The following is a 72,089-nucleotide window of genomic DNA, read 5'->3' on the forward strand; positions in this document are numbered from 1 at the left end:
GTTGTAACACCCCTCGCTGGCTGGCACTGGGGCAAGGAATGTGTGAGTGTTTTCCATGGCTTACATCTAGAGAGAGACTGTTGGCCTGGAACCAGTTAACAGCTGGTTAAGGACCTTTAACAGCTCCTCAAGGGAACCCCCAGGGAGCAGTTTTCATGTGAGAATCTATGAGTTGAGTGGACTGAACTGCCAGAGAAGCGGAGCTCAGAGAACAGCCACCAGTCAATGAACAGGTGTCCCTCTGCTCATAGGAGCTTTGGCAGGACAGGTTCAGGGTGGGGGGCCCCAAAGGACCCTAAAACGTGCCCCAGAAACAGAGTTAGCTTTCCACACCTGCCAGACCTAGGGTGCATGAGCCAGCTTGTCATAGCAACAGCAGCCAGTTAAGAACTTTCCAGTCTTATTTCCCGTAATTTGTTTCCTCCTCATATCCCTCCCCCAGCTAGTAGGGTGTATGCCAACAGTTTGCAAGTGGCGAGGAGATGAGTGGAGAGAGAAAGCAGAGGCTGACAATATTCCCTTTGCCAAAGGTAGACGGCCCACCGGTGTACCAGACTTGAATAAGGAACACTGGAGAGCTCTGATCCTGAATTGGAATTAATATCTTGGCTTGGATACTTTTTTTAAAAAATTTGTTTTATTGAAGTATAGTTGATGATGATATTGTGTTAATTTCTGCTGTACAGCAGAGTGATTCAGTTATACATATATATATACATTCTTTTTCATACTCTTTTCCATTGTGGTTTATCACAGGATATTAAATATAGTTCCCTGTGCTATACAGGAGGACCTGGTTGTTTATCCATTCTACATACAATAGTTTGCATCTGCTAATCCCAAACTCCCAATCCATCCCTCCTCCAACTCCCCTCCTCCTTGGCAACCACAAGTCTGTTTTCTATGTCTGTGAGTCTGTTTCTGTTTCATAGATAAGTTCATTTGTGTCACATTTTAGAATCCGCATGGAAGTAATATTATATTCGTATTTGTCTTTCTCTTTCTGACTTACTTCACTTAGTATAGTAATCTCTAGGTCCATCCATGTTGCTGCAAATAGCATTATTTCATTCTTTTTTATGGCTAAGTAGTATTCCATTGTATATATGTATCACATCTCCTTTATCCATTCATCTGTCGATGGACATTTAGGTTGCTTCCTTGATTTTGGCTATTGTAAATAGTGCTGCTGTGAACATAGGGGTGCATGTATCTTTCTGAATTATAGTTTTGTCTGGATATATGCCCAAGAGTGGGATTGCTGGATCATATGGTAATTCTATTTTTAGTTTTCTGGGGAACCTCCATACTGTTTTCCATAGTGGCTTCACCAATTTATATTCCCACCAACAATGCAGGAGGATCCCCTTTTCTCCACACCCTCTCCAGAATTTGTTTTTGTAGATCTTTTAATGATGGCCATTCTGATCAGTGTGGGGTGATACCTCATTGTAGTTTTGATTTACATTTCTCTAATACTTAGCAATGTTGAGCATCTTTTCGTGTGCCTGTTAGCCATCTGTATGTCTTCTTTGGAGAAATGTTTACTTAGGTCTTCTACCCTTTTTTTGATTGGGTTGTTTGTTTTTTTGTTGTTGAGTTGTATGAGCTGTTTGTATATTTTGGAAATTAACCCCTTGTCAGTCAGATTGTTCGCAAATTTTTTCTCCCAGTTCGTAGATTGTCTTTTCATTTTGTGTATGGTTTCCTTTGCTGTACAAAAGCTTGTAAGTTTGATTAGGTTCCATTTGTTTATTTTTGCTTTTATTTCTATTGCCTTGGGAGATGACCTACGAAAACATTGGTCCGATTTATGTCAGAGACTGTTTTGCCTGTGTTCTCTTCTAGGAGTTTTATGGTGTCATGTCTTATATTTTAGGCTTTATTGGCTTGGATACTTTTAATGTCTATACTGAGACAGCGTTTTTTACTTAAGCTGACTATAGTATTGTGTGTGATCTTAGCAAAAGCAGAAAAGTCATAGGACCGGCAGTGAACGTCTAAAGCCCGATTTCCGGCAGCAGCAGCAGCAGCATCACCTGAAAACACATGAGGATTGCAAATACTCAGGCTCCACCCCAGACCTCCCATATCAGCTAGGAGTAGGGCCGAGGCAGTCCTCCCGGTGACTCTAATGTGCACTAAAGTTTGAGAACCACTGAGCTAGAGGAGGGAGGCAGCTCTGGCTTTACAGGGCCTTCTTCTATCCTGCTAATAATAAAATATAGGAAAAGGGTGGAGAAATGCAGTCTACACTTCATGATATAACCATTGGGGGTTATATGAGGAGATGAAATAATGATTTTTCATGATAAGTGTTGGCTGACAAACCTGTTTTCTTGCCGGGGTGTCTGCTTGAACTTCACGGGCAGCAAAGATCCATGTTGGGGTGGTTTGATAACTGCATCAGCTGGGCAGGCTATATAGCTGTGCTGAAGCTGGGTCACAGAGTTGAGAGGAAGCTTCCCCATATCTGCTCTACCCTTCCTATGAGGGTTCCTTTAACTGATGTGTAATGTTTAGGCATGAGCAGGATAACCACAGGCAATATCCTAGTTTGTCAAAGACATTCTACTATGTTAATATTTCCATATTGTACATGGAGCAAAACTTAAGGAAAAAACAAACTTAAGAATAGAGTCTAAATACTTTTCTGGACTAAAAAAAGGAAGGACTAGCTGTTAGTAAGTATGTCACAAAAAAAATACAAATAAGCAATGAACAGATTTTCAAGCCTGAACATTGTGCCCGCCCCATGTCATTTGTTAAATAAAAATACATGGTACTGCACAGAGGTATTACCAGGTGACATGAATTATAATGGTTGCAGAAATGTGAAAACCAAAACCAAATAATCCCAAGCCCTTAAAAATGAGGTCTAGTATAATATTAAAAGAATTTAGAATTAAATGTAAATTAGGAGGTACAGTCACTCAGAACAATGAAAATTTTATTCAAAAGCACTAGTATTTTTAAAAAATTTTTATTGGAGTATAGTTGTTTTACAATGTTGTGTTAGCTTCTCGTGTACAGCAAATTGGATCAGCTATATGTATACATATGTCCCCACTTTTTTGGATTTCCTTCCCATTTAGGTCACTACAGAGCACTGAGTAGAGTTCCCTGTGCTATACAGTAGGTTCTCATTAGTTATCTATTTTATACATAGAATCAATAGTGTATGTATGTCAATCCCAATCTCCCAATTCATCCCCTCCCCTTCCCCCTTGGTATTCATACGTTTGTTCTCTATGTCTGTGTCTGTATTTCTGCTTTGTAAATAAGATTGTCTATACCAGTTTTTTCAGATTCCACATATATGTGTTGATATATGATGTTTGTTTTTCTCTTTCTGACTTACTTCACTCTGTATGACAGTCTTTAGGTCCATCCATGTCTACAAATGACCCAATTTCATTTCTTTTCATGGCTGAGTAATATTCCATTGCATATATTACCACATCTTCTTTACCCATTCCTCTGTTGATGGACATTTAGCTTGTTTCCATGTCCTGGCTATTGTAAATAGTGCTGCAATGAACATTGGGGTGCATGTGTCTTTTTGAATTGTGGTTTCCTCTAGGTATATGCCCAGTAGGGGGATTGCTGGGTCACATGGTAGTTCTAGTTTTAGTTTTTTAAGGAACCTCCATACTGTTCTCCATAGTGGCTGTATCAATTTACATTCCCACCAATAGTGCAAGAGGGTTCCTTTTTCTCCACACCCTCTCCAGCATTTATTGTTTGTAGATTTTGTGATGATGGCCATTCTGACTGGTGTGAGGTGATACCTCATTGTAGTTTTGATTTGCATTTCTCTAGTAATTAGTGATGTTGAGCAGTTTTTCATGTGTTTGTTAGCCATCTGTATGTCTTCTTTGGAGAAATGTCTATTTAGGTCTTCTGCCCATTTTTGGATTGGGTTGTTTGTTTTTTTGATATTGAGCTGCATGAGCTGTTTGTATAATTTGGAGATTAATCCTTTGTCAGTTGCTTCATTTGCAAGTATTTTCTCCCATTCTGAATGTTGTCTTTTCATCTTATTTATGGTTTCCTTTGCTGTGCAAAAGCTTTTAAGTTTCATTAGGTCCCATTTGTTTATTTTTTTTTAATCTCCATTATTCTAGGAGGTGGGTCAAAAAGGATCTTGCTGTGATTTATGTCATAGAGTGTACTGCCTATGTTTTCCTCTAAGAGTTTTATAGTGTCTGGCCTTAAATTTAGGTCTTTAATCCATTTTGAGTTTATTTTTGTGTATGGTGTTAGGGATTGTTCTAATTTCATTCTTTTACATGTAGCAGTCCAGTTTTCCAGCACCACTTATTTAAGAGGCTGTCTTTGCTCCATTGTATATTCTGGCCTCCTTTGTCATAGATTAGGTGACCATAGGAAGCACTAGTATTTTAAAGAATGCTTTAAATATAAACAACATGAGACAAACAACCATAATGCTGCAAACACTGCATGGTGATGGTGATATATTTTCTTATAGTTGATTACAGTATAGTATCAATCACGTTATGTAACCTCCTGGTTGTTACTATACTATGATATACTATAAGAGAACATAACACCCTGGTTATTGTTTCAATTTTCTTTAAAAACCTGAGTTTTAAAGGGTTTATTTTAGTCTTAAAATGGAATTTTGTCCAGAGGAACAATTTTTTGTATTGCTCTGTTGAATCCAAATATGATGTGTGTGTGTGTGTGCGCGTGCGCGCACGTGTATGTGTGTCTGTAAAGGGTTGAGGTAGGGATATCATTAATTAAAATTCACCTTGTATAAAACTTACCTGTGAAATATGTTTTTTAAAAATCATTCTCTCATTTCTCTTTATTATGCTCTTTCTTTCCAGCTGGGTTGTAAGCTCCATTTTGAATTTCTCATGTTATTTAGTATGGTGCAATAAACACAGTAAAGGCTCAATAAATGTTTATGCAATGGCTGGATAAGCTAGAAAAACACTTTTCACCAATACCATCATCTGTCTTGAAGTCCTTTTTGTCAGTCCCTCAGTAGACAGATGATTGAGTTAATTTGGGTTAGGATAGAAACAGCCTAATATCTGAAACAATTTCACTAGGAATAGTCAGTATAAAGGTCATTCAGAAGCAGCCAGTTGTTATTACTGCCCCTCCCTCTTTTTGTACAGCAAGACCTTTTTCTTTCAGAGAAGTGATTTTGAAAATTACTAAAAGTCTCATCTAAAAACTTTCTAATATAAAATCAACTTCCTATGAAAATAGTGTCAAAATATTATACTTTGAGCTGTATAACATTCCATTATCAATATGTGTCCAGACATATGTACTGGATTTGGATTTATCCCATGAGATAATAGGCTTATTGACAGCACAACCTTGCATATCTAGTTAACTTCTTATACTTAGTTGAACAGTTTCTAGTTCCTCAATCAGGAGAGGAGGGATAATAACATCTCCTGGGGATGTTGAGGAATTTAAGTCATGTTGGGAACAGTGGTGAAGCTCTTTGGCTTCTGCAGAGGGAAGACCCAATAATTGTGTCATGGCTGCATGTCTCTAAGCTTATGAATTGAGAGCTTGACCTAGCAACAATCTGAAAAGCAAAGAGTGTTTTTTCTTAGTGCCAGTTTTCCTGCAAAAGCATATTTTTGATTGGATTGCAGTCGAAAGCATAATTAAATGTTACAGAGACTCTCAGAACTTTAAACCATTCTCTTTTTCCTTTTTAATTTGATAACACAAACAAGTCTAATGTTTCCTTTTGCTGGCTCCAGATGTCCATTGTGAATGTAAATGATGAGGCAGTAGAGCTGATGCTTCCACAAAACTGATATTCAGAGTAAAAATGAGCCGTTGCACATCCTGCAGGTGCCTCTGCTGAGGAAATCTTTTCACGCTGAGGACATTTAACAGAATATACAGCTGGTCAAAGAAAGCCTTTAGGCTATTTCAAAGTTTCTATACAAAATAAAATGCCTCATAAAGCTTGCTTGAAAGTGGAATTTTATAAAATATGGTTATCTCTGCTCTTTCATTTTTATTCCAATAATTCCAGGCTCTTTTCAAGGCTGAAAATACTATTTTTAAGAATCAGATAAACTCCAATATTTGGAATTCTGTCAGTGAGACAAACTTTCCATTTGGCATGTAATTCGGAGGTTGTATTCAAGGTAACAAAAACAACAGAAATGGAGTGATTCTTACATCTTGTCAATAATTACCGCTTGTAGCTTGATTATTTCGAAATTTTCAAGATCTCTTCAGCCAGCCACGCATTTGTGCCAAAGCCCTTCAAATGACACCTAATGAGAACCATTTATGGAGATGGCATTGGTGTCTGACTGGGGAGAGTGCTGTTCATATACTTAGCATTTGGACTAGAACTCACCATCTGATTTTCTCAACCAGGGTCTGGGATTTGGGAAAAATCTATTGCTGAGTTTGAATTGCCTACTGAAGTACTTATGACTGCAGAATTTGGAATCAGAAAAAGTATCTGGAGAGTGTTCCTTCTCTTCTTTCCTCAGAAGCCCTGAACGATTATATACCCTGTGTCTGCTGGGCTCCCTTGTGATGACTCAAGTGGATTCCTCTTCCCTCAAAGATCATTGCATTCTAAAATAATTTTCTTCCTTTCTAACTATGCTAAAACACCAGTTCTTTCAGCACAGCTGACCACAGCAAGAGGAAAACAAACAGATGGAATTAATTCACGCTAAGATGAGAATGGCTGCTAGCCTCCATAGGGGTATTTGCTTCATAAAAGAGGTTGCTTGAGAAGCTAAATTTATCCCTAATTTGCAGAACATAGAAAATGAAGTAAAGAATTTCAATTGTGGAGAAGAGTCTTGGATTTTTAATTTTTTCAGTATTTGGGCCATAATAGATCAGAGAAGAGATTTGCAAACTTGCTTTATGCTGACCAGAAAAAAAAAAAAGATTGAACTATGATTGAATGATTAACACATATAAGGGAAAAGGTCTCATTCAGAGATTGGTTACTCTTGGAAGTATTGAAAAGAACATGCACAGAGACACATTTTGGCAAGGCCTATCCTAGCATAGTTCAGAGAAGAGAGTCTTAGATAACAGAATTTTTAGTAATCTTTCTCTACAGACAAGAAGATCCTATATTAAAACCGATCTAATTTATATTAAACATTTGATTCATCTAATTAACTCTCTGTTCTGTTTCTAGGCTTTCTAAGGAAGCTTCTGGTTATTATTTCATTGCCAATTACTTTTGTCTACAGAGAAGGAATGTGCTGGCCACATAGGCTTGAAGAATGCAGGACTCATTTTAATTTTTTTAAAAAATATATAAATCAGGGTAGGATCAGAGAAAGAGAACCACTATAATTTTTTTTTTAATAGAGATTGTACCGTATGCAATTGTGGGAGATGGTTAAACAGTCTCTGTAAAACTGCAAAAAGCCTCTTTTGGCCAACGAGGGAAGAGAATCATGGAAAATGTAGTTCCAGCTTAGCTAAATTGCCATGGTTCAAACCCATTACACAGAATAATAACACATTGGCATTCTGGTTTTGAATATCGTCTTCATAAATGTGTTGATAAGAATCTGGCCCTGAGAGACGGATCTGCTCTTGGTGTTCTGATGAAATAAGGGGCCTGGCTGAGGGCCAGAGCCTGGGGAGAATTTTATCCCACAAAGCTACTGAGTGACACTTTGTGAAGGCTCTTATTAGACAGCCTACTTCATACCCCAGGCAGCGCAGAGGCAGTCTTTCATCATTTTCCTTCTGGTCACTGGTAATCCTCTTTTTCTTTTTGAATTTCTATACCTGGAATGTCTCATATTCCCATCTCAGAGGTTACCATGGGCAGTGATTTTTCTTTGGTGTCCAGAAAACAGAAAGTGAGAATAACAGTTTTTCTGTCCCTACCTTATATTTCTGCTCTAATTATCAAGGTTCTTTCATTGTCTACCCTTACACTCCTTTTTTTGGTCAAACTTCTGTGGTAACCAAAATATCCAAATGGAGATATAGTTATGGATATACTTTGCTAGATATGTCGACCTACATAATCCTACTAGCTGCTCACAGCAACCTCACAGTCCCATATGAGGGAATTGGTTCTAACTTCTAAGAATCTACTTGGTGCTGTTGTAATTAAATTCAGATTTAGCTTGATTGTATTTACAAGTATATAATACATCCCAGTCAGTGATTCCAAGCAGGGCTTGGGGTTGGGTTGGGGAGGGAGGAGTATTGATGAACCAGTACAAGTCCATTATCATGCTTAGAAAAACTTCTTTTTCCAGGAGTAGATTATTTAGAAAAAATGTAAACAACAATTTATTAAGAAAGAAATTCTCCCATATTCTGCAGCCTTCATCCTCTGGTGGTTTCTAGTAAGGGATTAACAGTTAATAAAACGCTAGAAAGAAAATGGTTGTAAAGCAGCTTACCGTTTTTTTTTTTAAATGAGCTATAGTTGATTTATAATATTGGGTTTCAGATGTACTACAAAGTGATTCAGTTATATATATTTTTTTTTCCAGATTATTTTCCATTATGAGTTATTACAAGATATTGAATATTGTTTCTTGCATTATATTGTAAATCCTTGTTGCTTATCTATTTCATATATAGTAATGTGTATCTGTTAATCCCATACTCCTAACTTATCTCCCTCTGCCCCCATCCCCTCCTCCCCTACCCCTTTGGTAACCATAAGTTTGTTTTCTATGTCTGTGAGTCTGTTTCTGTCTTGTAAATAGATTCATTTGTATTATTTTTTAGAATTCACATATAAGTGATATCATATAATATTTGTCTTTCTCTGTCTGACTTACTTCACTTAGTATGATATTCTCTAGGTCTATCCATGTTGCTTTTAATGGCAATATGTCATTCTTTTTTTGTGGCTGGGTAATATTCCATTCTGCGTGTTTGTGTATACATGCAAACACACACACACACACACACACACACACACACACACACACACCACATCTTCTTTATCCATTCATCTGTTGATGGACACTGAAGTTGCTCCCCATGTCTTGGCTATTGTAAACAGTGAAAGCAGCTTCCTTTTGAAAGGATGAGTTGTATCAGTATAAAAATTATTTTTTCCCCCTCATATGCAATTCTTTTGGCCAACAATTGTCCCAAAGTTCAAAAGCTATGTTATCTTGTCAAATATAGTCTATTTCAGCATCACTTGCCACCTTAGATGTTGTGATGCCAGACTGTCAGTGACCGTCAGATGAAGGGTATAAGCCAGGAAAGATGACTTGAACCTGAAATCAGAGTAGGCAGAGTGAGAACCAGGTGTCAGGATGCACTTGAAAGTTAAGGGTTGGGGATGAGCAGGCCATACTTAGACACTAATGCTGGGAAAGGGACTGCAGATCTCGAAGGCAGGCTTATGGGAGATCTACGAAGAGGGAAGGAGGGAAAAGCAAATAGGTGAGAGACCTGATGCAGGGGGTCAAATTTGGCTTTTGTTCTGAGCTGCCCTTTTACCTTTGTCAGGAAAAGCTGAAACTTCCTGTTTAAATTAGGAACCCCTCCAGGGTCGCTAGACTTGGGCCTGTGGGTGGAGTTACATAGGGGAATATCTGGGTGAAATGAAAGTGGGAAGTAGGAATAAAAGGACAGCTGTTGGTAGGAAACTTCTCACACAGATTCAGACTTCTGGAAAGAGAGGTTGGAATGACACAGTGTAAATTGGTCAGTGACCACAACAAAGTCAGGTAGAGGTCCCCTCATTGTTTCCAAATTTTTGTGTAGCATTAACTGTCTCTTTAAGAATCCTCCTCCCTTTCCCACCTAGCTTCAGGTTTCTAGGATTTGGCAGCAGGACAGTCAAATCTCAGAGAGTAGGATTTGGGGGAGAGGAAATAATTGAAAAGCTTGCTTGCTTATTAGGCAATAAATTATGTCCTGGGATTGATGCCAGGGTGGTTTTGGAAGGGCCAATACATATTGACCTCTGAATAAAATTGATTTATTATCGAACAGTCTTTGTATGAAATCTTAACTAATGAGGGGCATGTCAAAGCAGCGTGGTTAGGCAGCTCCCGGGCACAGTTGCGACAAGGTTGGGAGGTTGGATTCTGCTGACAGCTGTCTGGCAGAGACACAGCTGTTTGGAACTTCCTGCTAATCAGAAGCTTGTCCAGACCATTTCTCGCTATGGTAGATCATCCTTCACTGAATTGTAATGCAGATTAGGGGAAAGAGCTGCCCAAATTTAAAAGGCTCTGTCAAATGTAGTGGCAGTTGTCTACCCCATGAGTGTTTCTAAAACTGAATATGAATTTTTGAATCAAATATCGCACTGTAATCAGAGAAATAACTGTTGAATTGAATGTCAAATGTAATCTGTTCCTGGTAAAAGAGCAGAGACCAAGACTATTTACCTTACTTTCTGAATAAAAAGATTAAATTATAACTATAAATATTGGATGAAATGCTTAGTGTCTATGGTTAGATGAGTTAGAAACCCCCTAAGCAAGTGGTTAAATAGAGGAAAAACCAATTACCTTGTCAATACAAATAAATATCTTTAGAGCAATTTAAAATGGATAATCTCATTTAATTTTCTTAACAATACTGTGACATCGTATGATCTCTTCAGTTTACAAAAGAGGAAGCAGACCTATCTCACCAACACAGATGTTCTCAATTAGGGGCAATTTGCCCCACCCCACCCCAGGAGATATTTGGCAATGTCTGGAGACATGTCTAGTTCTCACAACTGGGGGAGGGGTGCTACTGGCATCTGGTGGGTAGAGGTCAGGGGTGCTGCTAAGCCTCCTACAATGCACAGGACAGCCCCTATAACGATGAATTACCTAGACCAAAATGCCAGTATTGGCCGGGGTGAGAAGCCCTGAACTAAGGTAGCACTATTATGTGGTAGAAATAGGACTAGAGTCCGGGTTTTTTGACCCCCATATGTTGTGATCATTACAATATGCTGCATTCTCTCCCCAAATCAGATGCCTTTAGAACAGGAGAAACATTTGCAGCAGTAAAATGTTTTTTTATGATTTCCTATACTATCTAAAGAGGGTCAATCTAGATCCTGGTACTGAAGAAACTTTTGCCTGCTGGCTCTTCACAGAACTGAAGAAGCATCAGTTGAAGGGTGTGATGGCACAAGCTTTCAGGAGCAGGGATGGTGTTAAACTGCTCTGGAGAACAAAGTGGAATGTAACAAGCCTTGAAGAAACATTTTTAAATTGGAGTACAGATGTGGGAGGTGGGACAGGTAAGGGGTTGGTATTGAAAGAGGAATAACTAGTGGAAAAACTAGGGAGTTTTATGGAGTAGAACACAGTGATTAATGAGAATTATAGATACGCAATGTTGTTTGCCTGGTGAAACTCCATTTTCCCATCTCTAAAACACCGGTAAAATTTACATTGCTCATTGGTGCTTGCAGAGTGGAGATCTTACGTAGGTGTAGCCCACATTTGGTTATACATTTATTAATAATAGTCTTGTCAAGAAAAATAGTTTTCAGTTTTTGGTTCTCCAACTGGATTTTAAGGTATGTCTTAAAAAAATGGAGGATTGGAAGTTAACAGAAAGTTTGGGTATCAGTTCTACCTTTTATAACTGGTATGACCTCTGAAACTTAATTTTCTTATCTGCAAAATAGGGATCATGATACTAGTCCTGCATATTTTACAGATGTGTGACAAATTAGATAATGATTTTGTCAACAGTAAAGTAATTTACAAAGCCTTTAAATATCATCTACATGTTAATGATTCTCAGATTTCTATTTCTAGCCCAGGCCAATCTCAAAGTCACCAACTAGCCTCTCTAGTGCTAGTGCAGTACAAGTTGGAGCTTGCTATGAAATCTGGGGAGCCAACATATCCTGTGAGATGCAAAGGGGAGCTGGTGGAGAAGTCTATGGAGGGCTATCACCTCTGCGTCTGGTGGTGGATCCAGGGTTGCTTTTGGCCAGCAGGGCCTGCTGAAGGGAAAATGAATTAGATGTTTGCAGGGAGGACAAGCTGGAATCACTCGTACCTGCATTGCTGCGTCTCACTTCATCCAATCAGAACAACCCTCAGAGAGTAGCGGCTGATATTTCACTCCCGCTGTGATGGTTAATTTTCTACTTGACTGGGCTAAGGGATGCCAGATAGCTGGTAAAACATTATGTCTGGGTGTGTCTGGAAGGGTGTTTCTGGAAGAGATCAGCATTCAAATCAGTAGACTGAGTAAAGAACATCACACTCACCAAGGTGGGTTGGCCTCATCCAATCTTTTGAGGACCTGAATAGAATTAAAAGGTGGAGGAAGGGCAAATTTGCTCTTTGCTTGAACTGGGACATCAATCTTTGCCTGCCCTTGGACTTTGGCTCTCCTGGTTCCAGGGCTTTCAGATTCAGACCATTAGCCCTCAAATTTTCAGGCCTTTTGTACTCTGATTTACACCATTGGCTTTCCTGATGCTCCGGCTTACAGACAGCAGATCATGGGCTTCTTGGCCTCCATAATCCGTGAGTTATTTCCTATAATAAATCTTTATATATATACATATATATATACATATATATACATATATATATATATATACACACACACACACACACACACACACACACACTTCCCAGTCTCCCACAAATTTAGCTTTGGGCTGACACTAACCAACATTATAATTATACATGGAAGGTGATTTCAGTTTCAACAAAGTTCCAGTTTCAACAAGTTAACACAGCACAAAACAACTTCAATGTCATGTCATTTACTTATTTAATATGCTTGTTAGCTATTGTGTCATTGAAAGTAAGTGCCTCCAAGGCAGAGGGATCTATGCTATTCAATCGTAGGTCCAAAAGAGCAGGAACAGTGACTTGCAAATAGTTGGTACCTGTTATAGACTGAATGTATATCCCCAAAATTCGTATGTTGATATCCTAACCATCATTATGATAGGAGATGGGGGCCTCTGGGAGGTGATTATGTCAAGATGGTGGAGCCCTCATGAAGGGGATTAGTGTCCTTAAATAGAAATCCCGGAGGGCTTGCTCCTTTTTTGTACCATGTGAGGACACAATGAGAATATGGTTGTCTGTGAGCCAGGAAGTGGACTCTCACCAGACACCGAATCTGCTGGCACCTTGATCTTGAACTTCCAGCCTCTAGAACTGTAAGAAAGAAATGTTTGTTGTTTGAGCAGCCTAGCATATGTATTTTTGTTATAGCAGTCCAAACTAACTGAGTGCCTAATAACTATTTGTTGAAAAAAATAAATAAATAAAGGACAGAAGGAAGAAAGGTAAGAAGGAAGAACTGAATGAAAAAAATGGGTTCATTTTTCTAAATTCTTAAATTTGGGAACTTTGGAAACTGCCTTAACTTTGCAAACGCAGCAGAAATGCATTTTTATACATAGAAAACACAGTAGATTGCATCTTAATAGCTTGAGGGCATTTCACCAGCCTTCAGATATTTCTGTTTTTACACAAAGAGATCGATGGTGAATTCAGTGGAATTCACTTTAACATTAGTAATGACTTGCTATGTGCCAAGAACTGAGCTGAATTTTGTAGATATTTGAAAGCATCAAAGCATCTTTCAAGTCAGGCTTGTTCTTGTATCTAGGAGAAAAAGTGGTTGCTATTGGCATGAATTTCTTTTTTTTTTGCCAGGTAAAATTTCATACCAGGTGAAAATTTGTGCTAATCTCTGGCCTCAGAAATTTTTATCAATATGAGACTGAAACTCTACCTGCTCTGCTAAGAAGTCAGTAGAAAATTTTATCAATAGAATTTTGCGCCTTTAGTTTAAAGTTATTTGTTTTTTGTTTGTTTTTCTCAGAGCTCTCAAAGTACAAATACATGTTATTACCACCTCTCAGTGAGCATTTTAAGGCAGTTTATCATACTCCTTTAGGTGGGATCTGGGAGGCAATAGGGAAAAGGAAGGTAGGTTGAAATGTGACTGATTTATTATATAATAAGGGATATGATAAAGTTTACAGATGAATAGTCAGATAGAGATACACAGGTGACTTCTGTCCTCATGGAGTTGGGGTGCACCATCCTCCTGGTATCTGGGTATGTTCGCCAGCCTTGAAGCTCTGAGAATTCCATACTTTGGGGATTTTTAATGGCATCATTACATAGGCATGATCTGTCATTAATTCAATCTAAAACCTCTCTTCCCTTCCTGGAGGGATGGGAGATGGGGCAGAAAGTTCCAAGCTTCTAATCGTGGCTTGGTCTTTCTGGCGGCTAGCCCTCATCCTGATGTTATCCAGGAGCCCACCAAAAGTTACCTCACTGGAACAAAAGACACTCCTCTCACCCAGGAAACTCCAAGAGATTTAGGAGCTCTGTGCCAGGAATCAGGAATCAGGAATCAGGGTCAAAGACCAAATATCAAAACAAAAGGTGTTCTTAGTCCTCTTATCACTCAGGAAAATTAGAAGAGTTTTAGGAGCACTGCACCAGGAATCAGGGGCAGAGACCAATATATTTTCTCTTATTTCACTGTGCCCCAAGCAGAGTTCACATTTGGCTTCTATGTGACCCTACCCTAATCACTTTGGGGGAAAAAAAGACATTCAGCACATTCCTATATGCAAAGCTGTATAATTTCTATAATAATATATCTCAGCATTAATTCATTCAGAAGAGTAGATCTTAAAATCTTATCTGTGAACTCCTGCAGGTCCCTAAAACATGTTTGGGATTTTTAAGGTCAAAACTATCTTCCTAACAATGCTAGAACATTATTTACCCTTTACACTAGTGTACAATACAGCTTTCCAGAAGCGAACTGATGTGTGATGACATCATCGACCTGACAGCTAATAGAATTTGTGCTTGTGTATTCTTGTGTTTTAAAAATGTATCAGCTTTAATTTCTGATAGATATATCCCACATAAATAAAAGCTCTTTGGAGTTTTCAATAATGATTTTAGGAATGTGAAATGACTCTGGGACTAATAAATTTGAGAACCATTAATTTGGGACAGCTGCTTCTAAAACTGGTTGGAATATTGGACAAGATGAGATTGCTCAGGACCTTTTGTTTTCATTTCTGCTGGTTTCCCTTTCTTATTTCAGAACTCATAGTCTTAGATCCCATAGGAAAAGGAGGGGAAAATCTTGTTAGAGTATTTTATGCCATTCAAAGACTTTTAGATCTAAAATCAAATGAAGGAAATGGAAGTTTTTTGTGGCAGAACCAGCCTTTTTCAACATTAATCTTTTGCATCTTTAATCAGCTGTAAAATAGGATGAGGAACTAGCTAAATCAGCAATAGATATTTATGCCCATCTTACAGGAAGGCAGTAGGAATTCCAATCCTCCAACCAATCAGGGCAGAATAATTCTCCTACCTCAAATTAAGAGTGGTACAAACTCGACAAAGTTGTAAAGCCTCTTTTGGGTGGGTCTGTGAACCCTTGGAAAAACAGTGGTGGCCAGGAAATATGACTCAGAATAACCCATTTTAAGATGCCACTGCTGAATGTGAGTGGCACATCTATCTTTCCCTAAGCAGTACGGCAACTGTATCCTGAATTGTACTCTTGTTCACAATAAAAAGATAAACTGACACTGAACAATCATCTTAAGACGGCATGCATGATTTATCTTGATTTAGAAAGACCCACAAAATTGAATTTTCATGAATCATAGAGGTAATTAAGGCTATCAGCTTACATTTTTTGAATAATTTAGATAATAGGTCTCTATTCTCCTTGGAAATACCTGGGACACTTTGGGAAGTGATTTCTGCACAATAAACATACATAATTGTGGAAATAGGTAATGCTCACCTCCAAGAAGTAGACTCATTTTGCATCCCTCTATTTTATCTGCATGGAACATGGAAGGCTTGCCCTTTGCAATCATAGTTTTGATTTCATTTTTGTCCAGTTTCTCACTTTTTTCAGAAGGAAAATTGAAAATATGTGGTCACATTGTATACTTTAAAAGTACATTTATTATAAAGTAACTAAAGAGAAGATGTGATAGGAAATGGGAAACAATGCCTATTTTCTCTCTCTTTTTTTCTTTTCCTTTTGTTCTTGGAATCTTAAACTCAAAGAATTAAGATAATCATATTCTGAATTTCTTGGCACACTGTTACTGTCAGTTTTTGTAAAATCTGCCTTTTGTTTGGTCTTATTATTGCTTCCCTCTCCATTCTTGATTCTCTTTTCCTCTCCCCTCCTCTCATGGTCACCCACTCTAATAGGTTTGAGATGGATATGTACAAACCCTTGTCATATAGATAGTGTTGTTTTATGTGGGAGGTATTTCTTAATTTACTTTGATGGTATTATGTTTTGGGCTCATCTTATATCTTACTCTTTTTACTCAATACTGTGTTTTAAGAAATCTGTGTTTCAAAAAAACATGTTTATTGCTTCTAACTGCTATAAAATATGCCACAGAATACATCTGCTCCATTCCTAGTTATTTATTTCCTTCATGATGACCACCAAACTCCACACCCCATTGATTAAATTTTATCCTTTTTTTCAGAATTTAAATTACATAGAGGCAGGGCTTTCTGTCTGTCTTATTTATTGCTGTATCCCCAGCACTTGGAAGAGTGCCTGGCACATAGTAGAGGTTCGGGAAAATTTTTGTTGAATCAGTGAATTAACTCATTTGCATTTTTTTCACATCTTTATTGGAGTATAATTGCTTTACAATGTTGTGTTAGTTTCTGCTGTACAACATAGTGAATCAGCTATATGTATACATATATCCCCCAATCCCCTCCCTCTTGAGCCTCCCTCCCACCCTCCCTATCCCACCCCTCTAGGTGGTCACAAAGCATCGAGCTGATCTCCCCGTGCTATGCAGCTGCTTCCCACTAGTTATCTATTTTACATTTGGTAGTGTATTTATGTCCATGCCACTCTCTCACTTCATCGCAGCTTCCCCTTCCCCCACTGTGTCCTCAAGTCCGTTCTCTACATCTGGTTCTTTATTCTAGCCCTGCCACTAGGTTCATCAGTACCGCTTTTTTAGATTCCATATATATGCTTTAGCATACGGTATTTGTTTTTCTCTTTCTGACTTATTCATTCTGTATGACAGACTCTAGGTCCATCCACCTCACTACAAATAACTAAATTTCATTACTTTTTATGGCCGAGTAATATTCCATTGTATATATGTGCCACATCTTCTTTATCCTTTCATCTGTTGATGGACATTTAGGTTGCTTCCATGTCCTGGCTATTGTAAACAGTGCTGCAATGAACATTATGGTACATGTATCTTTTGAATTATGGTTTTCTCAGGGTATATGCCCAGTAGTGGGATTGCTGGTTCATATGGTAGTTCTATTTTTAGTTTTTTAAGGAACCTCAATACTGTTCTCCATAGTGGCTGTATCACTTAACATTCCCACCAGTAGTGCAGAAGGGTTCCCTTTTCTCCACACCCTCTCCAGCATTTATTGTTTCTAGAGTTTTTGATGATGGCCATTCTGACTGGTATGAGGTGATACCTCATTGTGGTTTTGATGTGTATTTCTCTAATGATTAATGATGTTGAGCATCTTTTCATGTGTTTGTTGTCCATCTGTATGTCTTCTTTGGAGAAATGTCTATTTAGGTCTTCTGCCCATTTTTGGATTGGGTTGTTTTTTTTTTGATATTGAGCTGCTTATAAATTTTGGAGATTAATCCTTTGTAAGTGGCTTTGTTTGCAAATATTTTCTCCCATTCTGAGGGTTGTCTTTTCGTCTTGTTTATGGTTTCCTTTGCTGTGCAAAGCTTTCAAGTTTCATTAGGTCCTATTTGTTTATTTTTGTTTTTTTATTTCCATTTCTCTAGGAGGTGGGTCAAAAAGGATCTTGCTGTGATTTATGACACAGAGTTTTCTGCCTGTGTTTTCTTCGAAGAGTTTTATAATGTCTGGCCTTATGTTTAGTTTAGGTCTTTATTCCATTTTGAGTTTATTTTTGTGTATGGTGTTAGGGAATGTTCTAATTTCACTCTTTTACATGTAGCTGTCCAGTTTTCCCAGCACCACTTATTGAAGAGGCTGTCTTTTCTCCACTGTATATCCTTTGCTCCTTTGTCAAAGATAAGGTGACCATATGTGCATGGGTTTATCTCTGGGCTTTCTATCCTGTTCCATTGATCTGTATTTCTGTTTTTGTGCCAGTACCATACTGTCTTGATTACTGTAGCTTTGTAGTATAGTCTGAAGTCAGGGAGCCTGATTCCTCCAGCTCCGTTTTTCTTCCTCAAGATTGCTTTGGCTGTTTGGGGTCTTCTGTGTTTCCATACAAATTGTAAAATTTTTTGTTCTAGTTCTGTGAAAAATGCCATTGGTAATTTTATAGGGATTGCATTGAACCTGTAGATTGCTTTGGCTCATATAGTCATTTTCACAGTATTGATTCTTCCAGTCCAGGAGCATGGTATATCTCTCCATCTGTTTATGTCATCTTTGATTTCTTTCATCAGTGTTTTATAGTTTTCTAAGTACAGATCTTTTGCCTCCTTGGGTAGGTTTATTCCTAGGTATTTTATTCTTTTTGTTGCGATGGTAAATGGGATTGTTTCCTAATTTCTCTTTCCGATCTTTCGTCATTAGTGTATAGGAATGCAAGAGATTTCTGTGCATTAATTTTGTATCCTGCAACCTTACCAAATTTATTGATTAGTTCTAGTAGTTTTCTGGTGGCATCTTTAGGATTTTCTATGTATAGTATCATGTCATTTGCAAACAGTGACAGTTTGACTTCTTCTTTTCCAATTTGTATTCCGTTTATTTCTTTTTCTTCTCTGTTTGCCGTGACTAGGACTTACAATACTATGTTGAATAATAATGGAGAGAGTGGACATCCTTGTCTTGTTCCTGATCTTAGAGGAAATGCTTTCAGTTTTTCACCATTGAGAATGATGTTTGCTGTGGGTTTGTCATATATGGCTTTTATTATGTTGAGGTAGGCTCTCTCTATGCCCACTTTCTGGAGAGTTTTTGTCATAAATCGTGTTGAATTTTGTCAGAAGCTTTTTCTGCATCTATTGAGACGATCATATGGTTTTTATTTAATTTGTTAATATGGTGTATCACATTGATTGTTTTGCATATAATGAAAAATCCTTGCATCCCTGGGATAAATCCCACTTGATCCTGGTGTATGATCTTTTTAATGTGTTGTTGGATTCTGTTTGCTAGTGTTTTGTTGAGGATTTTTGCGTCTATGTTCACCAGTGATATTGGTCTGTAATTTTCTTTTTCTGTGATATCTTTGTCTGGTTTTGGTATCAGGGTGATGGTGGCCTCATAGAATGCATTTGGGAGTGTTCCTCCATCTGCAATTTTTTGTAAGAGTTTGAGAAGGATAGGTGTTAACTCTTCTCTAAATGTTTGATAGAATTCGCCTGTGAAGCCATCTGGTCCTGGACTTTTGTTTGTGGGAAGATTTTTAATTGCAGTTTCAATTTCATTTCCTGTGATTGGTCTGTTTATATTTTCTAAATTTTCCTGGTTCAATCTTGGAAAGTTGTACCTTTCCAAAAATTTGTCCATTTCTTCCAGGTTGTCCACTTTATTGGCATATAGTTGCTTGTAGTAGTCTTTCATGTTCCTTTGTATTTCTGCGGTGTTAGTTGTAATCTCTCCTTTTTTATTTCTAATTTTATTGATTGAGTCCTCTCCCTTTTTTTCTTGATGAGTCTGGCTAAAGGTGTATAAATTTTGTTTATCTTCTCAAAGAGCCAACTTTTAGGTTTATTGATCTTTGCTATTGTTTTCTTCATTTCTATTTCATTTATTTCTGCTCTGATCTTTATGATTTCTTTCCTTCTACTAACTTTGCGTTTTCTTTGTTCTTTTTCTAGTTGCTTTAGGTGTAAGGTTAGATTGTTTATTTGAGATTTTTCTTGTTTCTTGAGGTGAGCTTGAATTGCTATAAACTTCCCTCCTAGAACTGCTTTTCCTGTGTCCCATAGGTTTTGGATCGTCGTGTTTTTGTTATCATTTGTTTCTAGGTATTTTTTTATTTCTTCTTTGAATTCTTCAGTGATCTCTTGGTTATTTAGCAGTGTACTGTTTAGCCTTCATTTGTTTGTGTTTTTTCCAGTTTTTTTTTCCTGTAATTGATTTCTAATCTCATAGCATTGTGGTCAGGAAAGATGCTTGATAAAATTTCAGTTTTCTTAAATTTTCCAAGGCTTAATTTGTGACCCAAGATGTGATCTATTCTGGAGAACATTCCATGTGCACTTGAGAAGAAAGTGTATTCTTCCGCTTTCAGGTGGAATGTCTTAAAAATATCAGTTAAGTCTATCTTGTCTTTTGTGTCATTTAAAGCTTGTGTTTCCTTATTTATTTTTGTCTGGATGATCGGTCTATTTGTGTAAGTGGAGTGTTAAAGTCCCCCACTATTATTGTGTTATTGTTGATTTATCCTTTTATGACTGTTAGCATTTGCCTTATGTATTGAGGTGCTCCTATGTTTGGTGCATAAATATTTATAATTGTTATGTTTTCTTCTTGGATTGATCCCTTGATCATTATGTAGTGTCCTTCCTTATCTCTTGTAACAGTCTTTATTTTAAAGTCTATTTTATCTGATACGTGTATTGCTACTCCAGCTTTCTTGTGATTTCCATTTGCATAGAATATCTTTTTCCATCCCCTTACTTTCAGTCTGTATGTGTCCCTAGGTTTGAAGTGGGTTTCTTGTAGATGGCATATATACGGGTCTTGTTCTTGTATCCTTTCAGCCAGTCTGTGTCTTTTGGTTGGAGCATTTAATCCATTTACATTCAAGGTGATTATTCATATGTATATTCCTATTACCATTTTCTTCATTGATTTGGATTCGTTTTTGTGGGTTTTTTCCTTCTCTTGTGTTTCCCACTTAGAGAAATTCCTTTAGCATTTGTTGCAAAGCTGGTGGTGGTGCTGAATTCTCCTAGCTTTTGCTTGTCTTTGAAGCTTTTGATTTCTCCACTGAATCTGAATCTTTGCTGGGTAGAGTAATCTTGGTTATAGGTTCTTCCCTTTCATCACTTTAAATATATCCTGCCACTCCCTTCTGGCCTGTAGAGTTTCTGCTGAGAAATCAGCTGATAACCTTATGGGGATTCCCTTGTATGTTATTTTTTGCTTTTCCCTTGCTGCTTTTAATACCTTTGCTTTGAATTTAATTTTTGTTAGTTTGATTAATATGTGTCTTTGTGTGGTTCTCCTGGGGTTTATCCTGTGTGGGACTCTCTGAGCTCCCTGGACTTGAATGGCTATTTCCTTTCCGATGTTAGGAAAGTTTTCAACTATAATCTCTTCAAATATTTTCTCAGATACTTTCTCTTTCTCATCTTAGTCTGAGACCTCTATAATTTGAATGTTGGTGCGTTTAATGTTGTCCCAGACGTTTCTGAGACCGTCCTCAATTCTTTTCATTCTTTTTTCTGCTCTGCAGCGGTCATTTCCACCATTTTATCTTCCAGGTCACTTATCCGTTTTTCTGCCTCAGTTTTTCTGCTACTGATTCCTTCTAGAGTATCTTTAATTTCATTTATCGTGTTGTTCATCATGTTTGTTTGCTCTTTAGTTCTTCTAGGTCCTTGTTAAACGTTTCTTGTATTTTCTCCATTCTGTTTCTGAGATTTTGGATCATCTTTACTATTATTATTCTGAATTCTTTTTCAGGTAGGTTGCCTATTTTGTCTTCATTTATTTGGTCTTATAGGTTTTTACCTTGCTTGTTCGTCTGTAACATATTTTTTTGTCCTTTCATTTTTTTTTTGATGGGTGGGGCTGTGTTCCTGTCTTATTGGTTGTTTGGCCTGAGGCATCCAGCCCTTGAGTTTTCAGGCTGTTGGGTAGAGCTGGGTTTAGTGCTGGGATGAGGACCTCTGGGAGCCCTCACCCCAATTAATATTCCCTGATGTCTGAGGTTCTCTATAAGTCCAGTGGTTTGGACTCGGCGCTCCCACCACAGGAGCTCAGGCCCAATCCCCGGCCTGGGAACCAAGATTCCACAAGTTGTGTGGTGCAGCAAAAGAAAAGAAAGGAGCAGCACAATAAGAAAGAATAAAAAATAAAATAAAATTAGAAAGATAAAAAAATATATTAGGAAAAATAAAAATATAATTGAAACAACTGCAACAAAGTAAAACAAAATCACAACAGGAAAAAGAAAAAAGAAAAGAAAAAAAGGGGGAGGGAACAAGCCAAAAGGAGCAGAACAATAACAAAGTATAAAGAATAAAATAGAACTAGAAAAATAAAAGATTTATTAGAAAAAATAAAAATATAAATGAATCAGCAACGACAAGGTAAAACAGAACCCCAACCTAAAAGAAGAAAAAAAAAAAGGCCGGAAAAGGCCTTGGCTACTGGGGATGGAGCTTAGGCAGGGGTGGGGGGGGTGGAACTTAGGCAGGGGTGAGATTTAGGGTGGGGTGGGGCCTAGGCAGGGGTGACGTTTAAGCATGGGGTGGGGCCTAGGCTTCGGGCCTGCATGGATGGGAGAGGCAGCCTGTTCAGAGGGGGGTCCCGGAGTGTGGAGTTCCAGAGTTTGGAGTAAGGCCCTGGGTGAGGGTGTGTGGGTGGGGTTTAGGCCCAGTGCCGTTGGAGGGGGTCTCAGAGTGTGGGGTGTAGAGGTAGGGCCCTGGGTGGGGGTGTAGAGGCAGGGCTTGGGCTCTGTGCAGCAGGAGGGAGGCTCCGAGGGCAGAGGATTAGGCCTGGGAGCCCAATAGATTCCCCAGTGCCTAAGTGGGCAGGGAAAGCACTGGCCAGGCTCCCTTCCATTCCTCTGCTCCCAGAGGGTCTCCCCTGTTGCTGCTGGACCCCTAACCGTGAGTGGGTCCCGCAGGGTGTAGGAACTCCTCCCCTCCCCCAGCCACTCCTTAGGGGTGCTGGTCCTGTAGGTCCGGCCTTTACTTTTGCTCCACTTCCCTCCCCCCACTCCCTCAGGACCTGCGTGGCTGGAGGAGGCCTCGGTGGGCAGAGGATCAGGCCCGGAATCTCAGCAGGCTCCCCAGGGCCCAAGAGTGCAGTGGAAATGCTGGCCATGCTCCCTTCTGATCCTCTGCCCTCCCAGTGGTTTCCCCCTTCCCTCTCTGGGCGTGGGATCCCTTCCCCTCCCCCAGCCGCCCCTCAGGGGCACCAATCTGTCTCGCCTCCACTTCTCCTCACCCCTCACTCCGCCTCCATGTCCTACCCAGTCGCTGGGGGTTCCTCCCGTCCCCTTAGGTGTTCATGGTCTCCCACCGGTGCCTGGTATGTGTCCTAGTTGTGCGGAGATGAGAATTCCACATCCTCCTAGTCCGCCATCTTGATCCTGCCCCCAACTCGTTTGCATTTGGTTAGCATGTGGAATAGAGAGAGAAATTAAAACTACTTAAGTGTTAACTTCCTTGGAATATTCTACCCTGAATCCCCAGACTAGGTTAGGTTTTCTTGTGTACTTATTTATATCTTGGACTTTTCTATGGAAGCGACAATTACAGTTGTAATTGTGATTGTTCTGCCTTCTTGATTCACTTTCCTGCTTTGCTCATTTGCTATCTAACACAGACAGTTAACTTCACTGTGCTTTTACTCTGTCATTTGGCAATCTCTGCCATGGGTTCTCACTGGCAAGGGATTCTTGGCGATGGGAGATAATGGTGGCAGTAGCAGTGATTTTGGGAGTGAGAGAATCCTAAAATCTCCATTGGCATCAACCCCGAGTCTTGCCAAATAAGTAATTAATCACTATGTAAATATAGCCTTAATGTAAGTTCTCCAGTTCCTTTCCCACTGCCTTTTCCCCACCAGACTGCTTTCCTAAACCGATTCTTATAGAAATTTTGGAAGAGCCTCTGACTGAGGCTAATAAATATTGATCATATAGCTCCCAAATGTCATCATTGAGGCAGAGCGTTGTGCTTTTCTCTGTCCTTTTAACTATAATTTTGAGACTTCTTTATTCTGTGAAGTCTGTTTGAACAGAGGGAATGTGGGTGAGAGAGGGGAGATGTCAGGAAAAAAGTGAACATGATGTTCACAAGAAAGATTTTAGTGATATTTTCAAATATTAAAATTATTAAAATGCTTAGAAGGTTACATTTGAACATAATCAATGCCGTAATGTACTCAGCAAGGCTGAGTGTAATCTTCACTTCTCCCACTTAACTGTAATTTATCAAAAATAAATTTAAGATCCGTATTGCTGTGTATCACCCACTAGTGCAGGGTTAATTATATAAACTTCAAAACATGCTAACAGATAAATTAGTAGCTGGCATAAAATCTAATGGCAAACAATATGCTGACAGCCTGACAATTTCTGGTAGTCAGGAGTACGTAGAAAATGTAGTTTAAACATTCATTTTCTAGTTTAAACACTAATTGATTAGTAGTTTGATCACAGACATTGATATTGTTGACCTCATTAACTTCACTGTATCTCGACATGTTAAAAATGCTGGGGAAAAATAAGTGCATAAAATAGAAATTAAACTTTGAAAATGTTCTGTTATCTTGAAAGCTCAATTAGCAGTGAAATGTCAGTTTTGTAGTGTGAGCTTTTTAGGAACTAGTTTTGTAGCAAAGTGACATTCACTTTCAAGTAGAAATCATACAGTATCTGACAGTAGTTCCTTCCCTCCCTCCCTCCCTCCCTCTCTTTCTTTCTCTCCTTTTTTTTTTTGGGAGGGGAGCTAGACTTGAGGGATCAGGCAGAAATGTACTCTAGGTTTCTAATATTTAGAAAGTGTGAGTGTATGTGTGTGTGACTATTAAGATGTCTGATTTAAAATTTTAATGGCATATCTCATTTCTTCTCTTTTCCTTTCTTTCTGAGCTATTTCACCTCAGGGCATCATTTAAAACCATTCTTTTAAAAATGTTTTTTATGGAAGTTAAAGGAAGAAAAAGTTATATTCTTTGTGATCTGTGAGAAAGATTCAGAATTCTCAGGATATGGTGAATCAGAAGGATCCATCTGAGTCCAGAGTTGCTATGGTCAAGTGGAATCTATATGTTGGGCAACAGCTCTGGGCATGTGCTAATCCACCTCACTGACTCCCTCTTCCCTACCCCAGAGGACCCTCCTAGACCTTCACCTGCTTACTGTCCCCCCTCCCCAGCCACGCACGCCTCCTGATTCACAAACGTTTGTTATCTTCTAATATTCACCCCACTTCAAACCTCCATGGTTATTATAAAGGTTGGACTACCCCTTATCTTTACAATACCTACACCTCCTGCTGCACTTAAGAGTTCTTCTAAAATTGATTTTACCTATATAAAATGTTAAATGATGGGTATTTTCCTTAATCTGATAATTATGAGATAAAATTTATTATTTATTAGTGTTGCTCCTTAGGTAAGTATATTTATTTTCTAAACTTCCATTTTCCATCATGAATATGAAGATGATAATTTAAAATTTAAGACCAATTTCAGATAGATTTTCAACTAACAGGGACTATTGAAAAGGGCTATCACACAGCTCATTAAAATTTCTGATTTAGGTCTTCAAATATATTTTCAGACTCAACTTCAGAAATTTTTAAAGGAAGGAGATTTTTAACACTGTATAGTCTGCTGGTTTTCAAAATTTGGGGAGGAAAGTAGGAACAAATCCTATTTTCGAATAAATTCCTACAGAGGAGTGGAGCAGAGCTACCTTGGCAATGAATGGTACCCATGGTCCTCTCCCTTTTGTTCTCCTCTGTGGAACCAAAAGGCTTTATTAAACACCATTTTAAAGCCAGTGAATGTGTCCAGATTCATTTCTATTTTGACTCATAAATATTTCCTTTTGTTTAACATTCCATTGTCACACTGGAGTCCTCTGCAAAATAACTGAAATCTGGTCTTCCCTGGATGGGAGAGCTAGTTTTGTGGGCTCCTACCAAGGCCAGTTTTACTCCACCTTATTCTTTTCCTGCACCTGCAAGCTCTCAGCAAGTCTAACAAGATGTCCATTAGTAACGCTTAAATTTATCCTTTCTTTTCTATTTCTTCAGCTACTGTCAGTATTCTAACCAGTCTCCCTGTTTCTGGTCTCTGTCCAGTGCAAATGTTTCTGTATCAGGGATAGACTGAATTTATCACAAGTAAGTAGTAAATTTAAAGTCCTCAATTTCCTTAACAGCAAATAAAACTGTTACACACCAGCCATAAGACAAAGGAGCATTGAGTGGATGAGCCTTCATACTGCTGCTAAACATTCTGAATAGGATATTGGTCCTTCCTCTAGCAAATTTCATCAAAAAGGGGTGTTCATTTTTCCGAACATCTTCGAAAAGACATGGGCTAAGTGAGAAAAATAGTGATTGTAGAGGCGTAGATTCTGTTATGAGCTGAAGTGTTTTCCCCCAAATTCATATATTGAGGCTCTAACCCCCAGTGCACCTCAGATTATGAAAGTCTTTGGAGATAGAGCATTTAAAGAGTTAATTAAGACTAAATGAGGTCTTATGGTGGGCCCTAATACAATATGCCTGGTGTCCTTATAAGATGAGAGAAAGACCCCAGGGATCCATGCAAACAGAGAAAAGGCCATGTGAGGACACAAGAAGAAGGCACCATCTGCAAGCCAAGCAGAGAGGCCTCAGGAGAAAGCAACTCTGCCTACACCTTGATCTAAAACTTCCAGTCTCCAGAACTGTAAGAAAGTAAATTTTTGTTGTTAAGCCATTCAGTTTGTGGCATATTGTTATGGCAGCCCTGGCAAACTAGTAGTGAATCCGAATGAAGGCTGCATTTCTTTGTTATTGTAAAAAAAAGTTCATTCATTTTGAAAAGGCTATAAATAATTCTAAAATTTGATTCAGAAAATAACTAAATGCTGATGTTTAAGAGTGACTTTAACATTCATCATGCCTATCCCCTGCTTAATGCCTACCAAGTAGGGATGACAAAAACCTTGACACTTCTCCATGCATTCTCTTCCCCACCCATCATAAACACTGTTGATCAAACAATTTTCTCTTTCCAGCTGAGCCCATAACCACTTCTTAATCCTTTAAGAAATACTTAAGAATAAATTAAACATTATAAAAATAGGTAAGTCCTCTTTGTACCTCAGGTTAAGATATCAGAGCAATTCCTCAAACAGATACTTAACTCCCGAGTTTATCCCAGGTTTATAAAATATTAGCACTCAAATAGATCTTGGGCTTAACAGTACAAACCTTTAATTTTTTTTTAGCATACATGTTATAAATATTTAGAAGCATTTCCATGTTGCTTATTTGGAACATTTTAATCTTGCCTGGTTCTCAAGCTCTCCCAAGCTTTATCACCTTTCCTTTAATCTGTAATAACATATATTTATGGAGAATTTAGCCGTCTCTCTTGTTCTTCATAATCTCTATTTTTCGCTCCTACCTGGAGTGAGTCAGAAGGCATATTTCACTGTAAATTTACTCATTTTTTGCCATCAGTGTCTGAATCATAGCAGGAGATATCTTGTATAAATACATGTATGTTATGTAAATTCTTTGACTATGAAAATTCATAATTTTATTAACTTCTTATTTTTTCTCAATTCCTCTTGAGTTTGCTTTCAATGGACTTACCCTAGTAATACTGCACCATTGCAGAAAAGATATGTCCAGAGTTTGCAACAAAGACCATTGTAGGAGCATCTGAATATGTTTTAAATACAATTGTTTAATTGTCATAACATATGATGAGGACTGGCCACCAAAGGGAAACTCAGTTTCTAAAGGGCGCCTATCATTTTTGAAAACGTAAAAAAGAATAGTGTTAAACTGTCAGAAGATTAATGACTTCATCTTAATGATTTTGATAAATGGCAAATATTTCATTGATGTTATATAGACACAATACATTTTAAAGCACCTTACAGTTGCCTTGCCTTTTTCCCCCCAAGGAAATCTAGCAGGACTTCCTGTTTCAAAAAGAAATTCTTTAAGATCATTTAGCTGAAATTCCCTCATGTATGAAACATATCCATTGCATAGATAACTGATGAATTGATCTAACTTTATCAGCAAAATTAAATTTTCTCTTTTATCTAGGTGGGTGTTTTAAAGATTCCTGTGTGAAAACCTCAGCTAATGAGTAGGCTGTATAATAGTTTGTTTTTATTAGATGATTATTTTCAAGTTAATTCCTGCTTGGAGAGCCATATATTTTTTCCTTTCATAGAGAAAACCATTATGTTTAAAATAATCCAGAAAGATATGAGAGATCAACAAGTAGCAACATAGAATCTTAAATTAAACACATACCCCCAAAAGAAAAACAAAAAGCAACCCCCAGTAATATTAAAGTCTTAAATCTGAATATCACTAAGTATCACTTATTCCAACTCTTTTATTTGACAGAAAACTGGTTGGAGGTAGAGTCAAGGGTAGAAGCCAGATCTGTCATTTTTGCTTGATTTTATACCTTGCCTCTTTTTACCGTATGCCTTCTTTATGGTCAGACATTTTGGGGTTAGATATTTTCAGGATGAATGGTCTATTAACATCTTGTCCTGGTTTCATTTGCATGCAATGGAAAGTTGTGGACTTTGGAGTTTTAATCCCTAACATGTTATCCGGTGATTTAAGATTGGGTGACAAAAAATGTAGCTCATGTAACTGTGGCCTTTGAGGTTTAGCCCTTCTCAGACTGTGTTGATCTTTGGCAAGGTCCAGGGAAAATGCCATCTGGAGCCCTGTCTGGGTTCTGATTGATTGAATTTCAATTAAAAAAGGTTTTCAGACATTTCTGGGTGAAGGAAAGGAAGACTGGGAAATTTTTCTTTGAGTTGGGAAATTACTGCAATTTACTCACATGGTAGGACTAGCCAGTAATCATTTGAATATGAACAAAATTGAAAATTAATAATGTTGCTGAAACCCAGACTGTTTTTATTTCAGTTTGTGTGAGAAGTTTCAGGAGAAGGCTGACAGGGAAATGGGATCTGGAATTCAGGGGACAGGGTTGGCCACTAAGGAGCTGTCCACCTTGGAAGTCACTTCACATCTCTGATGTTATCTCATTGTAAATTAGGGGTACCAATAATAGGTAACTTTTAATGAATGGTTACTATGTGCCAGGCATCGTTCAGAACTGTTTTACATGTATTAACTCATTTAAACTTCATAAAAAGTTATTATAATTCCTCTACCACTTCCTAAATGAGGAAATTCAAGCAACAGAGAGGTCAGATAACTTGCCCAAAGTGGCACAGTGAGTTGGAGAAGAGCCAAGATGCAAGCCTAAATGATCTAGCTCCAAAGCCTATGCTGAAACCGTATATTGTACACTCTTGCTGTTTTAGTAAATAAAGTGGGGCTCTTGGAACATTCTTGTATTAGGTGCATCTCATGTTAATCAATTTTAATTTAATCAACTTAATCAACAACTTTGTTGTTCCTAACCCAGAAATTAGTTTGGATTTAAACATTTTGAATTCTGTTCATTGAACTTTTTTATGTTTCCAGTGCATATTTATGTACTGAACAGTCAAATGGCATCCTTTCAATACCCTTCATCTCCGGACAGAACTCCCTCCAAAATGGATTGATGTATCTCTCCATTTCTGAGCATTTAGGAGTCTTTTAAACACCTTTTCTGATTAAAAAAAAGTCCATCTGTCTTTCAGATGACAAATATTTCCTATACACAAAATCACCTTCTAAAAATACCCCTAAAAGAATTTTACACTGATTTTAAAAGGTTTGTTTGTTGACAGCAATTACTAGTCATGATCCCTTGGAGGATGGCAAAGAAAGCACATTTTCAATTTTTGCAAAGATTCTCACTTTTCTAATTTTTTAATGCTTTTCAGTCTGCAAGTATTTGGGTCCGGGTTTGTGGTTTGTCTGCCTTCAAGTCACGAGATACAAATTCTGTGTGCATTGCACATGATAAATTCAGCAGATATTTGTGTAAATGTCATGTTGCATGTAAAGTGACAAGAATTTCACTATAATTTGGCATGCGGTGAAGCATTAATTAAGGGATATACATACATATGAGTTGAGGGAAAACATTTTGCTGTCAGGTAGTTTGGAAAGTGACCGTAATGAACATTGTTGGCATTTTTGTGACCTATAAATGCTATATAAAGCTTTACCAAAAAAATCTACTGAGGTCAGCAGCAGCAAAGCATTAACTAATGGGTACTTAAACTACTTGCAAAATGAATCGTATTAAAGCTTCAGAAGGATAAATCACTATTTACTGATGCAGAAGAGATTACATGATTATTGCAAGCCACAGCATATGAGAATGTAATATCATTCATAAAATAGACCTATTTACTGCAAGTTGTTACTTTTGATTCACATTCTTTTTTAATTAGTAGAACAAATGTTAATGGCAAAAAGCCTGGATGCCCAGGCAGAGAAAAGTATTCATTCTACAGAGCTGAACTGGGGATTCAAAGCATTAAAAATTATTTTATATTTAGTACAACCTTTCCCCAAATAAAAGTTAGTACCCTTTAAAATGTAACACTTGTCTAATGCTCTTAGACTGTTCTTGTCAGAACTTTAGAGACTCTGATTTGAATCAAATATTTATAGGAAAACACCAGTAGGGTAATGATGAAATCGGCTGACCCCACTGGGTTGAATAATACCTTCTCAGTTAGTCTTGGCCTTGCAACTGAGAGTAAGCTGTCCTCTGAGGTGAGCCTCCTGTTTCTTGGTCACCCCTGGATCTTTAGCATCAGTAAATTCTCAAAAATAGGGACTGAAGAAATTTGAGTATCTGTTTCATCATCCATGGATCTTCTCTTCCCTCTATCATTGTCTCTGATTTTTTTTTTTTTTTTTTTTTTTTTTTAGGCCTGCTAGTGTGGTACTTTGGTTTTTGTCTCTACATCCTTCCAAACTTGGCAGGTTAACCTCCATGTACAGGTTCAGCTGTTCATAGTTTAGAACCAGTCTTGACCTTAGGATTGATGTAAGAATGTGGTGAAAAGTGGTAATAAAGTATCCTACTTAAAAACTTAGATGCCTCAAATTGAAACGAGATTATTGTGGTTCTACTCTGACTATGGTGATCCAGTCTTCTGGAACTTGAGTTCCTCCCCCTAGTTTTCATTCTTCTGGAGGGAGCCATTTTCTCTTCTGTTTCCATCACTAGGTATCAAGGCCTTGAGTCTAGTCATTCCAGCTGTCCAGATCATGGTCATAAATATCTCTTCCACAGATATTTGTTACTGGTAATGATTCCCACCCTATTTTGAGTACAGCATTTTCCTTTCCTTGCCTTATCTTTCCTGTCTAGACTGTAGACTCTCTCAGAGCAACAGATGTATGTGCTCTGTCCAACTGGAAAATATTGGTCAGAAGTTTACCAAATCCATTTCTTCTGCCTGGGTCCACAACTAAACTATTCTTCGTAGATCTTCATATTTGGGTGAGACAGCGACACTAGTTCAGCTGATAAAACTTAAGCAAAAGTGAGGTGCTATAGTCAGTTTGAGCCAATTAAGAGCAGATGTGCATTCTCTAAGCCCTCTATCTCTCTGTCTCTGTCTCCATCTCCTTCTCTCTCTCTGGCCTGTCTGCACGCACACACCTGACTAATTGATGCTATACTGATTGAAAACACGTGTTGAAGAGGGTGGAGCTAAAACAAGGTTCCTTTGCTGAATGACTACATATGGCAGAAACCCTGTTGTAAATCTGCATTGGAATATGGCATGTTAAGCCACAGAAATTTTGGCTTTTTTTCTTTTTTTAGTGACAAACCTATTTTAATTTATTCATAAGAGGGCTGTGTCCATCATAAAAATTGAAAATACATGTTAATGGCAATAATTTGGTATCAGAATTCAGAGAAATGGATATTGAAGGCTGGAAATATGGCAATTCATATAACGTACTGACAACACATGTGGTAAGACTGTATAACCTGCCATACTGGGAGGCAGACCATATGCCTGATCAGTTAGCAGTCCTAGGGGAAGTGCACTGAAATAATAAAATTGTTAGAGTATGTTGGCTAATATTAATTGTGGTTGCCAAAGATAAAGGTGACCACAGGAAAGAACTGACCAACTTGTAAGCATAAATGAATGGAAATAGAGAAAGTCCAGTAAAAAGGTCCTTGAAGAGTTGGAAAAGTTGACTGTGGCTCTAAAACAATTGGAGATAAAATTTGATGCCAAATGTGACTGAAAAAGCTTGTGAGCAGAAGAAACCTATTGAAAATAATCTTCCTAGTCAAGCCTGATAGCCTCAAGGAAGTGGCCCTTAAGGTTGGAGTCGGCTGTTAGCAAAAAAAACAAATAAAAACATCAGATTTGGGAACCATGTCCATGAAAGAACTTGGGATAAGTTTGCTGTACATATGCTAATTGGAGACAAATAATTAAGAAGCCTAAATAAGCAATAAGCCAAGACTGAAATTCTCTTACTAAATTTTAACTCAAACTAAAGTTTAACTAAAACTCAACTATTGGAACTTAAACCTACAATGAGCAGAATGTGAGTTCCCAAAGCTTTTCTGTCTCCAGAGTGGGCAGAATATCCAAACCTTATTTAAATGTGGCTATAAGGATTTTGACCTGCAAAAAACATATTACCCCAACCCAGAAGGCCCAGGATCAAAAGAACAAGCGATGAAGATGTTCTTTCCAAAGAACAGAATCAAATTTGTAATATTTATGCCATAAGATTTCAGAATTGCTGTATACCAATAACTACTTTGTGATTTCTATTCTTCTCTTTTCTGAATGTAAATGTTTATTGCAGTTATACTGTCCCAGCTCCACCATTATGCAGCGTCAGAGGGAGGCAGATAATTTCTCTTTCTGGTTCACTAGTCATAAAACCATGAGAAGTAACATGAACAAGTTAAGAAGAACCTTGCATCATCAGGAGTTCTTGAACTTTCAACTGATGACAATGAATGCTTAGGACTTTACATTTTCCTTGAGAGCGGATGAGTGTGTTCTCCATGTGGGATGAAAAGCAAAATGGATATTTCTTGACCACAAAGGAGGATTATGACAGACACTATGGTATATGTTCACCAAACCCATTTCTTTTTCCTCTTGAGTGTGTTAGCAGACTGTTTCCTAGTCAACTTGCTATAGATAAAGCTATATGACTGCGTTCTGGTGGAAAGAATGTGAGCAGAAATATTATATATAGCTTTTAGATCTAGACCATAAAAATCACCCATGAGCAATAACTCTCTTCCTCTTTTAGGGCATCCTTGGAGTTTATTTAAGATGGTGGCATCATAAAATGAAAGGAGCCAAGTTTGTGAAGCAGAGTCCTGCCAACACCCATCACCATTTCATTAGACTGTGGCATAAGCATTCGATAAGCTTTTATTAAATGACTGAAACTTTAAGTTATTATTTTTTCTAGCAGTTAGCCTATCCTGACTAGTACACCCAATATTTGCAACTTTTTTTTTTTTTATGATACTCTGCTCTTGGATTTATTTTGCATTTTTTTATACATCAAGCTTTTCTATTTTGTTTAATCTGTGCTTTAACCAGTATGATAATACATTCTGCTTTCTTTAGGTTGATTTCATAAATTACTGAATTGAATACTTGGTTTAGTTATTTTTATTCTTTCTTTAAAGTGAAAGCATTTAAATCTGTTAATTTTACTCTGAGTACATTTTACTCTGGTTTTCTGGGTACAGCTTTGGCCACATCCCATAAATTTTGACATATTATTTTATTTTATTATATTCTCTTTGTCATTATTTTCCAAAGAGCTCCCAGTGAAGTTTTCATTTCCTCACTGATAAAAGATTTTGGGGAAATTTTTTTTTTTTTTTTTTTTTTGCATGTGGTTCAGTATACTGCTCTTCTGCTTATAGCTGAGGAATTTTGGATAAGTTTTTTAACTTTCTGAACTTCTCTTACATGCTTCATGGTATTGTTGAGGGTGTTAAATGAGAAATTTCAGGTAAAATCATTAACACTATGCCTGGTTAGTCATAATCACTAATCAGTAAATATTAGTAAATGCTATGAAATTGCTTTTATTGTAATATTCTGCTAAATTCTAAAGATAGTGACTATGCCTACAGAAGGAGAGCAGTCCAATTTTCCAGTTGAAACTGGTTCTCTGAACAGCAGGACCGGCAGTGAGAGAAGGACACAGGATCTCTGATTCCAATATAAGCACAGCAGGATCTCTCTCCTTTATGTGTGTGTGTGTGTGTGTGTGTGTGTGTGTGTGTGTGTGTGTGTCAGGGTCTTTTGGTTATCTTCTTGGTGTGTAATAAACCACCCCAAAACTTAGTGGGCTAAAACAATAACATTTATTTTGCTGACAAATGTGAAATTTGGGCAAGGCCCACTAGGGTGGCTCATCTCTGCTCCATACAGTATCACCTGGGGCTTTGCAAAGTCTGAGGGCTGTAATCATCAGAAGTTTCACTCATTTGTGTAGCTAGTGGTTGGTTGTCCCGGCTGTTGGTTGAGATCTTAGCTGGTGCTGTTGGCTGGAACACTAACTCGTGGCCTCTCTGTGTGGTCTGGGCTTCCTCACAAATGTGGTAGCTGAATTCAAAGGGTGAGATACAGAAAGAGACAGAGAGCCAGGTGGAAGCAGTATTGTTTTTTCTAACTTAGCCACAGAAGTCACGCAGCATCTCCTCCTCTATATTCTATCTGTTAAAAAGCACATACTAAGGAGGTCTAAATTCAAGGGAGGGGGAATAGACCCCACCTTTTGATGAAGGACCATAAATGTTACATTGTAAGAATACATAGGATGGGATATATCAGTATGGTCATCTTTGGAACGTATCTGCCACACTGGATTTTTTTTTGCTAATTGCGATTTTTATTTCTACCTCCTACTCTGATACTAAGTGAAAATTCTAGTTAGCTTCTGGTTTGAATATTGGCTCTAAGTCTTTATTATTTGTTTTCTTCTGACTCCTCATAGGTATTTTAGTGGGAATATTAAAGAAGCTGTATATTACAGTCTTCATCACAGATGACTTAGATCATAGTGGGCGACTTCTGAACATTTTCCCTCATGCATAAACACAGATCTTGTGAGGTAATACCACAAAATTAACCTGGGTTGATCTAAATTTGGTGAAATTACTAAAATATACTTCCTGTGGATAATAATTCCTTCCCCATTTTAATTTAGCCGTGTGCCACTGCTTTGTTTATGGTTGTAACTTTTAAGGATGGTAGAATCTTGGCCCTGGGCTGGAAATGTCATGAAGATTGGAGTAGTGATCTGTGCTTTGAGCAGCCAAACCTAAATCAACCTTTGAAATATTACTTGGGTTGGCATGATGCAGCGTGGACCAAGGACATTACTGCAAGCCAAAAACTTTTGGAACAGTAGATAAAACTCTGACATTCATACCAGCTGTGACTTTGATTAAGTCACTCTTCCTGCGTTTCTGGATATCTGCCTTAGCATTCTGGCCAGACCGGCTCACTCCCTTTTCAAAACAGGATAGATAGGGAGGGCTGACAAAGTAAGCTATTACTTACTAAATTTATCAAAAACTAAGAACCATATTTGCTAATAATAATAGTTAATATTTATTGAATGCTTAGTATAGGCCAGGCACTATGCTGAACATTTTACATTTATTGTACATAATTTTCTCAAACAAGAAAACTGAGATAGGTATTACTATAACCCTTATTTTAGAGGTATAGAAGCTGAGGCTCAAAAAGTTAAATACTTATTCAAGTTCAACAGCTGAGTGGCAGGGCAGGAATTCAAATTGGAGACTTTCTGAATTCAAAGTCTATAGTTGCAAACACTTTACTATACTGCAAATATGATGGAGATCTAGTTGAACCCTGCTAATTTCATGATGAAGTCATTTAGGCCCAGAGGTTCTTTGACCTTCCCAAGGTCACAAAGCTAATTAGTTATTTAGTCAGGCCTTTAGGTAACTATGTTGAAATACTTTGTGATTCTGTACACATCATGGCACTGCACAGATTTAAAATTTTACTTAGAAGCTCTATATCCTAAATATTCACTGTCATAATCCAGATAATTAAATATCAGAATTATATTTCTGTTTTATGTTTTGGCAATACTGGAGTTCTTATACAATTTTTGCTTGGTAAAAAAGTTCTCTATAACAGATGGGGGCAACATCTCTACATTTTACGTCACAGAGATATTTTCAGGATTAATGAAATAATGTCTATAAAGTACACAGTGTAAAACACTAAACATTATTTAGATAAACTACAAGATGCCTATCACTGTTGTATTTGTGACTGAGATCATTTCTCGCTATCAGCTGACCACAGTGCAGAAATCCAGCAACCACATGACACTCCCCTCCCATCTACCTAAAGTGGTTCTTTCCTTCCTTGGTCAAGCAGTTAGGAGCATAGAGTGTTGTGGTGGTTGGATTTCTGCACTGCGGGTAGCAGAGAGCAAAGAAATGATCGTAGTCACAAATGCAGCAATAGAACAAGCCTTACTGGCATGTGTAATTATTTCCTATAAGACACTATACCAAAGTGCTATGTTGCATTTCCCCAAGGACCAACCACAAGCACATTACTGCATAATGAAAATTACCAGGATAAAGCCCAAACCAGTGCCATCTGGTGGTTTCCATCTAATAATAAAATAGATGCTATATAAATCCTTTCCCATCTCACTCTAGCTTCTTGGACTGTGGAAGGACAGCTTTGATCATGTGTTCTTGATAAAAAGTTCTCTATGTCACAGAAAATTTCAGAAGGTAGTTGGTTGTTTTATAGTGAAAAAATTCCCCAAGATTTTTTCAGACTTAAAATAATTTGTGCACTTAATGTGGGGAATGCTTTTAGATTGTGGAAGAGGGGAAAAGTTCTTTATGTTTTCAGATGAGTATCATGTGCATTAGTGTCCTCTCTTACATGATTTCCCCAAATCAGTTTCACGGACTGTCAGTCCTGGAATGTGTCCTTTTACTAGCACTCCTGAGAATTTCTTTAATACAAAGCAGGTATATTAACACTTTTCAAAGAAAATAACATTAAAGCTTATTAGTGTGAAACAACTGATAACAGTAATTCAGTGGTTGGTATATAACCACTACTTCCCCTAAGACAGCAAACTCCAGGTTTTGAGAGTGGCCAAAACACTGCCCAAGGTGGCTGGCTGGTGACATGGGGGTCATCCTTAATGTTCCTGCATCAATTTCAGGCACACTTGCTCCTAATAGGGATGGGAGCCAAGTTAAATCATCTACTTTGTTCTCATTGTCGTGACAGTTCTGAAATCTATACATTGCTTGTCAAATACCTATCTGTTTTGAGAAAAGGATAGAAAGGAATTACACCCTTTTCTTTCAGTCACATTTTCTCTTTCTGTAAAACAATTGTTTTTCTTAGTCACTTTTTTTTCTCTTTCTCTATGCAATATATGTCCTTTTCTTCTGCTTTTTCTTTACCTGAGGGTTATTTCTTGTTTTATTTGGCTATTTCTTCCCAAGGCATTTGCAAAAGGTCTCTCGTGCCTTCGCATAACTAGGTGTGGACTTGGTTGATTATATCTATTTGCAGTGAAATCAAATATACAGTTTTAAACTTTTATTTTAGCTTTGAATTATACAACATGAAATGAATTTTAACCATTTAAAACCCAGTAATAAAAATAGGCAATGCATTTTTAATCTATATTCTCCTGTGATTCAAACTACTTCTTTGAGGCCTGGAAACTTTGGAAGATTTGTTAGCCACCTCATGTCCATAAGGCTAGTCGGTGCTTCTTATGGCCAGCTGATATTTTCGAATTCGTGGCAGTTTTACATAACTACACATGAGTCAAAGTAAAGAAAGATTTAAAAAGGCAAAAGAGGAAATATTCTTTTTAATAGCTACTCTGTACTTTTGCCTAAAATGTAAATTTTTATAAAATCTCAAAATGGTGATGAGTTTATTTCAGGACAAAAGAAAAGCAGGGAGGCAGGTTAGATGTTATATTACACAGGGTCAGCTAGGACAGCAAACTTCTCAAACTCCAGTGTGAGAAGGGCCCAGGGCTATGAAAGTAAAGGTTGGAGTGTGAGGAGAGAGGATTATTTCCTACCCCCTGGTTCTAGAGGTTTTCACCTTTAGATTTCCTATCATTCCTATATTTTACCCTTTTTTTCCTTTTGGAGCTCAGACCCCTGGCCCAGGGACATGAAACTGAAGTATTTTTACTCTGATAGGAAATATATCCCTGCCATTCCAAGCTGAGATTCTGAATGCATTTTCTAACAGAAACATTGCAGCATGGCATTTAAGTTTCAGAAAATTCTCAGGACAGAACTCTGCTTCAGCTGCTATAGCTATCTGATTGTCTCTAGGGAAAATTCAAACTGAGTCCTAAATAAATAACTCGCAACCTGAACTCTTAGAACATTGTCCATGTGGAAGCTAGAGGGTGCTTTTATGTTTAGAAATATCAAAGAAATCCTTATTGGCTGCTCTCCAAACTCTCTGGAAAATCTTGAACATTCTGAGAAACCCTAGCAGAAGTCGGCAGGAAGCCAGAAGGCATACACTACTGAACTCTTGAACTCTGAAACAGCATCTATTTTCTTTGTTCTGTTTGTTGACTCCTCTTTGATCTCATCTTATTAGAAAGATAATACCCCAACATTTTAGCATATTTAAAATAAACTGCTCCTACAATCCTCCAGGGAGCTCAGCTTAACTTCAGCCTTTTCCCAGTCTCTAAAGCTCTTTACTGCAGTGTGCACTCACCTTCATGGAAATTGTTAAGTAATTCTCTCTAACTGGGAGTTTACTTTTCTGAAAACTCTCTAGGCAGGGATATTTATATTTCCTTTCATCATTTGAATGTGAATGTATTTTTAATTTTGTGACTATCTTTGAAAATTTACTAATAAAACTAAAAGGACCAAAAGGAATAGATACCCTGTCTACAGTGATGGTGGTGGTGGTGAGGGCTGCCTTTTGCCCTCCTGCCATTTGGCCAGGGCCTTACATTCAGAAAGGGTCCCAAATTTATAAGCTTTGCTATAATCTCAAAATGAGAAAATAATATTCAGCTGCATATATAAAATAAAGGATTGAAAGATGATCATCCTTATTTCAAACTTGTGTTTGTTAGCAAACCACATCAGTGTAGCATGCTATGAATTAATATTTATTTCAAAATACTAATCCTGTAATTATCTTTCAAATAGCAAAATATATTACATTGTAATTTTTGCTTTAAAAGTGTTATTTTTTGATGTAACACTGAAAAATTTAACTGTAGTAATGAACAGTATTAGTAGCATTTCTGGAACTCATTTCCTCCTTCCCCCTTCCGAACATCACCCAGATTTCTTTCAGCTCTACCCATCGCTCATCTGCTCACTCTACCTTCAATCCAGGAATGGCCTTGGATGGCTTGAACTGGGCAGCATATTTCGTTCTTGTAGCCGCAGTGACTGGTTCAGGGATGAGTATGACTTCAGAGGTCCTTCCTGGTTGACTTCCAGGGCTCTTTCTGAGAGAGCTGTTAGATTCCTTCTCCCAGTAGATTTAAAAAAGGAAATGTGTACCTTATACCATGAGAAGAATGCACCTTAAGAAGGCAGAGAGGAGAAACAAAGAAACTAGATCCGCTGTGTAGATGGTTGAGCAGAGAGAGAAAGGAGGAACAGGGCCCCTCCTTTATCCAATCATAGACATGCCAATCCTGAGGCCAGATGTATCCAAGGAGATTTCCTCTTTGTGATCAACAGTTCTCTCCACTTTTGAAAGCGGGTGTGAATTAAATATTATTGGTCATGTAAAGCATCTTAACCTTTTTTCTATAACCCTGCTATGGAATTTCTTAAATTTTTAATGTCCATAGATCCTCAAAATCTTGAAGTGGCAAAGTCCTCTCTTAGCTGTTGAGTGGCCCTGACTCAATCTGATGTTTGCCACCCACTGCAGGGTAGTCTGTCTAGTCCAGGGTTTCCAGTGAGTCAGAGGCCTGAGCTGAGAACAACTGTCCCCTGTTTAGGAATGTCTAATGGGTTTAAGAGGTTGTGACATTGAGGACCCAGTATACTTACCCTCTGCTTTACATTCTTAATTTGATTCCAAAAAACAGAATGAGATGCAGAAGGATGTTAACTGAATGGGATATGACCAAGATATAAAAATCTATCATGCATTTTATTCCTTTTGGAGAGTCCATCTTAAGTACAAGTTAATTCTAAGCCAGTGATTCTCAGCCAGTATGATTCTGTCTTCCAGGGGATATTTGACAACATCTAGAGCCCTTTGTTGGTTGTCACAACTGTGGAAAAGGTGCTACTGGCATCTAGTGGGTTGAGGCCAGGGAAGCTGTTAAGCCTCCGGCAGTGCACAAGACTGCCCCACAGCAAAGAATTACTCAGCCTACAATGTTCATGGTGCTGAGTTTGAAAAGCCCTCTTCTAACCATATAAGGTAGCAAATGAAACTGATGGTCTAGCTGTTGATCCTCTTTTCACTCTTGCTCGGTCTTTTATTTTCTGTCTCTGTGTGTGTGCTGTATGAGCTGGGTGTTTACTGTTATTACAGAGCTTCTTGATTAAGGTTTTGATTTTTCTTTGTTATTGGGGGAAATTGATAACTTTGAAAATTGACAATTTTTTCTATGATGCAATTAAACAATTTAAAGAAATATTCTGTAACTAAGGGGTAACTGCATTATCCTTAGCTGCTTCTCTCCCTCTCTTTTTACAGTAAGTTTCTAAGTAATAAATGCTTACAAGGCGCACTACTCATTTTTTTGTTTTGTTTTTTGAGAGATTCAAAGTTGTTTTCTGAAAGATTCAAAGATTAAAATTTTTCTGGCATTCCAGGAGCTCTTAATCTAATGGTGGAAACGGGAAAAAACATTCAAATTACTTTAGTACAAGGGAGTACCTGTCATATTTGATAGTGGCATCACAAGAATGCTATTCAAGTACACATGAAAGAGAATCTAGGTATAATTTACAGTTTACCTACTCCTAGGGTAAAAGCTGTTGGACAAATATGGCTACTCTAAAGGGTCCCTCCCCGCTTGTCACCTTCCTCCGGTGGCAGACTTCTTGTGTGCCTTGGGGGCTTATCGGCAGCTGCCTGGGGTGAAGACTGCCAGCTTTAATCATTCACCTTCCCCTGTGCAAAGACAGGGAGGAGAAAACGCAGCTCAGCAAGGCTGAGAGGGCATGAAATTGTGTTAAGCGACACTCATGACAATGACTGGATTTGCTATTTTAGAGTAAGTGACTAAATGTTTTTTTTGAAATTGTAATTTTCCTGTGCTGTTAAGTGTAAAGGTGACCGCGCCATGGTGGGCTCTCAGCAGTTTGTACTCGACAGCTAATCAGGTTGATTCATTTGGTTAGGTGGGCAGTAAGCTCAGTTATAAAGCCAAATTGGGTTCTTACCTCACTGAGATATAACACCACACATTTATTTTCTTTCTTCTTTTTGAAGGAAAGAAATCTCTATGCAGACGTTTCAGGAAACGTGAAGACACGAGATTTTATATTTGTAGTATGAAATATAATCATCTGTGGAACAAAACCAGTTCCCTTACTGAGTTTGCTAGCAGCCTTTCAATAAATGGTTTAGGCTGCTATCACCAGTGGGGAGTCGGAGTTTTTGGTAGGGACGATCCTGAGTTTATTTTAGCTCAATCCCAATGCTAGTGGAGTATAAAGTGCACGTTTATCTATTGCTAATTTCATCAGCGCTGACCAGAAGTGAGTTAGCAATAGCTCAGTATTACCAAGTTTCTCCACAGGATGGCATCCATCAGTTGAAAACAAAATTTACAGTATTAGCAAAACTCATAAAATTAGAGATGGAGTAAATTTTCTATTAGACTTTACAATGTTTAGGGTTTATTTTGATACACGTTTTAACTTGATCATAATGAGTGAGGGTGGTGTGGGAGTTTGCCAGGAGCTGGCACAGAAATAGAGATGGAATTTGTGGTATGTGCAAAGAGAAAAATCAACTCATGCTGAGGATGGAGTTGCTAACAAATAAAGCTTAGCATTTTAGAGGCCCTGATCACCAGAGGGCCATTTATGGAATTAATTTTTTTCCCCCCTCCATCAGAAGATTAGCAACTATCAAGAGATCAAATCAGAACAAGCAGTCTCATGGCAAATTAAAGAGCACAGAACAAGGTGATCTGGGGTTTTGGTTTGGTGATAACAGAGTGCTAATATTTTATAGCATGAAAAGAATAAAAGTATAATATTTTAGCTAAATGACCATAGAAATCACATGGACTAACTCTGAATGTTTCTGATGGGGAAAGAAAAGTTCCAAAGACAAGGAGATATTTTTCTTTGCCAGGACTAGAACAAGGACAGTGGTCACTCAGTATATCCACTTAGAGAGGACTTAGCCAGTGGGAAGAAGAATGAAGGGGTTTGTCTTGAAGCTGTGTACTATATTTTCAAAATTAGATTTACGTTGCAATCCAATAAGAATAGCAAAGTTTTCTAAAGATGATTTATTCACTGTTAAAGACTGAGAAATGTCAATTGTCCATATTAAAGGATGTCGTTATTATTAAAAACACTTGGGGCAGCTGGGAGGTTGGTAGAAATTGGGGGTAGGGGCACTAAGACACCCTCAAGACACCCTTGGTATCTCCATGGAATCTGAGTCATCCAATCCTTTGTCAGATCCCTTTCCACTGTGGGATGTTTTCTTGAATCTTTCAGAGCCCTGTACAGTGAATAACTGCTGTTTTTGCTAGAGATTATCTCCCTTTGTCCACCTTTGAGACTCCTTATGTGAGCCTGCTGTCCTTTTGTCCATTACATCTCACAGGCCTTTTATGGCTATCCCTGTCAAGCACACTTCCCCATCACCTTGGAAAGGACACTGAAGTCCTCCTGGGGGAATTATTTCCTCACTAGTGAAAAGTCAAGTCACAGTTCATTTTTTCCACTACCAACTGCCAATTTCATTTCTGTTACCAAGTGCCTTGGAGCTCAATGATTGTTTATGGGCAGCTATGCTTTTCTACATGTCATTTGCATTAGAGGTATCTACTGTAAAGCTTATAGAAGACAAGGGTGTTTTCTTCAGCCCACATAGCTCTTGCAAATGTAGGCATTTCATTAAAAAAAAAATGCAAAATAGCAAACAGAAAGGAGCTACTAATTATAACATCTTAGTGTCTGAATATGTCCCAATTGTAGGTATAGCAAACTGCACCTGATTATTAAATGTGAATTTTGGGAAGGACTGTTTAAAGTACTGTTAACTGTATGCCATCCATGAAAATGCTGATTCACTCTGAGCCTGGGACTCCGTATTCTTAACCTTTCCCTCTGACAGGTAGAGGCCAACTAAATCCTATATCAACACTCAAATCCTCTCTGCATCTGGAAACACATTGATTCTTGAAAGGCCCAATGAAATAATGGTGATAAAAATTAAATCCAACTGTCCTATTTCTCGGTTGGAAATAGTAATAATTTTCCTATGCATGTTTGTCTGTCTTATTTGTGCATTTCAGTACTGGACAAAGGAATCTGTGAATTCAATGTGTTTTAAATCACTTTGGAGTCCAGTGTCGAAAAATATAAAGAAATTATAGCATTATTATTATGTATTGCAAAAGTAGAGATACCCCATATCCTTTCATCTGCCCACATTTATTGTATTTAACGAAGAAAATTTTGTACCAGTGTTTTGAAAACGGGCCCATGTAACATCTGGACATGTCCAGGATACCTCTTAGGTGGGATTATTTGCAAAGAGTAAAATCTTCTCAGGCCATGTCAACAATGCCTTCATCTTCCAGAATTACAAGTCACGGTTCTTTGATGACATTCTGTTAGGTAAAGAAGAAAAAAAACAAAATCCCAGCTTTTTTTCTTTACTTTTTTTCCTCTGATATCAATATGTAAAACCCAAGGCATAAAGAGGGCTTTGACATCTTTGTTAGTAAACAGAGTGGTTACAATTCTTTTGACAAGAAGGTGTGGAAGAGTGTGCCCTGGAAGGCTCTTCTTCCATCTCTCCTGCCACTTCCTCTCCTCCACCTCGACAAGCTGATTGCAGAGGCCAGTGAAAACACCCGTGTCTCTTTCAGGTTGAGAGCATTTGTTTGGCCTCCGTGCGGGTGGTCTTCTTGCTGTGGGGCGTAAGTCACGCAGTGGGAGAGGAGGCATCAGTCTCAGCCATCACCTTCCTGTGAGTACAGCGCTGATGAACAAGTGGCCCAATTAGAAACTGAAGAAAACACTTCACCGTGGGGGACACCAACTTACTTTACCACTGCGGCATCGTTAGTTAGACTGACAGGGGCAGCCAGGAGAGGTTGCAGTGGCCGAGAGGACATGGAGACAGAGTTCATGTTTCCTCAAGAGGAAAGAAATCACTTGTTGATCTTGAAAATCAGAAACCTCATTCACAGCCTATTTTCCAGACTTTAATAATATTTTAAATTATTTTGAGAGATATTACCCAAATTTAATGTCTCACAATAGTTAAAGTATTACAAGTTTCGCCAGAACTTACCTTCAGCCTGTGCATTCACGTGTCGCCATTTTAATAGTTCTACTTAAGGTTTACTCACTCAGAAGCCCAGGTCCTTGGCCTTCTGCAAATGTTGCCTTTGGTTATTTCTTGGTGTTTTCAGGAGGGACTTTATACATCCTCACTAACATGTTTCCTTACACCTGGGCACCAAGATGCCCACCTTTTCTTCAGAGACTTTGTCTTCCTCAGTCAGACATCCCGGTTAGCCTTGTGCTCTGTCACTGCTCCTAGGCATTGCCACTGACTTCCTAGACCCCTTTACCTGTTGGTTCTGTGTCCAGTCCAAAATGGAGAGAATATGTCTTTTTTGTTTGTTTGTTTTCCCTTTTTTGGGACCATAGTCTGCTTTCTTTCCTCTTACACCTGGAGGCTCAGGGGCCTTCATGCCCTGGTTCTTCCACCACACCTGCCCTGTAGACCCTCTTCTCTCAGTCAGGCCTGTCATCATGCACACCGTCCTTATACCTGCGTTTCCAAACGCTTTTGGAGATTGTGACATTATTGGGCAGATTGGTATCATTGCTGGGTCTTTAACTTTGTATTAGAATCCTTTCACGTGTAATTCCCTCTCTTTTTCCCCCTATCAACAATCCCATATTCCCACCAATATCCTCATTCTCTTATCTCACCTTTCAAAGAGAACAAATGATATCAGGCAAAATGTTCTTAACTTCCTTCTCTGCACTCATAAAATACACTCAGACTCTTCTACAGTCTTTCTCCTTCCTATAAAGCAAACAACATTACTGAGTGTTTAGAGGCACAAATTATGGAGCCAGATTGCCTGTATTCAGTCGTGTCTCAGTCTCTTATGAGAGCATGACTTCACTTGAGATCTCAGCTTTCTCATCTGTAGTAGGGGCATAGTTAGGTAGAATGGTTGTGAGAATGTAATGGGACTTTCCCACTTAATGCAATGTGCTTAGCATCATACTTGACACACAGTTATCATGAGCCATCTCTATTCACAGTACTTGGGCTCTGGATTCCATCTCTCATATTTGTAGAAAATATACTCAATCAGTTGTAATGAGTGTCTTCTACATAGTCATCTTTATCTTCCTTACTGGCTTAAGTGTGCTCTATATTTTTATTTATTCTTCCTTTCATTCTTATTTTGGGACTTTAATTGACAAATTATCCCTTTGTATAATGCAAGGTCAATCGCTCACTTTTTTTAAACAATATTTTAAAATTTTTTTCCTATGTGCCCTTATCTCTTCAGGCATTTGCTTTATCTTTCTCCTTTCCTTCATAGTTGTATATGCTTGTTAGAGCTCATTGCATCTTCTTTTTCTATTTCTTTGACTAAGTCTAAACTTATAATCTTTCAGTTATATTAGTCAGCTTTGTTCCAAATGGACAGCCTCAAATATCAGTGGCTTACAATAGAACTATTTGGCCTAAGTTCATCCTTTGAGGAGGGAAGAGAGTGCTACCTTTGTTTTGAGAAGGACTGCTTTGGAGAACCTTTTGAATTATACAGATATGAAAGCTCAGGTACACTGAGATATTTGATATTAGAATACTGTAAGAAAATATAAAACAAGTTTTGTTTTTTCCCCTATGGGCAGAGGGTATTATTGAAGAAATTAATATGATATTAGTGAAGTAAGTCAGACAGAGAAAGAGAAATATTATGTGATATCCCTTATATGTGGAATCTAAAAAGAAATGGTACAAATGAACCTATTTAGAAAACAGAAACAGACTCACAGACTTAGAGAATGAACTTATGGTTACCAGGGGGGAAGGATGGGGGGAAGGGATAGTCAGGGAATTTGGGATCGACATGTACACACTGCTATATTTAAAAAGGATAACCAACAAGGACCTACTATATAGCACAGGGAACTCTACTCAATGTTATGTGGCAGCCTGGATGGGAGGGGAGTTCGAGGGAGAATGGATACATGCATATGTATGGCTGAGTTCCTTTGCTGTGCACCTGAAACTATCACAACATTGTTAATCGGCTATACTCCAATATAAAATAAAAAGTTAAAAAAATGTGATATTAACTGAATTGTTTTAAAGCTTCTTCTTGATTCCATAGATGGATTAAAGGGCCCAGGACTTAGGGGGAAAAGAAAGAAAAACAAAAATACTCTGTATTGTTTTATGTATTCATTCACTAATTCTTTCATTACCTTCATTCATTCATTAAGTAGGTATTTATAGTGCACCTACAATATGCCAGGCGCTCTGCTAGGTTCTGGGCTTATAATAATGCACAAACACCTAGATATAGTCCCTGCCTTCTTAAACCCTTCAGTTTTACCTCTATCTGTGCTTGGAGATGAAGCAGACCAGAGAGAGAGCATCACATGATAGAAGCCAGGGTACCAGTCTGGAGGGAGAGATGACTGGTGGCAGTCAGAAATTAAATGTGATGCAGACTAGAACTTACTGGAGATTTTCAAAGCAACAGCAACAACGAAAAACAACAAATTAGGATACAGGACACAGGACAGGGTAACAATTTGGACTATTATCATTTGTACATTAAAGGAAAGGGTGATGCAGAAAACTTGTAGTTACCGGTTCAGTAGTTCACCTTCCCTTTCCTCCTCCCATCTTCCCCAGCCCCACCTCAATTAGGAGACTTGAGACAATGTCTTTCATATCTTTTGTTATGATACCTTAATGGCTAACACACTGCATGGATGTAGTATGTGTTTAAAAATAGTTTTCTCTAAGAACAAATAAATAAAATCACCTGGGCCAAAGCTTCTCTCTAGCTCCTGGATATCTCTGGATATCAAAGGGGTTTTGGGAATTTAGAGAAGGACATATTGTGAATTTGAGACTTTGAAAAATGTGGCAAAAATCTGAATGTCTCAAGTGAAAGGGATGGACGTGTGGTGGAGGCCTTGAATCTGCATAGGAGCTTTTTCGGCCGTGTGGTTTTCTTGTAAGAGAATCTTCCTGCAACAGCAGTAGCTCACATTTACTGAGCATTACCCCGTGGAAGTCACTATTCTAAATACTTTACCTGAATTAACTCTTTTGATCCTCCCAACATTACAGCTTGGGTTTCGTTCTATTGTTATTCCCAGTTTATAGATGGGAAGGCAGAGGCCTGGGAAGTTATGTACCTTGTCAGATATTACGCAGTGACCATGCACCAGAGCTGAGATCAGACCAAAGAGGTCACACTTTCAAACACCACACTGTGTTACCTCCATACACAACCCAGTGTGAATCACAATGGATGAAGGTTGTGATATCACTCATAGAGCCTAAGAAGTCACAGATACTTAAGGGAGAATCAAAGGAGGTAGAGCCTCCCACCACTTTCCTTGAACATCTGTTCTGTAATTAATATAGGTTAACCAAGCAGACTTGGTTTCCCAAAGCTTGATTAGAAGGAGCCAAAATGTAAACTGATGCTACATTTAAGTAGAATGGAGTTTATATTGCCCTTGATGGAGTCCAGAAATTGAAGGAATGGAATAATCAACCTGATAGTTACAGACACTAAAAATTATACTTTTTCTTTGGCATAGAAGGAGTGAGAGGAAGGGGCATAGGAAGGGAGGTTCAGCAGTCTCTTGTTTGAAATGGGTGACTAGACTATGCTTGCTGTAGGGTTGCTCCAAGGAAAGGCAACTCTGTCCCTTTGCAGCAGATCATCTCAAATGGCTCCCATGAATGTTCTGGGAGTCTGCACTTGGGCTTTCAGGTGCATTTTAGAGTGATGGAGGTTATATTTATTTCTATTTTTATATTTATTCTTAGGAAATAGATGGTACATACTATGTTCCATCCTAGAATTTATGGATTTTGGCTGATACATCAGTTCAGATATTATCTCCTAGACATAAGCCTTGAGATGATGAAACATGGTTAGTATTAGGAGGCAGCAATTACTTGCTCAACACTTTACAATCGTTTTCTCAGGAGGTGGCCTCTTTGTCTCTCAAGGAAATGACAAAACGTCAATGAGGTTTCAGTTCAGGGGCTTGGAGGAAACTTGGAGTCTCACACTCACAAGCTGACAGGGGTATTTTAAGCTGAGATTCAAATCAGAGATTCCCCTGAGGTAGATTCTGATGCTTTGTTTAACAAAGGAAACTATGAGTCCAAATTATTCATTACCATATTCATAAGTAGTCTATTTAGTAAGACGGTATGGAGATAATAATAAAAACAAATATTGAATAAAGCTCTTTCCATGTCAACCTTTCCAGCACATATAGTATGTTGACTCATTAGTCTGGAATCAACGGTTTAAAGTTAATGAGCATATACTCTTGATTGCTAGGTGAGAGACCTAAGAAATTGGAAATATGTAGCTAGAGAGCTTTTCCTGTAGAAGAATGTGGGATTAAGAAAAAAATTGAATTAAAATTCATTTTAAATGAACTTCAACATGCAAAATGTATTGTACATGGTTCTCTTACTTAAATGTAATACTAATTTGTACTAAATGAAAGTACTGTTACTGAGCAAGGGGCTCACTGCCTGACACACACAGAAACCAATACTATGGCAATGGTTTGAGAAAAGAAAGAGCTTTATTTTGAGGTCAGTAAGTAAGGAGATGGGAGACAGGGCTCAAATCTGTCTCCTTGAGCTGGATTTTGCTCAGACTTAATGAGTTAGGGGAGGACAGGTTGGTATATGGAAGCACTGGTGGGGCAGATTTCGATTAGAGGGCTTTGGACCTTGGCCATTTATGGTTAAGATAAATGGTAATGAAGGGTAATGAAGGGTCTTCATTTATGGTAATGAAGACTTCAGCACCCATCTTCCTGGACAGCGGACCCTTTTCTTCTGAAAGGGTTCTAGCATTCAGGTTCCTGTCATGTCGCAGTCCTTTGGTTCTGTGGAGAGGGGAGAAACTTTGGTTCTGGGTGTTGTTCGAAGTCAAATTTTCTCCTCAGCACATGTTTTGGGTGCATGACTTGCAGTTTTGTTTTGTTGTCTCTGAAAAAACTCAGTATCTTATTAGAAACAGGATAGGATCAGTTTTGGGCTGGTTCTGCAGTTACAGTACCAACAATATTTACCAGTATTAATTTTTCTTGTCCTTTCTCATGTCTTTCCATTCTTTATTTTTTGTATTTCTCGTATTTCATGATATTGCAACTAAAGTCTGAAGATAAGTTGCAAGTAATAATCTGCTTGCACTTGTCTTTATAGTCTCTTGATTTTATATTCTCTTTTGTGCTTCAGATTCTTTGAATAATTTCTGTGCATAAACTACTGCTATTATAGCTAGCCAAGGAGAAAGATAAATATGTTTCATTTTTGCATCCTGTTTACTAACAGTGTTTTAACAAGGTAGTAAAATTCTAGATCCTGACATGTTAATACAGTGAAAGGCCATTTGCTTGCCTTGTAATGGTCTCAGAAATAGCTGAACTTTGTTCTCCTTGGGATGGGGGTGGGGGACTCATAGAAAAATGTGATTAAATCTTTCCTTGTGATCTTAATTTTATAAAATTGAGAGAAAGTGATGATGTGTTAAGAGGGGAATCTCTGCAGCCACATGAACATATCATTGTGAGGTAAAGTGAATTGTGAAGCTTTGTTCCCAAAATCGTGAAGCAGAAGAGATTCATTAAACCCCTTCCTAAAAGAAAGCCAGGGGGCCCCTGCTGGAAAAAAAAGTCTGGAAGGTAAATTAAGATCTGTTGGAAAAGGAAAGTACTCTCTTAGTTCTTCAGAGACAGTACAGTTGCACTCAAGTACAAGGAAACTATTCTTCCTTCATCATAAAATGAGGGAGAGGCACGTTTGCTATGCAGCTAATGATACTTGTGGGAGGGACACAGGCAATGCATTTCCATAGACGTGTGCCTTTTTATTCTTAGACAGGGCTCTCTAAATTGTGGAAGCCATACAAAACCTGAGTCCACCCCAAGAAGCAGTGTTTTAATTGCCAGTGTTCTAAATAAAAAACCAAAACTCATAGTTGAACTGGTTGGGATGAAGAGGCCAGATGAACCAGTGGCAAGTTCTCAAGTACTAAATACATTCAGAGTACAACATTTACACAATTTCAAAGATCCTGTTTCATTAACATTTTATCTATAAATGAATTATTTAAATACAGATCTTCAACCACTTACGATGGGATTACATCGCAATAAACCTATCATAAATTGAAAATACATTTAGTACACCTAAATTCCAAACATCATAGCTTAGCCTAGCGCACCTTAAATGTGCTTAGAACACTTACATTAGCCTACAGTTGGGCAAAATCATCTAACACAAAGCCTATTTTATAATAAAGTGTTGAATATCTCATGTAATTTATTGAATATTGTACTAAAAGTGAAAAACAGAAAGGTTATATGGGTACAGAATGGTTGTAAGTGTACGTGTTGGTTACTCTTACGATCATGTGGTTAACTGAGAGCTGTGGCTTGTTGCTGCTGCTGCCCGGCATTACAAAAGAGTATTGTACTCATATCTCTAGCCCCGGGAAATAGATCAAAATTCAAAGTTTAGTGTATTTACTGAATGTATATCATTTTCACACCATCATAAAGTAGAAAAATCATAAGTTTGAACCATCATAACTCAGGGACCGTCTGTACATTTACAAAGCTTTTTTCTGAAGTAATTTAAATATCTTCCTTTTAAAATAGTGTTGATTTGATTAGTCAATCAATCCTTTATTATAGAGTTGTCAAGGGAAAGTTTTTTTTCTAAATGCCAAGAATCTGAGCCTGTATTAAAGACTGTTTTAAAATACTTTTAAAAGATATCTTCATTTTAGCTTTTTCCTTTCATTTATTTTATTTTCACTTATTTATTATCTGTAGTTACAGCTTACATGCAAGTAAAATTAAATCCTAATAAAACAGGTCCTGATCAGTGATGAGCCTATTTCTTCCAACTCTTTTTTTGTTTGTTTTTTAATTATCAGAAACTCTCCATTCTTAAAAGTGAAGCTTCAGGTTGTATTTTTATCACCATCATCATCATCATCATCATCATCACTGTTGTTATTCCTATTAATTCTACAGTTTCTGCTTTTTTAGTAGTAATTATTTTTGTTCTGGTAAAATACACATAACATAAAATTTACTCTCTCAACCTTTTTTTAAAATTTAAGTATAGTTGATTTACAGTGTTATTAGTTTCAGGTATACAGCAAAGTGATTCATATATATATATATATTTTTTTCTTTTTTTTCTTTCAGATTCTTTTCCCTTATAGATTATTATAGGATATTGAGTATAGTTCCCTGTGCTATACGGTCGTTCCTTGTTGGTTATCTATTTTATATATAGTAGTATGTATATGCTAATCCCAAATGCCTAATTTATCCCTCCCCTCCTTTACGCTTTGGTAATCATAAATTTGTTTTCTATATCTGTGAGTCTATTTCTGTTTTGTAAATAAGGTCATTTGTGTCATTTTTTTAGATTCTACACATAAGCGATATCCTATGATATTTGTCTTTTTCTGTCTGAGAGAAAAGAAAGATTATCATATCACTTAGTATGATAATCTCTAGGTCTATCCATGTTGCTGCAAATGACACTATTTTATTCTTTTTTATGGCTGAGTAATATTCCATTGTATATATATACCACATCTTCTTTATCCATTCATCAGTTGATGAACATTTAGATTGCTTCCATATCCTGGCTATTGTAAATAGTGCTGCTCTGAATATTGGGGTGCATGTATCTTTTCAAATTAGAGTTTTCTCCAAATATATGCCCAGGAGTGGGATTGCAGAATCATGTGGTAACTCATTTTTTAGTTTTTAAAGGGACCTCCATACTGTTCCCCATAGTGGCTGCACCAACTTACATTCCCACCAACAGTGTAGGAGGGTTCCCTTTTATCCACACCCTCTCCAGCATTTATTATTTGTAGACTTTTTGATGATGGCCAATCTGACTGGTGTGAGGTGCTACCTCATTGTAGTTTTGATTTGCATTTCTCTAATAATTAGCAATGTTGAACATTTTTTCATGTCCCTGTTGGCCATCTCTATGTCTTCTTTAGTATCTCACCCATTTTTAAGTGTACAGTTCAGTAGTATTAAGTATTTCATATAGTTGTACAACTATCACTGGGATCCATCACCAGAACTCTTTTCACTTAGCATAACTGAAACTTTGTCCCCATTAAACAATAACTCTCCGATACCATTCTCCGAGCCCCTGGCATCCACCATTCTGTTTTCTTTTCTTTTTCTTTCTTTCTTCTTTTAAAAAAATACCCCCTATATACCTCCACATCCTAGTCTTTGGTAACCACCATTCTACTCTCTGTTAATATGAGTTTGGAGTTTTATTTTTTGGATTCCACATATAAGTGAGATCATATAACATTTATCTTTCTGTGTCTGACTTATCTCACTTAGCATAATGTCCTCCATCTTCATCCATGTTGTTGCAAAGGAAGGATTTCTTTCTTTTCTTTTTTAAGGCTGCGTAATATTCTACTGTATGTGTGTGTATGCATGTGTGTGTATATCACATTTTCTTTATCCATTTTTCGGTTGATGGACCTAACATCCTAACCTAAATAGCTTGTTTCTATATCTTGGCTATTGTAAATAAACTGCAATGAACATGAGAGTGCAGATATCTCTTCGAGATAGTGATTCTATTTCTGTTGACTAAATACTCAGAAGTGGGATTGCTGGATCATATGGTAGTTCTAGTCTTAATTTTTTGAGGAACCTCCATACTCTTTTCATAGTGGCTGTGTCAATTTACATTTCTAACAGCAATGCACAAGGGTTCCTATTCTCCCCGTCCCTGACAGTACTTGTTATCTTTTGACCTTTTGATGGTCACCATCCTAACAGATTGCCTTTTCATTTTGTTGATTGTTTCCTTTGCTGTGCAGAGACATTTTAGTTTGATGTAGTCCCACTTGTTTATTTTTGCTTTTGTTGCTTGCACTTTTGGTGTCAAATCCAAAAAAATCATTGCCCAAGACCAATGTCAAGGAGCTTTTTCTCTATGTTTTCTTTTGGGAATTTTATAGTTTCAGATTTTCTGTTTAAGTCTTTAATCCACTTTGAGTAGATTTTGTGTGTGATGTAAGATAGGGGTCTAATTTCATTCTGTTGAATGTGGCTCTCCAGTTTTCCCAGTACCATTTATTGAAGAGACAATCCTTTCTCCATTGTGTATGCTTCGTGCCTTTGTTGATTTTTTTGATTACTGTAGCTTTGTAATACAGGTTGTAATCAGGACATGTGATGCTTCCATGTGATATTCTCTTGCTCAATTGCTTTAGTTATTCAGGATCTTTGGCAGTACCATATGAATTTTAGGGTTTCTTTTTTTAATTATTTCTATGAAAATGCCATTGGAACTATGATAGGGATTACAGTGAATCTGTAGATCACTTTGGGTAGTATGGACATTTTATCAATATTAATTGTTCCAATCCATAAGCATGGAATATCTTTTCATTTATTTGTGTCTTCAATTTCTTTCATCAAAGACTTTTAGATTTTTCACCTCCTTGGTTAAATTTAGTCCTAAGTATCTTGTTTTTGATGTTATGATAAATGGGATCATTTGCTTAATTTCTCTTTTGTAGTTTGTCGTTAGTGTATAGAAACAGAGCTGATTTTTGCATATTGATTTTGTATCCTACAACAAAACTCATTTATGAATTTTAAGAGTTTTTTGGTAGAGTTTTTAGGGTTTTCTATATATAGGATCATGCTATTTGCAAACAGAGACAATTTTACTTTTTTCCTTTCTGATTTGCCTGCCTTTTATTTCTTTTTCTTGACTAATTACCCTGGTTAGGACTTCCAGTACTGTGGTTGAACAGAAGTGGTGAGAGAGGGCACAACTTATCTTGATCCTGATCTTAGAGAAAAAGCTCTCAACTTTTACCATTGACTATGATATGGTTGTGGGCTTGTCATATATGGCCTTTATTACATTGATTCCTTCTGTACCTAATTTTTTGAGAGTTTTTATCATGACAAGATGTTGAATTTTGTCAAATGCTCTTTCTGCATCTGTTGAGGGGATCATGTGATTTTTATCATTTATTCTGTCATGTGGTGTATCACATTTACTGATTTGAAGATGTTGGACTATACTTGCATCCCAGGGATAAATCCCACATGATCATGGTGTTTGATCCTTTTAATGTGTTGTTGAATGTAGTTTGCTAGTATTTTGTTAAGGATTTTTGCATTTATGTTCATTGGAAATATTGGTCTGTACTTTTCTTTTTTCTTGTAGCATTCTCATCTGACTTTAGTGTCAGATAATGTTGGCTTCATAAAACAAGTTTGGAAGTGTTCTCTCCTCATCAATTTTTGGGAAGAGTTTGAAGAGAATTGGTATTAATTCTTATTTAAATGTTTGGTAGAATTCACCAGTGAAGCTATCTGTTCCTGGGTTTTTCTTTGTTGGTAGATTTTTGATTACTGACTCAATCTCCTTGGTCATTATTGGTCTGTTCAGATTTTCTCTTTCTTCATAATTAAGTTTTGGTAAGCTGTATATTTCTAGGAATTTATTCATTTCTTCTAGGTTATCCAATTTGTTAGCATATAATTGTTCATGGTAATCTGTTATGATCTTTTATATTTCTGTTATATCAGTTGTAATATCTCCTCTTTCACTTCCAATTTTACTTATTCAAATCTTTTCTCTTTTTTCAGAACTAGTCTAGCTATAGGTTTGTCAGTTGGCTTTTCTATTGGTTAGCTAATCTCTATTTCATTTATTTCTGCTCTAATCTTTATTTTCTTCCTTATACTAAGTTTGGGCCTAGGTTGTTTTTATTTTTCTAGTTCCTCGAGGTGTAAACATAGGTTGTTATTTGAGATCTTTTTCTTAATATAGATGTTTATTGCTGTAAACTTCCCTTTTGGAACTGCTTTTGCTGTATCCCATAAGTTTTGGTATGGTATGCTTTCATTTTTGTTTGTCTCAAAATTTTTTTTTATTAATAACCTTTATTTTTCAGAACAGTTTAGATTTACAGAAAAATTGAGCAGGTAGTACAGACTTCCCACTGTGGTTTCCCCTATTATTAACATTCAAGGTATTTTTTGATTTCCCTTTTGACTTCTTCTTTGACTCATTGGTTGTTCAGAAGCATGTTGTTTAATCTCCAGATATTTAAAATTTTTTCAATTTTCCTCCTGTTATACTGATTTCTAGTTTCATACCATTGAGGTTGGAAAAGGCTTGACATGATTTCAATCTCTTAAATTTGTTAAGACATATTTTGTGGCCTAACACTTGATCTATACTATTGAATCCTTGTGCATACTTGAGAAAAATGTATATTCTGCCATTATTGGGTAGAGTATTCTATGTCTGTTATATCCATTTTGTCTACAGTATAGTTGAAATCCAGTTTTTCCTTAATTGAATTTATGTCTGGATGATCTATTCATTGTTGAAAGTGGGGTACTGAAGTCCCCTACTATTAATGTATTGCTGTCTAGTTCTCCCTTCATATCTGTTAACATTTACTGTTATATTTAGGTGCTTCAATGTTGGGTCCATAAATATTTACAGTTGTTGTATCTTCTTGAAGTATTGCCCCCTTTACCATTATATAATGATCTTCTTCATCTCTTGCCACAGTTTTCTTAAAGTCTACTTTATCTGATGTAAGTATAGCTACCCCTACTCTCTTTTGGTTTCTATTTGCATGAAATATCTTTTTTCATCCCTTGGCTTTGCTTTTAGTCTATGTGTAAAATGAGTCTCTTGTAAGCAGCTTATAGTAGGGTTTTGTTGTTATTATTATTATTTTTAATCCATTCAGCCACTCAGTGTCTTTCGATTGGAGAATTTAGCCTGTTTATATTTAAAGTGAATAGTGATAGGTAAGGACTTACTATTGCCATTTATTTAATTGTTTTCTGGGTATTTTGTGGATCCTTTGTTCCTTGCTTACTCTCTTGCCATCTCCCTTTGTGATTTAATGATTTTATGCTTTAATTTCTTTCACTTTACCTTTTGTGTATTTACTATAATTTTTTGCTTTGTAGTTACCATAAGGCTTACATGTTTTATAGTTATAAAAGTCTATTTTAAGCTGATAACAATTTAACTTCATTGTATGCATATAAAAGCTTTACATTTTTATACTCCCTTCTTTTTATGTTTTTGATGTCATAATTTATATCTTTTTATATTGTGTATTCACTACAAACTTTTGTAGATATAGGTATCTTTAAAAAGTTTGTGTTTAACTTTTATACTAGAGTTAAAAGTGGTTTACACACCATGATTGCAGTATTATTTTGAATTAGACTATATATTTGCCTTTACCAGTGAGTTTTATACTTTTACATTACTAACTAGCCCTCTTTTTTTCAGCTTAAAGAACTCCAGAAGAACTATAGCATTTCTTATAAGGCAGGTCTAGTGGGGATAAACTCCTTCAGTTTTGTTTGTCTGGAAATATCTTTATCTCTCTTTCAAATCTGAGAGACAGCATAGCTGGATAAAGTATTCTTGGTTGGAACATTTTTCTTTCAGCACTTTAAATATACCTTATCAATCTGTTCTGGCTGGCAAGGTTTCTGCTGAAAAATCTGTTCATTGTAGGGGGTTCCCTTATATGCAACAAACTGCTTTTCTCTTCCTGCTTTCAAAATTCTGTTTTTGTCTTTAAACTTTGACAATTTGATAATAATGTTCTTGGTGTGGGTCTCTTTGATTTATCTTATTGATATCTCTAGGGCTTCTTGGATCTCGATATTTATTTCTTTCCCCAGATTTGGAAGTTTTTAGCCATTATTTCTCTGAATAAGCCTTTTGCCCCTTGCTCTCTCCCTCCTCCTTCTGGGACTTCCATATTGCGTATGTTGTTCCAGTGATAGTGTGCCATAAGACCCTTGTGCTATCTTCACTCTATTTCATTCTTTTTTCTTTTTGCTCCTCTGATTGGATGTTTTTCGCTGAATTGTCTTCAAGTTTGCTGATCTTTTCTTCTGTTTGTCTTGTCTGTTGTTGAGTCCTTCTATTGAATATTTCAGTTCAGTTATTGCACTCACCACCAGCTTTATGATTTTGGTTTGGTCCTTTTTTATATTTTCTATTTCTTTGTTGAAATTCTCAGTTTGTTCATGCATTGCTTTCCTGATCTCAGTGAACATCTTTATGACTTTTATTTTGAGTTTTCTCTCTTGGATAAATCACTTACCTCCTTTTCATTAGGGTTGGTTTCTGGAGATTTATCTTGTTCTTTTGTTTGGAACGTATTCTATTTCTTAATTTTCTTCAACTCTCTCTGTTGGTTTCTGTGTATTACATGAAATAGCCACCTCTTCCAGTCTTGAAAGGCTGGCCTCATGTAAAATGTAATCTTTGCCAGTCAGCCTGGCCTGAGATTCTGGGTGCTTCTTAAACCTTTCAGTTTGTTCCAACTGCCATCTTTGTTCTTAGTGTCCCCAGGAGATTAGTGTGTGCCAAGTCCTGTCAGTGGCCAGAAGGTGGAGAAAATGCTACATGCCTGTTCGCACTCCCAGAGGACTACTAATTTTCTGCCCTGTCAGCTCCCAGATGCATGCTAATTGGAAACCCAACTTTTAGGCAGCAGCTGGGAAAGTCAGAATGTTAGATTTGCAATCTAGCCTCCATCAGGGAGAAACTGGGAGCTGGGTATTTTTGCTTACTTGTTTTGTGCTAAGCCTGTAGGAATAGCCACTGGGACTGCTTGTGTAACCATATAAAACTGCTTCTCTGTTCTCTTTGGTCCTGGGGGACTTGTGAATGCCACGTCCTGTTAGCTCCCAGAATTAGGTGATTTAGGAGCTAGTCTTTCAGGTGGCAGTTGAAGAAGTTGGGGCAACAGATATATGAACTAGATCCTTCTAGGGAAAAGCTGGAAACTTGGTTTTATCTTTGGAGTGAGCCTGGGGGAGAAGGTGTGGGAAGGGTTCTTTCAGGCTCCCAGAAAAGCCCAGTGAGCTTCCAGTTGCAGGCTGATTAGAAGCACACCCTCAGGAAGCACCTGGGAAAGTACGTAGTAAAACCTTTTCCTAGGAGGAACTGGGAGTTGGGTATTTTTGCCTGCTTGGGGGAACAGCTGTGAGAAATGCTTATGAGCCCATGAAAAACCAACTCTTCATTTTCTGTGCCACTGGGGGACTTACAAATGCTGAGCCCTGTTGTCTCTGAGAGCTGGGTAATTTCTAAGCCAGTCCTCATAAATATTGGGGCACTAGATATGTGGTCCAAACCCTTTGCTTCTCAGGGAGAACATGGGTATTAGCGATTCTCAAATGATTGTAAGGTGCTGTGCTGAGGGTGGGATTTATGGTGTGAGCATGTCTCCACTTTTCCTACCCATTTCAATGTGGGTATTTTCTCAGTTGCCTGCTGTGTAGGAATCAGTAACTGTTTTCTGCATTTATTTCAGAGAGAATTAATCTTTATGTAGCTATTTATTTGGTGTGGTCCATGGGAGGAGGGAAAGATGGGAGCCTGCTATTCCACTGTCTTTCTAATGTCTTCCTCTTGCAACTCTTAATGAAAGAAATTCACTCAAACAAAAGGGGCCAAAGAGTCCTTTGGAGTTTTAAATGGATTTGTTCTGTAGTTTGCACATAAACAGGTAAACTTGAATCTTCTCTTTTACTTCCTGTTTTATTGTAATTTATCACATATTTTAATTAGGAAATGATAGTACATGTTCATTATATAAAATTTTGATCATTATAGAGATGTGGATTGAAGAAAGTAAAGATTCCCACAAACCCATCCCTACAGACAACTTTTATCAACTACTTGATGCATAGTCTTTAGTTTTTCTATATATTATTTTTGTTAGTATTATTTTATAAAAATTAAAATCATACTATAAATACTATTTTACAACTCACATTTTACTTACATTCTATTTGAACATAGCTGTTTAGATCAACTTTATTCTTTCTCATGGCTGTGTTTGTATACCTTTGTTTAACCAATTCTCTGCTGTTGGAAGTTCTTTCCTTAATCTTTGTCTATTACAAACATTTTCCTAATTAATATCTTATACATGTATCTTGATTCACTGGTGTGAATGTCTCAGTTTTATAAAATTCCCTAAGTGGAATTGATGGGTTGAATGATATAAAACATCATAATTTTAATATATATATTACAAAATTGCCCTTCAAAATAGTGGTATCCATATAATTCTAACAACAATGTATGAGTTGTACATAAGAATATCAGTTCCTCTATTTCAATGACTGACAATGGATAGATTAAAAAGTATATTTCACTATGGTTTTGTTTTGTTATTTGTATGTTCTGTTGTATATAAGTTTGAACATAATTTAATTAGGCCATTTGCTTATCTCTTTGAGTTGTCTCTTTACATCTTGACACATTTTTCTTTTACTGTGTTTGATTTGTCAGAGGTCTCTTTCTGTCTTGTCTCTCTGTGTCTGTCTCTATTTACATATGTACATGAAATTATTTATTGTATATGTTGCAATTGTTTTTTTCCCCTTTTCCATTTACTTTTTAAATTAATTTGAATTATATTTTATGGATATAAGTTTCAAATATTTATGAAACCAAATCCATCAATCTCTTTTTAAAGATCTCTTTATGGTTATAAACATTTTAAAAATCTCTTTATCCAAAAATAGATAAAATATTTTTCTATATTGAAATATAAAACTTTTTTTTATTTTACCTTTTCCATTAAGATTTCTTATTCATCCTTTTATTAAATTTTTATATGCTAAAAATAAAATGGCATATTTTTATATGCCATTTCTACTCTAGGTATTGATCTTAAGTAAAAATAATATTCGAACATTTATATTTACAAAATAAATAAACTGAGATTTAATAAAGAATTTCTTTCAATATCAAACTTTAATAGTGTATCTAAAGTATAATTTACCAATGTCCAAGTTATGCTGAACTCTTCAGAATTGCTTCTATTGCATAATTCAAGTTTTCTCGTTTCACCATTGGTTCTTATCTTTCCTTCTTGACACCAGCACTCTTCTTTCAGTGAAGTAGGGCTATTTCACATATTTAAAAATGCATTTTGCCTTTATAAGTTTCAGCAAGAAGGTGGAAATGAAAGACAATTGAGGGTGAAAGGTGTAAGAATAAAATGTAACCATAAAAAGCTCATTAACCCAAGGAAGAAGTGAGAACCAGCCAGACAGCCAACCACATTACTAGCATCTGTCACTCATTGGTACCCATGAAACAATACTATTATATACACTTTTCTGCTAAGGGCAAAAGATTTACTTTTTAAAAACAATTCTATTAATTCACTATAAATAAATAAGAGCAAATTGTCTTGCTGACAATTACCATCAAAAAGCATCTTTTTGCTGTTTAAAGAGCTTGTCTAGGTCATTTTTTTCTTCCTATATCTGGTGTAAAAAGTTAGGCAAATTAAACATGCATTGTGTTTAGGAAGTTGCAGAAAATGCTTGTCTTTACAGTATTCTATTTCAGTTCTCCTGATTGTACAGCATAATTAAAGTCAAGTCCTCAAACGCAAACAGCTTGTCAAACACTTCTGGAAGTTTCTCCTGACTCAGGCCTTCAGTGGCAAGAACACATTATAAATACTGTAGGTGCTCTCCATTTAAGGGAATATGTGCTCCAGAAAGTTAAACTTAAAGACTTTAAATAAATTGAGACATGCTTTTCCCCTTGACTTTGTATTTACATAAATAAAATATATAGGATCTCTGTGAAATAGTAATGAGGATGATGATGATAATGATGAATACGATGGTAATTATAATAATGTTACCCATATTTGAGGAGTCCCGACATAGTAATATCATATAATAATTACCATTCATCAAGTATTCTGGTTACTGTGCTATATAATAAGTAACCCTAACACTTAGTGGTATAAAACAATGATTTATTTTAGCTCATAGATTCTGTGGATTAAAAGTTTGGAAAGGGCACAATAGAGATTACTTGTCTCTGCCCTGGGATGTCTGAGGTCTCAACTGGAAGATTCCAGGCTGAGAGATGGTATGATTTAAAGGCCCCTTCACTCATATGTCTGCTGGTTAATGATGGCTGTCAACTAGGACCTTAGCTGGGACTTTCAGCTGGGACATCTACACATGACCTTTCCATGTGTCCTGGGCTTCCTTACAACATGGTTGTTGGGTTCTAAGAGTGAAGCAGAAGCCATATTATCTTTCATGATCTAGCTTCAGAAGTCAAGTAGTGCTACTTCTACTACCTTCTTTGTGTTAGGACAGTTACAAAGATCTACCCAGTTTCAAAGGGAAGTAAAATAGATCCCATCTCTTGATGGAGGAGTGCCAGTATCATACTATAAGAAGTCACTGTGAAGTAGGCGGAATGGGATATGTATATATGCCAACCATCTTCAGAAAATATAATATTCCACAATGAGAAATTATCTTTTGTTAAATACTTAACATGTAACATTTTATTTAAATGTTACAATTATGACACTGGTCTCATCTTTAACTTACAGATGAGAAATCTGTAAGATCAGAGAGGTTAAATAATTTAAGCAAAGTCATATAGGTAAGTAGGAAAGCCATAATTCACATTTCGGATATCTGTTCCAAAGACAGTGTGCCCATTTACTACACTGAAAGTGATTATTTACTGATAAGTTTTTAAAAATAATTCTCACGTAGGGATTTCTGTTAAGGGTTTAAGTGTTAAGGAATCAAGATATGCTTGGAAAACTTTGGGTGATAGTTCAGAGAAAAGAAACACTGGAAAATAAGAAAGAACAGGAACGAGCCTCTACAGTTTCAGGGCTGGGAATTCATGGATAAATAGATTATCTTTGGGTCCTCAGCAATACCTTTAGTGGCCCAATGGCAGCTCCAGAAAACTGTCTTGTTTTTGACTAGTCACTTTCTGTCCTTAGTGTCTACTGTGTGTCTGCCTCTATGTTCTTACTAACAACAGTGAACTCCTGGTGTGTGGTTTACTCTATTGTCTGAATTCCTGCCTTTGCTTCACATATAGACTCTCTGTGAGAACGTCTGATTTAGTCTACTAGTCAAAACTCCACAGAGAATACCTTCATTGGTCAGCCTCTGGAGGTCAGCACCCACTCCTAGTCCAGTTAATCCAGTTTCAGATCACATAACCACCCCTTCCCCCCAAAAAAAATTCCTAGTCCAGAGTTTCAGATCACATGACAAAATCATGAACATTAATTCCAAAGGACCAATCCTTAGTTACTTTGCTCACATGGCAACTTTTGGTGGGGTTAGCAGTCAAAATGTCATAAATTATTTAATTCAGAAACTTTAAATATAGGAACTTAAACTGTTTCAGAGCATTCTAACCTCCAAGGAAGCATAAGATTCTTTAAATGATGTATTTTTTGGACATAGCAATTTCTGGACATTTTTGCCATGAAGTTCTAGGCACTAGTCTTCTTAACTGAAGTGGTTTATAGTAGCTGCTTATGACAGGCTCTACTCATTTTTTCTGAGCACCATTGATAAGAACTTGAACCAAGACTTGTCCCAGTTGGCACTATAGTTGCCAAGATTCTCTGCTAAAGGCCCTGAAAAAGTCACCAACAAAATTACCTACTTGATCAGGTTTGAGGGGTTGCCATTCTCTGCTATCCCAGTGTTAATGACTTTAATCAGTATGAAATAGACAAGAAACATTGGTCTTTTAAGATTTTCTCACTAGAAGGTATGGCCAGCTGTCTATCAGGAAAGCTAATAAGTTAAAAAAGTTCAGAAATTTTGGGAAGTGGATCAGGCAGACATTGAAACTTTAAACTCTGTTTCATCCCTCAGAATCTCTGTGGAGTGCATAATCCTGAAAAGAGTTAGTAAAATTGTGACTAATGGAAGATATATAAACTCTAGACCAGTAAACACAGAAGCTGGAAATACTGAGAACTGGTTAGTTAACAATGAATTGGTTCATTATTTTCAAATGATTAGTCCTGGAACCTAGCTTCTTATGAATATTTCTAAAATAGAATAAAATCAATATTCTATTCACTTGTCACAAATAACTATTGCCTTTAGTTACTAATACTGTTTATTTCAAAGAGGTGAGCAGATGTCCCTAAAAGCTCCCATTTGCCGGTGACAGAAGACAGCCATAAAACTGACTTTTCTATTTGTGGTTAGATTTCAAAATGCTGAAATAGACTATAATAAAATGTGCTTTGTTCCTAGAAAACTATGCAGCTTGTGTGGCTTTTTACACTCTACATTTTTTTCTTCTCTCTTTAGGGATTTTTTTTTTCAAACTTAATTCTCAGCTAGCTTATATTGAGTAGATCTCTATAAATTATACCACCCTCTAGCTTGTTAGTGAGTCCAGAAGACTGAGATTCATATTTGACATCTTCTTTCTCATTCTCCACATTATATTTACCACTAAATCCTCATAATTTTACCTCCAAAATGTGTTTCAGGCCACACCCTTATATCCATCTCTACCGCCACCTTTCTAATACAAGTGAACATTATTTCTTTCCTGAACCACTGCAATAACCTCCAAATTCATCCTCCCATTTTCTCTTGACCCTCTCCAATCCATTTTCTACATAACAGCCAAAGAATTATTTTTAAATCTTTAAATGAATCCCATGCTATTTCTCACCTTAACATTTTTAAGTGGCTTTGCATTACCCTTAAAATGAAATCCAGACTCCTAGTTTTCAGCTACAAGATCCCCGTTGAAATATCCTCCCCATTAAGGTTATGTATGATGGATAATTTTTACTTACTTCTTCAGATTCAGATATCTGGGTGGGAGCAGAGTGACACCAGGGCATTTACACACTCAACTATCTCCCTGCAGTTGGTTGTGCCAGCTCCATTCAGATGGACAGCTAACTACTCCACATTCTCATAACTGCTCACTCCCTGCTCCTTCAGGCCCAGAGTGATAATGTTTTCTGACGGTTGGTATATGACTGATAAAACATCTGGTAGTGGAGGTGTCCTGAAAAATGGGTTCTTGGATTGAATAGCTCCATACATTTGAGAAACTCATAGATATTCTTTTGGTAGGGAGGAATAGAACACTAGTAATCTATGGCTTACCGTGTCATCATCATTACTCAATTTTTCACTTGTGCAGCACAGGCTTAAGTGCAAGTAGAAAGCATGGGAGTAGGAGATCAAGTGCTGTGGCACTTGGACATATGGTAGCAATAGTCTCTATAAAGATTGTGGATCAGTTGGCTGTTTCTGAAGTCCTGGAGATCATACAGGGTAAAAGGGACACGTTCAAGGTCATAAAAATACAACCCAGAGTATAAGATGGAAGTCAGGAACCTTCAAGGGCATCTTTGAAGGAGTCTTTCATTTCCTGTAGTCACAAGACAGATATGGCTGAGGACCAAGCCCAAGGCCTGATTGTAAGGGTTGCAGAGCTGTAGTGCCAACTCAAGGCTCAGTCCAATGGGGATAAAGGAATCTTAACCCCCTACCCTATCTGAAGGAGTAAGACTTTCCTTGAATGAAATTTTAATGACTGCTCCTGGGTGAGGTTTCTCACTAAGAAGTGCCAGTTCTCCTTGGTACTTACTGCCACTCTCCTTCATGGCTCCTCTGCCCATAATGAGTTAGATCCCAATATGGACCAGATGGAGACATACAAAGCCTGCTCTGGAAGAGCGTAGCTTACACATCCAAAGGGTTGTTGGCCACACCAGTTTGTATTAGTAGCAATCAGGAGCATGTATAAGTGTGGATTTTATGGGTGTTATTTGATGGGACAAAAATGATTGGTATGTACATACCCATGAAAGTTACAGAATTTAATGTGGTGATTTAAGCACCTAGGAGTGATTTTGATCAATTAGGTTGGCTAATTATAGGCTGGAGTCATTGGTGGCCTACCATCAAAAAAGTGTTAATGCTGGAATTTCCCTGGCATATTACAGAAGGAATCAAAAGTCCCAGGTAGATAGGAATATTGAATTCATTTAATAGCACACACTGCTCAGATACTCCTCTAACCATACCTATCAGGAGGGCCGGGAACACTTTCTCAAAAAGGCACTTGGTGAGGGGTCATTGATGTCCTTGAAAAACTGGTGGTTGTACTCTGTAGGCTGGAGATCATGGTGGAGATGATGATTAGCTCTCTCTCCTTAACTAGATAAATCCCAACTTTGGGCTTGTGGATTTCAGTAATAGCTGAGCATTGATACTCTGAATGGCACAATTAAAGAGCAGATAATGAAACCCCACTTCCAATATCTCCAACTTGGTAGTACACACTCTTGTTTGACATAAGGTTTTAAATCAAAAGCCTTGGAAATCAAAAATATTTATTCTTTATTGATATTAAACAATTTGGTGATTTTTCTCCTTGTGTCTTTTTAGTCATAGTAATTCTAAATTCTGTTTGCTGCTTGCTTTTTTAACCCTTAAACCCCTTCTCAAAAATCAGGTCCAATTTATAAAATTATGTTGTATAAATATATCATTTATATATTAATATAAAACTTACACATATGTATATTCCAATTGGAGTTAAAAGAGGAATGTAGATAAGCATGTGGGAAAGGTTAAGAAGATTTTAATAGGCTCTGCAGAGCATGGTTGGAAATCCATTGGTCAGCTAGGCAAGGTGATTTGGCTTATTGCTTTTAGAAATGTCCTTTCCCTTTCTAAAAGGAAGGTGATGAGTTATTGCTATCAGAGGCACTGTGTCCTCCAAGAACTCATAAATAATATTTAGTGGCTCAGTAATTGCTTTAGTCAATTCCTTAAGTACCTTGGGATGTGTGTTATTAGGATCTGATAATTGGATGGAATCCAGTTTTTTAATGTAATCTTTGATAGGAAACTGACCTGTTTTTACCACCCTATCACATATCTAGTTACTGACTGGTATTGAAAATTAAGGAAACATTGCTTTGCTAGTATCATTGGTGTACTTTTTTTTTTTCTTTTGCTATAGGTCTAGTAAAATAAAAGTGAATTTCAAGTTTATTTTTCAGGATTCCCATTAAGAGAGAACATGCATGTCAAGAAAAATATTTTATAATATGATACTATGAATAAGGATTAATGAAATTTATCAAATATGTCAGTGATTGTTTTCTCATGACAATAGATTTTAATTCATAGGAAAATACTCACCATCTTGCTTGAAATTGAGTATTCAGAGGTTTACATAACAGCAATAACAACAAAAATGAAGACTAATATTTGTTGAGCATTATGTTCCAGGCCCTGTGTGTTAAGAGCTTTATACAGGTGATCTCATTGAATCCTCAAGTCATATTACGATCTATGTGGTATCATACACAATTTCACAAATGAGGGAACTAGGCTGAGAGAGGTTAAGTAAATTTCTCATGGTCAGACAGGTAATAAAAGTGGCTTAGACAACATTGAAACCCAGGCAATGTCTAAATCCACGGTCTATGCTAAACTCTTCCCATTGATGTTGTTTCTCTCTAATTATGGTGTTGGGGACAGCAGAACTAGGAAAAACGGGCAGTTAATACTCTCAAAGAAGTGTAAAATTAGATGTGAAATGAAATTTAGAAGTTATCTAGTCAAATCATCTTTTACTGATAAAGAACATGAGGCCCAAATAGTACGATGTAGAATCCACATTGCCTGGGTTCACCTATTACAAATTAAGGGAATTTAGGTCTCTCAATTCCTCAGTTTTCTCATCTGCAAAACGGGGATGATAGTAATGGAACTTACCTCAAAGAGTTGCTCCAAGAGTCAATATCATCCGTGTTATTTGTATTTAGCTTTCCCTCTTCCTAAAATTTAAGAACAAGAGAATTCATGAAATGTAAAGGTTAGGAAGGATGAGTAAATACACAGTTCTCTATGTGTCATTTTATAGTATCATTCCCAGAAATATTAGAATAAAGAATAAAGAAGCATCTGGCCAGGAGCACACATAGCAAAATAAAAAATTAATTTCATATTGGTAGCATGGGTGAAGGTCATACACACACACACACACACACATATATGTATATACTTTTTTCTTTTTGGTTTCTTAGGGTAATTTGTAGACAGGAGGAGGTTTACTATCTTTATCAAGTTGCACACTTTAAAAGTAGCAGAAAACCCAACCAATATTTACCTTTCCAAACTAAACAGTCATTATCTTGATTAACAAGAAATGCTAAGTCAGCAGTTGGTGGCACTGGTTTATCTATAATCCTGTTAGGGTTGCTGTCTCTAAATTGTATTGGCCTTCCTCTCTGGGTCTCAAGATGGTTACTGCATGTCCAGAAATCATGAGCTGCGTTAACAAAAAAGAAGGAGGGAGGGAATGGAGTGAGCCTCCTCTGGCCCTTTCACTGGGAAAAACAAAAGCCTTCCAAGAAAACCCTAGCACATCTAATATCTTGTTTGCCAGAACCAGGGCTATCATGTTTCCAACTGGTTTTTCCATGTAGGCAGCCAATGGACAGTGGAGTTGGGAATGGATTTTGACTAGTCAACAGTATTATTTAGATTTATGATTATTATATATTGATCACATTTATATATTAGCTGGGATATATATTAATGGAAATGGGGAAAGAAACTGCTACTTACAGAGTAACTATTAAGTTCTAGGTTGTACATTAGGCACTTTATGGTCATTGTTTCATTTAATCCTCAGAACAACTTTGAGAACATAGATGAATAAACTGAGATTCAGGAAGGTGAAACCCATTGCAAATATCTTATATTACATAATATTCTTTGAACCTGAGTCTGACTAACTTGAAAGTCTGTGTTTATAGTTGGAACATGAAAAAATGAAGGAAGCTGTAGAATAATAGCCACAAATTAGTGAATGCTTACTAAATGCTAGGCATCACAAAAACTAACACATTTAAAAATAAATTATCACATCTATCTTCACAACAATCCTTTGAGATATTTTTATTGCTATTTTATAAGTGGGTAAATGGAGTCAGGGAAGTTGGCTAGCTTGTTCAAGTTTACTCAGCTAAAGATTTGAGGCTGGGGTTCGTATCTAGGTTTCACCTAAATCCAAATAATTTGCTCTCAAGCACTGAAACAGATTTCCATTTATCATCTATATTTAGGAGAGTGTTGTTTAACCTCCCATCTTAACACGTGATCATTCTAGAAGTATACAGAATATAACAAACAGGTAGGTGTTGAAAACTTGAGTTCTTCCCCATTTATCTGTTAGAAATGTCAGGATAAAGTCCCAGGTGAAAGGTTTCAGGAGAAGAAAAGGAAATATCTGTAAGGTAAGGGATGTCTGGCATAGCTACTCTATCTACTTGATGGTCTGGAATAGCTTTAGGTTGGAAAAGACAGTTAAATAGAAAAAGTTGCCTGGAAGCAACTTGTTCTATCCCTTGTGACTACAGTGCCATATATTCTTTATTTAAAGCTTTTTAAAATGCTCTAACCAAACAAAACAAAAACCGCAACACCCTAAGACCAACATTTCTCCACAGCTGAGTAATAGATTTAACATTCTCTTTGCGTGTTAGAACATTCCAGAACCAGCAGCTTTATGGAAGTGAGAAAAAGGCAAGTATAAGGCATTGTCTTTGTTAATGATGAGATGATAGTATATACTTAGCAGGAGGTTTAGAATGGTCACTGAGGGGTGGAGGGATGAGGACTAATTTTTCCCCATGTAACTTCTCATTAATTTAAAGATGCTCTAGAGGACTAAATCCCTTCAAAGGCAGTCATGAAGGGTTTCAGAAAGAGATGTTTCAGCACAGTTCACTGAGCAGAGTGAAAACATTTGCCCTGTGGATATCAAAAACCTAGGAAAAAAAGAGTACCTACAATAGCTGACAGCAAACACCAAAGGAAAAAAAATAAAATAAGAAACAGGTGTGAGATTTTATTGCCAGCACAACTATGAGGAGTTTATAAAGTGAATTTGTGCCTCAGGTGTCTGGTCAGAACATCTGAATAATTTTATTTCTCAAGGTGTCTGTCAGTGGATCTGTCCATTTTTCACTTGGTCCATGCCATGGGTGAACTTGTCCACCCTGATGATTAGGAAAAGTGACTTCATGATGGAACACTAATCCCAAAGAGAGGGTAATTAGGCATTTTGAATCCCTCTGGTTCTCTTCAGTTTAATAAACATTCCTTTCTGTAGTTTGAAGCTATAAATACGTGACATTATATTGTAGTTTGTAACATAGTTTTTTTTCCATTCTTGCTACAAGACAGACACATTCAAATTGAATCTTTGTATTTTTCTGAATAATTTAAATATATAAAACTTTATTCTGATCTTCTAATATTAATATGTTCAATAATGGCATGACTTTATTCTAATAATAATTACAAATAATAGTCATAACTAACATTTTTTGAGTTATTGCTAAGTGCTAGACTTGTAAATATTTTGTAAGCCTAATCTCACTTAATTTTCTCAGCAACCTTATGGAATACGTGCTCTTATTATTTTTATTTCACAGCTGAGAAAATGATCCCCAAAGTGATATGTAACTTGCCCAAGAGAGCATAGCTTATGAGTGGAAAACTTAGATCTGAGTCTGGAGCCTCAACATATAAGACAGTGCTAGAGAAATTTAGGTTTTACAGCTATCTGAATTTAAAACTTCCATTTAAGAATTGTAAAACTATACTGAATTATAACAGTTTCCTGTTGGGAAAGTAGAAATAATTACGGACACTGGTCCTTACAGTTCATAGTGATGACTTTTGCATAGCTGGTGCTCCAGTGAATGTTTGGTGAATGAATAGATGAATCAGTGATAGGATACAGAGGAAATGCTAATGCCTGCGTAATTTAGAATAATTTTATTTCTTTATTATCTTCAATCATATTCAAAATATTGAAGAGTCGATAGATGCTGGTTCTGATTTCAATGTGATGCATTGCTGACCACTTATACATGGATCATCTGTGTTCCATGTTATTTTTTTCTATTGAAAATATATAACATGTTTTGGACCACCTTTATCTGGATTCACCCTGGTCCTCTTGACAGGGACACTTGTTAAGGGGCACATGATCAAAGCTTTGAGCAGATTGAGCAGACACAAACATTCATGTGGCAGCAGGATAACTGCCCAGAGAGACAGGCTTTTCTGTTTGATTGCTGCCCAGAGAACAGCTTTATGAACCTGCTCCTCATAGCAATTTTTCTTGCTTCAGGAAATCACGTCATGGTCCCAACCCAACAAGGCGACCTTCACATGGATTTTGGGCTGTTCTTGCCAGTGTTCCCATGTTGTGCAGATAATTGAGAGTTGACTAAAATATATACATTTTCCTCTAGGGTAATCAATGGAAATAATGGCTGTCAAAGAAAAGTAAATCACTTTCTCCTTGAGGTTTGAAAAAATTGAATTCATAAAACTTTAGTGTATAATATCAAATTCTTCTCCTTCAAAAAAAAAAAAAGTACGATACTGATTTCATAGTTCCACTTTACTTCTTCCTCAATGTGTAAAGTCCAAACAACTCAGCTTGGTACTCAAATCTTCCAAGCCTCAACCCCAACATTTATTGTCAGCCTTAAATCCAACTTCTTCCATAATATGTTATATAAGGCCAAATTAGACTATAAATTATTTCCTGGAATTCACTATATATTCAATTCTTCATCTCTGTGGAAATCCTACTCATTTTTCTAGGATGCAAACTCGTTTATGAAGTACTGACTGATGCCTTCAAATAGAGATGATTTTTCCTCTTTTGAATTTCTTAATACTTTATGATTCTCTTGCAACACATACCAAGTTTTATTTTTTATTTTACTGCAGATATTTCTATATTTGTCATTTGCAAGTTCTTGTAGAGCCTGGGAAATAGCCTGTGCTTCTGGAAGGAGAGTATGTTGGGGAGTGGTAAATTGATACATTGTGGGGACTGTGGAATTAGGTATGATGTGCAAGAGTCAGAAAATAGGAGGTTCAATTAGCAGAGCATTATTGGTACTTAAGAAAGTCCATTTAAAGTCAACCCAATTTGAAAGGAGATCAAACTTATATAATAACTTGTTAAAATATCTTACTGGTATTTTATCTTGAGAAATGAAAATACTTTGTTTCTTATATTTAATTTATATCTGAATAACAAACCTTTTCTAATTATTAGACTGAACAAAGAATTATTTAAGGGATATTTTTCCCCTGGTATGATTTTGCTGACTAAATTGTCACATATTATCACTTCATTTGTGACTTTGCAGATCATCATTTAGAGTATCACTTTACAAAATTATTCATCAGTTTTCCCAAAGCCTCTCTAGGTCCTTTGATATTCAGATTATTTCCTATTAAATTTCAAATTGTGTTATCATCCGTGTTGACCTCTCTTCTTCGACTGCTAAATGTCTAGACTTGCCATTTCCTAATTTGATAATGATGGCTCTTGTGATTCAAGCAATCTCCAATGTCAGTCTCATTATCTTCATGAAATTGTGCTTATTTTACTAGAAATTCAATATCTTTTAAAAGTACTTCACATTACATTTGTATTGTAGGCCGATACTCAATGAAAGACTGTCAGGCAAAAATGTTGAATTAAAGAGCTGTGAAGTAGGAGGAATGTTTCAATTGAAAATAACCTTATAAGTGATCTGTTTATTGTGTATAATTTTATGTTATTCTCCCCACTGCAGCTTTGGACAATGAACACTCAGATGAGAATTGTCTCCTGTGGTTTTTTGAATTGACCTGCTTTCCTGCCTATTTTTTCGTTGGTGTTCTACCCAGGGTCACTGAGTTAAATTGTGCAGTTTGTGCCTGCAAAAGGTGCCTAACTGAGGGCAATTGGGCACTTGCTTTTTTT

This window comes from Balaenoptera borealis (assembly GCF_965194805.1).
Source record: "Balaenoptera borealis genome assembly, chromosome: 5".
Classification (NCBI taxonomy): domain Eukaryota; kingdom Metazoa; phylum Chordata; class Mammalia; order Artiodactyla; family Balaenopteridae; genus Balaenoptera; species Balaenoptera borealis.